This window comes from Cyrtonyx montezumae, unplaced genomic scaffold (genome assembly GCF_038088225.1).
Source record: "Cyrtonyx montezumae isolate F1298 unplaced genomic scaffold, pur_monq_1.0 scaffold_18, whole genome shotgun sequence".
In the NCBI taxonomy this organism is placed as follows: domain Eukaryota; kingdom Metazoa; phylum Chordata; class Aves; order Galliformes; family Odontophoridae; genus Cyrtonyx; species Cyrtonyx montezumae.
This window is the reverse complement of record NW_027071914.1, coordinates 11,559,428-11,628,988: the sequence shown is the minus strand read 5'-3', so window position 1 is coordinate 11,628,988 and position 69,561 is coordinate 11,559,428. Positions and strand designations below refer to the sequence as shown.

General features: G+C 50.2%; 2 protein-coding genes across 2 annotated transcripts; one reads left to right on the top strand and one right to left on the bottom strand.

Moving 5' to 3' along the window:
* The first annotated feature begins 16,599 nt into the window (after positions 1-16,599).
* LARP1 (La ribonucleoprotein 1, translational regulator) lies at positions 16,600-55,415 on the top strand. The gene is made up of 20 exons (XM_065734672.1): positions 16,600-17,019; positions 31,319-31,345; positions 42,888-42,949; positions 44,426-44,491; positions 45,362-45,533; positions 46,141-46,272; positions 46,468-46,611; positions 47,318-47,480; positions 47,736-47,880; positions 48,101-48,275; positions 48,778-48,947; positions 49,249-49,608; positions 50,352-50,475; positions 51,036-51,241; positions 51,339-51,445; positions 51,829-51,980; positions 52,119-52,263; positions 52,441-52,550; positions 53,026-53,153; positions 54,234-55,415. The coding sequence occupies exons 1-20, from the start codon at positions 16,668-16,670 to the stop codon at positions 54,444-54,446; spliced, it is 3,153 nt and encodes a 1,050-aa protein (XP_065590744.1). The 5' UTR covers positions 16,600-16,667; the 3' UTR covers positions 54,447-55,415.
* A 4,669-nt stretch (positions 55,416-60,084) lies between these two features.
* On the bottom strand, positions 60,085-67,162 carry FAXDC2 (fatty acid hydroxylase domain containing 2). The gene is made up of 8 exons (XM_065734694.1): positions 67,115-67,162; positions 64,413-64,504; positions 64,205-64,308; positions 63,362-63,483; positions 62,840-63,045; positions 62,323-62,428; positions 61,334-61,500; positions 60,085-60,422 (listed from the first exon to the last, which is right to left on the bottom strand). The coding sequence occupies exons 1-8, from the start codon at positions 67,160-67,162 to the stop codon at positions 60,266-60,268; spliced, it is 1,002 nt and encodes a 333-aa protein (XP_065590766.1). The 3' UTR covers positions 60,085-60,265.
* Positions 67,163-69,561: the final 2,399 nt, after the last annotated feature.

The following is a 69,561-nucleotide window of genomic DNA, read 5'->3' as shown; positions in this document are numbered from 1 at the left end:
TGCCGGTGTCATTATTACACCTGCAGAGCTGGACACATAAACTGTGGCACCGTGTTCTGCCTGTGTCCCTCCCAGGGCTGCTCCAACCTCCTGAGCTCAGCGGCCACATAAATCTCAGCACGATGCTTTGAAGCAGTTGTTGTTGTTTGTGTTGTGGCTTATCGCTCTGCTCTTGTACCACGTGGCTCTGCTGCCAGGGACTGGCAGGGCTGATAAGGATGATGGATGGGGATGGTGCTGGCTCCACTGTGGCCCCACCACTTCCTGGGAGCCTGGGGTAGCCCAGTGCTCCTTGAGGAATGTGGGGCTGAGGAATAGAGAGCTCCCTGATGCTGGGAAGAGTGCAAGTGGCTCTGTGCCCAGCTGAGCCCCTTGATTATGGATTTTGGCACTGCTCAAGTGTTGGCCCATTTTATATCCCCGTGTCTATGGTGTAGGAGGGGTGGTGCAGACCCAAACCTGCAGCCTGGTTGGTGGGATGGGGCAAGCCCCCAGCCTGCTTCTGTCAAGCTCTGCAGCACACTCCGGTCCCCACTGTGAGATAGGCAGGTTGCCTTGGGAGTTAGTGGATGCCTCATCCTTAGAGACCCAAGGTCAGAATGGATGAGCACCTGACTGAGCTGTAGGTATCCCTGTTCATTGTGGGGGAGTTGGACCAGATGGCCTTTAAGAATCCCTTCTAACAAATGATTCTATGATCCTATGAGGATGGGGGTAATGAGGAGGATGCCACAATAAGCAGGTGGCATGGAGCAAACATTTGGTTCTCTCTGGGCACACCAGGGCACTGCTTTGCTTTAAGTGATATTTCCTGGGGCTGCAGTAGGGCTCTGCACACCCAGCTCCATCCTGTGTGCCATGGTGGCTCCAGCACTGAGTTGTCCCTGGGTTTAGGGCATCCCAGCAGAGAAATGAGACTGCATCCCATCACTTCATCCTGGGGTGTCTCTGATCTTTAGAGAAGCTCTTTGAAGCAACTTTCAGAGTTCAGCAGCTCTGAACTCCCTCCACAGGTCAGCTTGTGTTCCTGGCTCAATGCAAGCCAAGAGAAACATTTTTATGCAGCTACCGCAAGGACCACAGTGCAGTTTCTCAGTGATGGCATTCTGGCTTCTCTTTCCCACTCAGAATTTTTCTTTCCCTTCTTTTGACCCAACCCTCCTATCATCTTGTATTTCTTTCCCATCTCCTCTATCTCAAACTGTGCCATGGAGGGCTTGGTGCCTCTGCTCCAACCACATCTCCAACCCCTTCCCATCTAATGAGCAGGTTTGTGTGCTGCTGTGAGCCCACTTCACAGCACACTGCTCTCCAATTCATGCAAAAAATGAATGTGGGACAAAGGACAGTGTTTGCAGCACCTCAGTCAGCCAGTGGGAACATGGGCTGCCCCTCTGCCCCAGACTCGTTATGAGGGCTTCTTAAATGGAGGCTGTGCTTGTAATTAAATAGCCATACTTTGGCTCTCAAAGACAGGAGGAAAAGGCAGTTTGGAAATGTATTAAAACGGGTTTTGGCAGGTCTCCTGGATTTAGAATAATGTGCAGATTTGGGTTGTTCCATTTCAAATAAGTCAGGTTACTTTCAATGGAATTAAATAAAGATGTGCGTGATGGAGGATGGCAGCCCTTTCCTGGATGCCTTTCCCTCTCTGGCTACCTCTAGGTAACTCTGGGCTCCCAGCGTGTGTTTGGTAGCACTGTGTTTGCTGTGCTGCTCTCTGTGGCTGACTCTGCTGATAAGTCCCATTAATGTCAAATTTCCCAGAGTTTTCCAGCCCAGCTCCTGGTTTTACACGCACCTCCTTCACTCCCCATTGTGCACACATTCCAGCTGTGGCTGTTGGGAATGGGCGTGCAGCTCCTCTCCAGCTGCCTTTTCTGCACTGATGCCATGTTGTAAGTGGTCTAAACGTTTTTCTTCTTTAAAAGCAAAAAAAAAAAAAGTTTCCTAGGTGCTCTGCTGTCACTCCCACCCTCCTGCCTGGTATGCAATGTGGAGAGCAATGTGACAGCTACGTTGCTTGTGTCCATAGAGAGAAGCACGTGTTTGAGGAGGATGGGAAAATCCAACACCACTTTTACTCTGGGAAAACAAACAAACAACGAAACTTAATTGCTTTGCAGTCAGCAGCTCTCGTGCTGGGGAGGTTTATCTCAGCAATAGCAATCAAGGCCCGTGCTTGGACATGGGCAGCTGCTGTGGGGGCAGCAAGCAGTGCTCCAGGAAGTCTCCTGGTGTCAGTGGGCAGCTGAGAGCGGGCAGGAGATTTGCAGGCAGAAGGATTACAGAGGAACAGGGGGAAAGTAGCAGTCTGAATGCAGCCCAACTCCTGGTCTGCAAGGGCTTGACATAAGTATTTAAGCCTTTGTTTGGGATCTGGTGATAGCAGAGGGCTGGAAAGCGCACTGCTTTTGTGGTTAAAGGTCCTTTTGTCGGTCCATAAATCCCGAGCGAGCTCTGTTTATTCTGTTTACTGCAGTTACCTAACCTGTGAGCCACTGTGTAAATCATGGCATGCTGTGATTTAGAGTGGAGCTGCTCTGCCTGTGGCGTGTGCAGTGCGTCCCTGCCAGACCCCCACGCAGATGTCCCACTCCTGCAGAAGCCAGCAGATAAGGACAATAAAAGCTACAGCTCTCTCCCAGCACAACTACTGCTTAATTATATTTGGCAGGATCAAGCATTGCTACTAAGGGATGGAAAGAGGAACCTGAGCCCTGTATTTATTTTCCTTTTTCAAGGAAGCAGCAGTCATATCCCCAGGCTCCTCATTGCAATGTCCCATTTCCGCCCCATCTCCCCTTGGGGATGTCAGGGTGCTGCTATGTGGTGGGGCTCTGCCACGCTCTCTGTTGGGTAGTGGTCTCACCTGAGAGCTGTGCCCATATCGGAGCAGGGGGATGGATAAGGAGGAGAGGTGCAGATAACAGCACTGGCTGCTCCCTGCTGGTCCCTGGGGATAGCAGCGGGAAATGAGGAAGAGAAGGGTTTGGGCAATTGATTGCATGGGGTAAATCAGCTTTAATAGCACAGTGCTGGCACTCCAGGCTTGGACCTGTAGATTTGGTGATGAAGGAAGGATGACCCAGAGCCCATGGCACAGGGGAGTCCCTGCTTCCTACCCCCAGGTCCCTTCAGCACTCTCTCCTTCCACTGTCCTGAAACAGCCTCAGGATCCCTTTGGCCTTCCCTGTTCTGGCATTACTTCCAGGTTTGATGCAAACCATTGTGCTCCCCCTGAGCCCTCCCTCCAGGAGCTCCAGCCATCTGCCTGCACTCCCCAGGGAGCAGGACAGGGGGCTTGGCTTGGGCCCTTGCTGTTTAGTCTACCCATCAGATTGGTGACAAGGAGTCTAGCAGCTGGCAGATAGTGCTTTTCTAATTGCCACAAGGGCAGCTTCTAGCTGTTTGCCCAGTGGCTCTTTAAATCATAAAGAAGCAGGGAAGGGAAGGGTGATTGGCAAGGGGTTGAGTGAACAAAATTGCATCCCTGGTGCTGAAGTTTCAGCAGCTGGAGACAGCTTTCTGCTGACCTCAGAGGGATTTGGGGCATTGAGCACTGGGGAAAATAAAGTCAAGATGCAGATGGCCAAGGCACAGCATCTTCCTGGCAAGGCGTGATGCCTTGAGAGCTTCAGTGTCCAAAAATCTGGATGCACGGTGATGCCTCTGGGCATGCAGATGTGAATGCAGCTGTGGTCAAACACAAAACCCTGGTGAGGAGCATATGTCCCAAGACCATGCCCCCCACCCAGCCATAGCCAAGGCAAAGCTAAACAGAGATGAGGCTGAAAGATGCTCAGATGGACCCAAATTACCCAAAAATTATAAGCAAACCAAGCAGTGTTCTTCAGGGCACTGAATTTCCTTTCTTTAATGGTGGCACCAACCCGTTGCAGGATCCCACGATGCTCAAGGCTTGGAGGAGCCAGCAGGGCTGATAAAGTGAATAGCTTGAACTCACCAAAGGGATGGGTTTTATCTTCCCTAGAAGCACATTGATGGAGGGGGACATGATAAGAACCTCCCCAAACCTCCAAGGTGACAGTGATCAATCTCTCCCTGTGTCTGCTGAAGTGGAGAAAAGTTGTAATCAACTTAATTTGCAAAGAGAAAGCTCGAAGGTTAGATATTAAGACAGATGTTCTGCGTGCTGTGGGAGGATGGTGAAGCCTGGCCCTGCTTATGTGAAGGTTATTATTGCAAGCAGGCTGGGCAAAGCAGGGCAGGGAGCAGTCAGGTGTGCTTGTGGGGTTTGGAGGGAGTTGGGACACTGAGTGACGTGATTTAGCAGGCATGCTGGTGACGGGTCGGTGGTTGGACTCGATGATCCTGGTGGTCTTTTCCAACTTTGATTATTTTATGATTCTATGGTTCTATCCTTGGCCTGTATCCCTATTCCCATAGCTCAATCCCTCTCTGTACAGGCCATCCAGATTGACCCAAGTTATCTACTTCTGTGGCAGAGTACACCTGTCATGATAAAGCCTGGATCCTACAGTGTCCCCATGACATCTCCTGCCCCATGGTGGGACGGGGACCTACAGGACGCCTCTGGCCCCAGTGCACCCCTCTGGAGGTGGCAGTTCTGAGCTTGGGAGAGGGAAGCTGGGAGGTTTCAGACACTTACAAGCTGCTTTATAGGAATTGTCTAAGTCTTGTTTTGGGCTGGTGCCTTTTGGCATTCGATGGAGAAAAATTACGAGGAGGCTGAGGTTTATTAAAACCCCAAACCTGACCACTCCTGCAAAAACAAGCCTGCTTGTTCCAGGCTGGGTTTTATGGCTGTTGTGAGTATGTGGTAAAAACTTGCTCGGGCAGCATTAGAGCAGCGTGGCTATTACATATCCCAAACTGCATGTTCACGGGTGTGTTAATGATTTGCTGAAGCTCTGAGTTTGGAAAGTTTTTACTCAAACAATGAGGGTGGGAGCAGCTCGTTTGATATTTTCATGGCTCGTTCCAAGTGAATTTGGACCTCCAGTAAATAAGCAGAATGAATCAAGGCAACCGAGAGAAAAACACTTTTTTCTGGAGCTCCCACGAACAAACCAGTGGCTCCGAGGGGCTGGGGGTGGCCCAGGAGAGCCCTGGTGGGGTTTGCACTACGGCAGCCCCGCTAGGAGCAGCACGGGCCGGCTGTCCCAGCGCTCCGGGATCAGGTGCGGGGAGGAGCGGGGATGCTGCGGGTCGGCAGCACCATCTGTTGGCAGCAGGGGAAGCAGCCGGCAGCAGCGGAGGGCTGGGAGAGCTCGGCTGTGCAGCATCGCGTGGCACGCAACGCGGTGAATGACGGTGATGGGCACGGCATTAAACAGCGTTGCACTGAATGGCGATGAATTGCGCTGCGTTGCATTTCACCGCGATCCACCGCCATGGGGTGCAGTTCGGTGCAAATTCAAGGCAGTGCTGTCTCTTCTGGATCCAGAGGGCTTCCGGGGATGTGGCGTTTTTTAGGAGCCAACTGGAGCAGAGGCATGCTGGTGAGGAGCAATGGGGCTGCTGGGCTTGTTGTGTGAGGTGTCAGGGCACTGCAAGGCTCAGGGCAAGTGGTATTTGGGGGAGGTCTGTCACACACTCCTTGGATCCCAGGCGAGGGACAGTGTTATAATCCCTTCCCCTGTGATTGGGGTGGCTTGTGGGGCCACCTCGGGACCTGCCCTTCAGCCTCCTCTGCCTCACTCTGTGACTCAGTACATGGGCTCCCCTCCATATGGTTTCCATCCTGCAGGCTAGCACTTGTCATTGGTGACATTTCTGAAGTTTTTCCCAGCCACCAGATTTTCTCATTTCTCTCAAGCTGTGATTTATGCCCTGGGTGAATCCCTCAGTCCCAGGGCAGTGAGTGGAGCAGAGGCTCTGCATACAGCATAGGTGTTGTTGTTTGTGCTGACACCCCCACCATCACTGTGCTGATGTGGATGGGTCTCTGCTGGGCACAGCCACGTCCTGCTCAGAGTCACAGGATGAGCTGCGGGCTGATGGCAAGTTGCTGCTCTCTGCAGAAAGCTGCTTCCCTGGAGAACCCCCAATCCCCGCAGGTTTCATCGGCCCTCTAGAGAGGGAAAGGCCTTCTGCTGGGCACCGCAGCTCAAAGGAACACCCCTAGCAGAGCAAATCTGTGCTCCGGGTGTCCGGGACGGGCGGCAGATGGCAGCAGAGCCGGGCTCAAGCTGTGTACGCCTTGCTCCAGGCTCCCAATTTCCATTCTCGCTCGGCCAGGAGCCAACAGCAGCATTGCTGTCCCGGCAGAGTGTCCTTGCAGGGAGAGGGACCTTCACAGCTTCTGCCCATCACGACTGCTGTATGTGCAGCTGGGGAGTTAAACGGAGCTGCTCCCCATTCTGCATCTTGAGTGATGGAAAAGCGGCCGCATCTCAGGTTTGAGGGGTTTCTGTTTTCGTGGTGAAGCACAGCCCCAGATCCCCTCTCTCTCCCCTACCCTGGGGGTCTCTTCACTCCGGTGGAAGGATTAAAACATTCCCTCCATGCTTTTGTCACCTTTGTGGTGGTATTTGGTCCCTCTTCATAGAGAGCCCTGGGGACCTATTCCCCCAGACCACTCTCTGGGGAATCAAAAAAGAGTTAAGTACCAGGCTGTGGTGATGTAAATGGGCTTAAAGTGGTTTTTTTTGTTTGCTTGTTTTTCTTGCCCCCAGCCAGAGCCATGAACCCTTCATATGGTACCCAGGTATGGGGCGATGGTACCCAGGTATGGGGCGATGGCACCCAGGGATAGCAGTAGGGATGGGGGAATTGAGGAATTGCCCTTAGAGCTGCCTTTGACAGGAGGGGGATTTTGTTGAGTCATGGTTTGGGACTGGCAAACCTCCAGCACTTCACAACCAGCTGGGAGGAAGCTTGGGGCCATGCCACCCTGAAGGAAGCTGCAGAACAAGCTTCAGCCCCAGCAGCGAGCTGGGAGCATCTTTGCCTGGCTCTTGCAGCCCCATGCCAAGTTAAAACAAAATGGGGAGGGGCCAAAGCCTGCTGTGTGAGCTGCCGGGAGGGTGGGCACAGTGCGGGATCAGGCTGTGCCCAGAGACATGGGGTGTCTGCAGAGCAGGGCCATAGGAGCACACAAAGGCCGCATCAGAGGCATTCTTTGCCTGCACCAGCATCTGCCTCTGTGGGACATTCCCCCTGATTAGATACACTCCCCCTTTCTAGCTAGCTCTGCCTCCTGGGGCACAAATTATCTCTGGTGCTTGTGTCCCGGGTGCCGGCATCACCCCACCCAGCCTGGCTGGCCTCAGATGCTGCTAATAGCCGAGCTGCCCTCTCCTGATTACAGCCCCATGAGGCTGCTTTTATCGTGGGCAAAGCGCTGCTGGCTCATTCATTCCCTCGGGCTGCCCCTCCACTGCTCGGAGCCCTGTGCTCGGATCCCACTGTGCTATCTCCCCTCTTCACATGAGGTACTCTATTTGCAGCCTGCCTATCTGCAAAGCAATACTGAGCAGGACAGGGGCCCTGGCCTCTGCTCAAGGGAAGGTGACATTTGCCACTGTCTAAGGGACTGGTTCTTCCAGGCAAGGATGCATTCTGATTGCTCCCATGCTTCTGGGAACTTTATGCCCCATCCAACCCCAGGGATTTAGATTTAGATGTTAGAAGGGAATTCATAACTCAGAGAGTGGTGAGGCCCTGGTGCTGCTGCCCAGAGCTGTAGGTGTCTGATTCCTAAAGGTGCCCAAGGCCATGGATGGGGTCCTGGGCAGCCTGAGCTGGTGGGTGGCAGCCAGCCCACGGCAGGGGGTTGGAACTTGTTGGGCTGTAAGGTCACTTCTAACCATTATGATTCTCTAAAATGTGAGTATCTGACATTACTTCATTGGAAGTACTTCTGGAGAGCAGTTTCAGTGAGCAAAGCATCTGAAGCAGCAACACAGGGCAAGGTGAACAGAATCCACTGAACTGGTGATGCCTCAAGCAACCCAAAACGGGCTCCTGGAGCCCTTGCATCATTCAGCAAATTCCTGCATAGAAAAGGGAAGGTGCAGAACTGTTTGATACACTGGATCCTCAAGGAGCTTGAGGAGGGGACTGCTGCTGGAAGCTCTGAGAGGGGGTGTTTATCTCCATGTGTCTGTAGATCAATCAGTATCCGTGCCCAGGTGCTCTGGAGTCAGCAGGAGCAGCAGCAGCTCAACGTCTGGCCCCATCAACATTATTGGCACTCATAGCATGTTGTCACCACGCACTGAAGGGCAGGAGGCACCTTAATGAGCCTCTCTAAAGTAAATTATTAAATGAACCGATAAGGCAGTGCAGCTGCAGGAATGGCACAGGAGCTGCAGCACTGCATGAAGCCCAGTGCTCAGCTGGAGCTGTGGAAGGACTGGGAGGACTCTGTGATCTGTTCATCCCCACTGACCCCAGCTGCAGCCCTGGTGCAGTTCTCGATGCAAATGTTGGCTTCGTTTCATGCTGCACCAGCTGCAAGCAGCCCCTGCTGCTCCGTGAGCCCTGGCTGCCATCCCACGCCACGCTCAGATAAACTGCGGGGATGTTTTGGTTTGGCACAGGCACTGGGTTTGCATCTTTAGGAGAGGAATTACAAAATAAGGAGATAAGTCTGGTGATTGGGAACAAGCTCCAGAAAACACGTCTCAAGCATAGAGAAGCCTGTGCTGCCCTGCAGACGGCTGGGGTGATCCTGGTTTGGGGCCAGAAATTCCTGCAGAGGCTTTCTGAAATTCTGGAGAGCACCCAGCATTGCCCTGCAGCAGGACTGCTGAGCCCAGGCCGGCTGTGCTGAAGCAGAGAGATGATTCTGCTGAGGAAACGTAGAATCATAGAATCACAAAAGTTGTGAATCACAAATAGAATCACAAAAACGCACAGGAACCAAAGGGTTTAGCTGAGGAGCATGCAAATTGGACAAAGTGACACCCAACAAGAACTCTTGGCTCAGGCTGCATGCTGCTTCACGTTGCATTCATTTTGCTCGTGATTTAACATCAAAGCCTAACAAACACCCTGGCAGGAGGTAGGACTCTTACGAGTCAGCACCTCCATTCATGCCAGATGGTGAAAAGCTTTGGATCACCACAAAACCTGGCAGCCAATGGACAACAAAATCCACCTGCAAATTCTGCTCTTCTGGACCTAAAAAGCACGCAAAAACCTTGTGCTGGTGCAAGGCAGTAAGGTGGCACCCAGAGGTGGCTGTAACCCACAGCCTCCATCACATGGAAGAGGAGAGATCATAGAACCATAGAATCATTAAGGTTGGAAAAGACCCCTGACTAATATGTCCTAATTCACAGCACCTAGTTCAGAGACATTCCTCCATTTCAGTGCTTAAGCAGAGATCAGTTGTATGGACCCATTTTACAGACCATTCACAGGAAAGAGAGGACAGCGCTGTCTCTGGTCTCAGGGATGGAGTCCTGCTGTCAGGAACCAGAGCTGGGATGTACAGGGTTAGCAGAAGTGAGGACAAAAGTGAAGCCATAATGTGCAGCCTCTTAGTCTGGATTTATGGTGCCTATGCTGGCTCTCTGTGGACAGTAGGTCCAGGATCTTCCTGGATGACTTGCAGGAGCACATCCATGAGCATCCCATAGTCTTTTTGCCACATGGAGCTGTGAAAGGAGCCATGCTCTATTCTGAGGTTAATCAGAACTACTCCAGTTCACTCCTTAGAGGCCACTGATCTTGACAAGCCAACAGCTTGGGGCTGACAGCACTGGCATTCCTAAACCACTGACCAACACTCTTTTCCCACCTTCAGGACCTGCTCTTCAGCTCTCCCAGGTCCTCTAAGTGGCTAGAGGTTCCCTACCACCTCCCAGGCTGCAGCCATATCCTACACCCCCAGCCAGGTGCAGGAGGACCCACTAGAGGTTCCCACTACCCAACCCACTGCTGCCTCCCCAGCCCAGCCATCCCAAGGGCTGTCACAATGCTTGTTCCCATCCCTGCTGACCTCTCCGAGGACAGAGCATAAGCCCTGGTAGCCGTCCTGTTTGTATATACAGGTCTGCTACAGACACAGATCCTTTAATCCCCCTCTCTGTCCCATGGACTGTGCTGGTACAATGGGAACCAAGGCTGGGTGCTGGCTCTGCACTTTGCTGAAGCCCTTGTCCCCCTGATTGGCTGATGAGCTGCTGACAAGGTGCTACCAGGGGGCTTAGCATCCTGGCAAAGGGGACTGTCCCCAGCTCAACTCAGCTGCACCAGAAGTCAGAGGAGGATCTTTCAAGTGTCCTTGAAAATCTGGAGCCCAATCTCTGAACTCTCATACACAAAATAGTGGGGGAATTTTAACTTTGTACCTCAGCCTGGCAGCGATGTCATTACGTTGTGATGCAGGGTGAGATCTGAATGGCAAGGCCCAGGGCTTTGCTTTGACTGCAGAGGGGTAAAACAATATTGAAACAACTGCCAGGCTCTGTCAGCAGCAGGGCTCCCATGGGAAAAGAGAGACTTTGCGGACACGCACTGCTGATGGTTTTGTTGTGAACATCCAACCAGTGAAGGGAGAGAACAGAGCTGCTGGGAGCTGCCTCCGATTTAGTATTTCCTAACACTGCTGGTTGACTATGAGCCTTTTGGCTGTTAATCTTTCAGTGCTGAGAGAAAAACATTCCAGAAATCCCACTCAGCAATCTTACTGATCCTCACCTGGAGGCTCCAGGAGTTTTTAGGGCACCCACATGAGCTGCCAACACTTGAATGAATTGAGAACTGTGGAGCAGCTGCTGGCTGGAACCTCCCTGCACAGGGGGCAGTGAGGGGTTTGTCCCCCTCCAGCTGCAGCACACAGAGCTGATGGCAGAGAAATACAGAGCCCTGGGGCTCTCAGCCCATCTCCACCATGCTTCATTTCTCAATGGGAATGGCAAATCCTGGGGGAGAGCAGGATGTCTCATCTGAAGCACAAAACCTGAAGGCATTCTGAAAAGTGATGCATTTATTCCTCATCTCCGGTTGCAAAAGTATCTGAAATATTTTGGCTAACATTTCTGAATGCACAGTTGGCACAGGGGAGGAGGAAGCTGTGTCTATGGGAGGTAAATATCCATTGCAGGGAATAGCCTCAGTGGTTGGCTTCCAAAAATGCTTGGAAATAAAAATTAGGGGATGAGTTAGGCAGCCTTGGGCTGATACATATACAGCAAAATATACAAGGTGAGAAACTCCTCTCCAAAGGAGGTGTTAATTTCTACAGCCAATGTCATCCATAACCAGGAAATGAGAGGGTTTTCGCAATTTGTCTCAAGTAGATGAGGTAACTGAGAGTCTTGGGAGAGCTCTGCAAAAGCTCCAACTTTTGGAAGAAACAGCTGTGACGATAAAAGTGGTTACAAGCCATTATATTTATTTTATCCCCTCAGTTCTTAAGACTTCATATCAAGCTTCAAACTTTTAATTCTGTTGACTCTTTTGCACCTCACTTTTTGACACTGAGAAGATACACACAAAGTCATCTTGACTCAAGCATGTTTGCTGCACACTTTCCAGTGCAGAGATGTGCACAAGCAGTGAAGGAAGATGAGCTTGGCCGAGCCCATACAGCCCAGCAGTGGGGTGCATGGCTGGGAAGCACCATGCCATGAGGTCAGGCTGCTGAGGCTCTGAGCTGTGTGGTCCTGCTAACTGAAAGCACTTTCTAATGGGAATGTAATGGAACTCGTTAGTGTCTGCCATTTTATTATGTGGGTTGAAAATTACTTCTTAGTGGGGATGTGCTCAGTCTTCATGCTGATTGTTCTTATGTTTTGCTGGAAGGATATGAGCACATTTATCTCGGAGCCAGGGAGTACCTTCTACCTCTCTGAAGGCGCGGACTCGGTGTGCTCTGATTCCCTTGCCCTGGCAGCAGGATGGAGAGATTGCTGTCTCGCTTCTGTGCATTCTGTGTCTGCATGAGAGAGCTGAACTCCAGCTAACCTGCCCAGCGGGACTGCGGAGTGCAGCAGGAGGCTGCAGCCCCGTCCCTTTGCCACACACTGACTGCTGCCCTCCTTGTGCCACCAGCTCTGCTCCATCCAACAATTGCTGAGAATCCTTAGAGTAAGTTTGTTGGTTTTTAATGGGGAGCCGACGGGTTTGCTAAAACAGAAAATTCCTAGCTGGATCTCATCACTGTCACTGGTGACACAGACTATTGTGCCACAATGTCAGGTTTCTCTTTCACCGATAAGACCTAGGTGTCCTTTGGAAAGATTTTCCTCCGTGGATGTAAGAGGTAGTCCTGCAATTCAATCAATTGTGCTGAATTTGCAAGTCACTGGGGAGCAGAGCAGATATGGCAAATATCTGGGACAACTGAATTAGCCCAAAAGCAGCAGTGGGAAGGAGTGCTGCTGAATTTGCATAACCTTGAGCGTGTCGTCCTGCACAGCGTCCCCGCCCAGCAGAATTCACAGAGCAGTAACAACGAGGTAAATAATTCAAAGCATATGACTCAGGATGGGAAGTTTGGGTTTTTTCTTGGCAAAATCCCCTTTCTCCTTTCAAAAGCATTACAGGTGGCTGATCCCTGATGTTCTGCTGCTCATGCTTAAAGCACAGGTTTGCATCTGACCTCCTCAGCAAGCAGAGCAATCACCACTCAACTGGTAGCCAACAAGTGGCATGAAGGCACTCAGGAATGACCACCTGGACCAAAGGAGATCCAAACCACCTGCAAGACTGGCAAACCTTTGGGATGTGAGGCAAGATGATGTGATCCAGAGCATGCCCAGCACACTGCAGCTGCTTATGGGCAACGGAGATCAAGTTACAGCTTAAGGAAAACTCCACAAAATGCAAGCAGTGTTGATCTTCTGTCTCCAGCACCTGTCAGGCTCTGTTACTTGCTGATGTAGCTGCAGTCATTTCACGCCCTGTGTTGTCCAGCTCGGCTCAGAGCTGGCTTTTTTGCTGTTGAGGGAAAAGATGTTTCCTTTATTTCATTTTAATGTTAGTTCTTCACACACACATATTCCTGGTTTGGCCACAAGTAGCTCAGGGATATTGATATCTACTTAGATCCCAGTCGGTTCAGAATCGGTCCCCATAAGGGTGTTTGTTTAAAGTGCATTACCTAAAAGGTTCAATGCATCAGTAACTCAGTTTAAAACACCAGGCATCTTTTTGGCTTGTTAGCATCCTTCTCTGGGTTTTATGAGGGTTGGGGGAGAAATGCATGGGGCTGGGGGGAGCAGCACTGAATTAAAGCTGTTCCCAAAGTGAAGGTGACTCTCCGAGGGGAGGCTGTCGGCCTGGAAAGCATCTTTAAACCCACAGGCCAGAGTCAAAGCAGCCAGCCGGCTGCGATAAATATGCAAGCCATGCTTCATTCAGGGAGAAAGAAGAGAGCTGTTGTGTGCAGGGCCAGGGGAGGTTGGGAGCTCCTGGCCAAAGCCGGCTTCGCAGCTGCTGATGCCAGCAGAGGAATTTCCCCGGAGACTGCACGCTCAGAGGCTGCACTGCAGCTGGTGAAAAGCACAGGGATGGGAGAAAGCTGGGAGGCATGGGGACACGGCTGAGGTGAAGGGCGAGCCCCAGAGGTAGGCCCGGGGAGATGGTGAGGTGCTTTCATTGCGTTTGGGGAAAGCAGAGCTGGATTTGTTCCCAGTAAATTGTGCTGCAGAAACACAGCGACTTCTTGGCTGCCTCTCAGCATGTCCCCAGTGCTTGGGAACAGAATATTCCAGCTACCAACACAGCGTGTGCTGCCTGTAGGGCAGAGCGGGGGAGATGGGCTGGCAAGAGGTGAGGACACTGGGAACGCTGTGGTGCGTGGAAGCTGCTAGGCACTGCCCACATGCTTACACTAACTCAAGCCTGCATGCACCAAGCACAGCTCACCTGGGGAGCTTCCCTTCACAGAGAGCATCCATGAGAGGTAGCCAGGCAAGGGCAACGAGGCAATTTGTCCTGTTGGCTGGTGCATAAAGGCCATGCATAAGCTTGACTGCTTGCATGAACAATTCTCTTTCTTCCTCCTTGCCCATTAATTTATTATTTTAGCATTTAAAACTATGACACGGTTTGGTCCAGCTGCCCACAGAGTGAGTGTGGAGTGAGAGCCTCACCCAGCTCACTCCGCCCTGCAGCCACTTTGGCTCTCACCCACTGTGGGCTCTTCCTGCTCACATGTCAGAGCTGGGCAGCCCAGGCTGGCATCTGCTGCCCAACTGAGGCTGGCACCATGCGTCCCTGAGCCTCACAGAGGGTAAATATGTGAGCCCTGCTGGAGGGGAATCAACATGTGTTGCGTAGACCCCAGGGTTCGCTTATGAAAGCATAGAGACTGCCTTGGAAATATGGGACTGGGCTGACAGGAGTACAGGGCACTGTTTTGTTATTGCAGCTCAGATATGAGAACATCTGCTCTGGGTATTCAGCCAGGCATCAAGGCCAGTGCTATCTCTTCTAGAGTCATAATCAAATAAATTTCCTTTTGGTACTGGGCAGATTCTTAAATGTTTCTGCGACACGTGGCACACTCTGGTGATCCCTGGGCTGTGGCACATGGTGACACTGCATCACATGAGTGTGCTCCCTGATTTGGGGGGAGCCAAGAGGATCCTGAGGGAGAAAAATATTTTTTAAAGCCTGGATAGAAATGGAAGTTCCCTCAGGCTTCATTCTGCTTTCAAGGCTGGAAACACGAACTGCACTGGCAGCAGTAAGAACTAGGCAAAAAGTGCACATATCTTGGGCTGGGTATCAAGGGATACATGGGGCCAAAATAGCCTCAGTGGAACATCCCTGATAGCCTAAGCCTCCCTCCGGGGACCAGTCAGACCTCTGACTCCGCTGCCCTTCTGAACAAGATGCTAAACTATGTTTGCCTCTCCTTCCCTTCTAACTGTTAAGCTGTGCAATCAGCTTTCCCTTCTCCTCCATGCATTAGCTGGGAGCTAATGCTACATTTTCAGTGCCTTGTCATGTTAGTGTTTCTTCAGGGTCTGCACAGGTCTCTCACTAAGCCATGTTAAACACTAGGTTTTTCAGGTGAACATTTCTGGGTACAAGTGGGACAGCATCCTCATTGAAGAGGACAGGCAGAGTGAGGCTTGTTATCAACGCTGGTTTTACTCGTAAAGATCCACTTAAAATGAGAAAAGTCTTGTTAAATGATAGCAATAGTGTAGGTTTAACATAAAGCATTGCTTTTCATGTATGTATAATTTGTATGTAACTATACACAGGATTTGGACTCTGACTGGCCTGCTGCATTAGGGGACAAGGACTGAGGGCATTAGAGACAGTCATGACCGAGCGACATTCCATTAGCTGGGGGTTAATCGAGTATTTTAACCTCCTCAAATGAAAGTGTGCAGGTTTTGCTGGGCTACAAAAGCTATTCCTTTAATCTCTTTCCATGAAACACATTGCATTCTCCAATCATCTTTGTAGTCCTTACTCCATTTCATCATCCTTGAATGTGGATAACCACAATTACACACACTGCTCTGGAGGAAGGCTCATCAGTGCCTTCAGTAATGGGATAAAGAGCTTCTGATGCATCTGAGCTTTGCACTTGCCTTTTTCATGTTTTTTGACGTCATGGTGTAGTCACCCTATGACAGTGACCAAGCCACCTCTCCTGGTTGCCATCACTCATCAGTCTTCTGATGGCTCCTTATTTTACCTTCTGGGCCCTGAGCCATCCTCCCAGCCCTTCTGCCTTTAACCTCTACCAAAGTCACTGAACATCCCGAGTTGGAAGGGGTCACCGACTCCAACTCCCAGCTCCACACAGCACAATCCAGATCAAATCCCTACATCTGAGAGCCAGCTCTCCTTGAGCTCCAGCAGCTCAGGGCCGTCCAGGGCAGTCTGTTCCATGCTCACTGCCTTCTGGTGCAGAGCCTTTTCCTCACCCCCACCTGACCCTCCCCAACACAGCTCCATGCTGTGCAATAGACACAATTGCCCTCATCTGACTCATGATCTCACATCAACTCTGATGGGGAACAGAATCTGCTACGAGTGTCACTTCTCTCTGCACAATTACAATCACGAAACATCCTGAGCTGGACGGGCCTCCTAAAGATCACTGAGTCCAACTCCTGGCTCAGCACAGAACCACCCAAAAATCAGACTGTACATCCGAGAGCACTGTCCAGACACTTCTGAACTACGGCAAGCTCGGTGCCCTGCCCGCTGTCCTAGGGACACCGTTTTAACGCCCGACCACCCGCTGCTGAAGACCTGGGATAGTCCCTTCCCATCACAGCGCCCGCGAGCCGTTCAGCAGCGGCACTCGCACCCACGCGGGCAACGCCAGCGCCCGTCCAACACACCGCCCAAGCGTCCACTGGAGCGCCTTCCTGTACCACGCAGCCGGGGGCTGCGAGGGAGACCGCACCAGATGGCAGCGTGCCCTTCCCACCGCCAGCCCCCCCCCGCCCCCGCGGCCCCTTTAAGCGCCCCCACGCGCGGCCGGGCGTTGCATCAGGCACGTGCGCGCCGCCGGCCGGCCGGGGGCGCGCCCCGCCCCTCCTTTCCCCCTTCCCCACCCCTTAGGCCGGGTGCGCGCGCGCGGCCGGGGCGGCGCTGCACGGCGCGCGCCCCCGCGGCTAGTCGCGTGGTCCCCGCGCGTCTCCATATTGCTGCTGCGGCGGCGGCCGCTGTGGGGGGGGCGGGGGGGAAACGCCGCGTGTGAGTGCGCTGAGCGGGCGCTTCCCCCCGTGCGGGGCGGGGGCGCGCAGATGGCGACGCAGGTGGAGGCGCTGCTGCCCGGCGCCCCGCTGCTGCCCGCCGAGGAGCGCGCCCTGCTGCTGAAACCGCCGCAGGACGGCGGCCGGGAGAAGGGCGAACCGCCCATGGGCCCCGACGGCGGCCCCGCGGCTCCGCGGCCGCCCAGCGCCAAGCAGCAGAAAGAGGAGAGCAACAACCAGGAGAAGGAGAGCCTGCTGCGGGCGGGCGGCGAAGCGGAGGAGGGCGGCGAGGCGGGCGGCGGAGGAGGGGGGCGAAGGGAGTTCATCGAGGCTCCGCCGCCCAAGGTGAACCCCTGGACGAAGAACGCGGCCGCGCTGGCGGTCAACGGGCAGTCGCCTCCAGGTGGGTACGGGGGGGGGGGGGGGGCGAGGAGGGACGCGGGGGGTGCGGCGGCGGCGGCGGCGACCGCGCCCCGGCCGGCAGCGCCATGCGGCACAGCGTGCGGCCCGAGGGAGGGCGGCGGGGAGGGGGGAACCGGCCGAGCTGAGAGCGGGGAGATGGGGGAGGGGAGCGGCCCGGCCGGGGCCATGCGGCTGAGGGAGGCCCGAGGCGGGCGGGCCGCGCTCGTTGGGCCGGGGCCGGGCGGGCAGGAGGAGGAGGAGGCCTCCCCTTCCCAGCATTCCGCCGCCGCGCAGGCAACGTGGTGGCTTCCCTGGCCCAGCATGTGATTTCCCCGAGAGCTCGGCCTCCTCCACCGGCCCACGTGCGCCGCTCCGAGCTCGGCCCGGTGGGGCCCGGGGGCCGTGTGCTCCGCGTGGAGGCCCGGGCGCCTGTTGTAAGGCTGAGCTGAAATGGCTGAGCGCCGTTTCTTCGCCTGTTCGGGTTTATTTTTTTTTTTTGTTTGTTTGTTTGCTTGTTTGATTTATTTACTCGGCAGGAGATAGTCGTAGAGATAAGTAGGGAAAACTTCTCAGAGAGAGCGGTGGGGTGCTGCGGTTGGCTGCCCGGGGAGGTGGTGGTCGAGAGGCGTGTACGTGGTGCTTGGGGACATGGTGTAGTGGGCAGTACTGCTAGTAAACGTACAGCTGGGCTACGTGATCTCAGATGGACTGCGTGATTTCCAGTCCGAACAATTCCATGATTCTGTGCTTGGGAGCGGATCGCTGCTCAGCAGAAGTTTTAATTCCTAATATTTTTGGCCTATCTGCGAGCTGTGCAGTCACGCTGCCAGGTATGACATCAGGTTCCTTGCTACTGTACTGTGTTTTGCAAGAAGCGTTGCAGGCTAGGTGAGATGATTCACCAGAGCTATTATTGATCTTTGAAAGATGGACACCTCTGCAATTTCCACCTGGAAAGCTGTCATCTTAATGGTAGCGTAGAGGAGAAGGTCAGTGTGCCAGGTAAAAGTCGGCACTCGGATGGTTTGGTGGTTTGTCATTGTGCAGTGCACAACGAAATCCAGGACGGTGCTGCTGTCTGCGTTTTCCTCTTGCAGCGTGACATCCAGCTGCTCACAGTGCTCCTTTGTGTGAGAGCTGGGCTCTGTCACGCTGCCTTCTTAGGCAACACACCCTAGGAATCAACCAAAAGGTGCAAAAATACGAGCTGTTCCTGCAGTGTTCGTGTTGGAGGCCTTGCAGCACATCCAAAGCATGCTAAAGTGGGGGCTTAGGGGCCTGAGGAGGCAATGTGTGGCAGATCCTGCAATGCCTGAGATGATTTTGAGAGGATAGCATAACAGCGGGCAGTAAACGTGCGACACCCAGTGTGTTGCTGGGCCTGGCCCGATTGTCCCAGTATTCCTGGAGGAGTTTAAATAATGGAATTGGTTTTGCAGTGCCCCAGACACTGCCATTTGGCTCCCTTGCTCTTGGGGCATTGTTTCTTTTGCTGCCTGGTTCGTTAGCAGAAGAGAAAACGTGTAAAACAAACACGGCTGGTGAACTCCCATGAGAGGCAGGCTGGTGGCTGGCCTTGCATAGCGGCCCTTTGCCTGAGTGCCTTCTCGTAGACTTCATTGGCTCCTGCCATATCTTTGCTGCTTTGGGTGGAGGATTTCTTCCAGCAGATGTTTCTGAGAAGAGGTTTGGAGTGTGAGAATGTGCAAATGTGCCGTTGTGCAGAAGATGAGCTGTGGTGTTGCAGTGACCTCCAGGATATCATCAAAGAAAAGCGGCGTCTCTGTACGCTGGAAACACATTGAGCACATGTAAACTCTGGAAAGACATTACTGAATGTTTTTAGGTTTTTAGCACAGAAACTGTGGTTGGCAATTGAGCTGTGCTCCCAGCGTAGTGTTTGTGTCCTAATTTACTGAGTGTTTTCAGCCCTGATCCTGCTATAGAGGAGTACTAGGAGCCATTGGACATCAGGACAGCTCTCTAAAGATATGGGGATCTCTCTATGACTTGTTTTACAGGCTTTCAAAGCCCTAATTTTTTATAATAATTGTATTAATTATAGGCCTGAAGAGCAGATTTAATGGACAAGACTTGCTCCTTAAAGTGTTCACCCATTCTGTAATGATCTGTGCTGGAATTAGCGCTCACAGAAATGAAGGAATTGAGCTCAAGCTCAGAGAAAAACAGTACTGTGCTCAAGATCTTTGTGAGTTTTCACTGTCTATGTCTAACTACATATGTGGAAGAGCTTGGCAAATCCACCTCTGCTTGTTCTGAACTCCTTGACCTCCTGCAGCTGAACATCAGCTGGGAAGGGTGAATGTGTGGGGGGGCTGATACAGATGCCAAATCACAGGGTCTGGTTTGGGGGGATTAGGGTTTACTTCCAGAAGCAGATGTTTCTGGGGTATGCTGAAGTTTGGGAGCAGGGTCAGTAATGGGAAGTTTTAAGTGTTACTGCTCTTTCAGGAAGGCAGGCTGGAGCAAAGCCTCTCCTTGTTGCTTAGCCCCTCCTCCCAAAAGCATAGCTGCATGGCCTTAAGGGTAGCAACCATTAGGTTGAGTTAGACAACGATACAGCTGGTGCTGTAAGCAGAGGGTCAGCCACTGGTGGAGAGGTGCAGCAGGCAGTCTGTCCTGGTGCTTGTCACAGTGTGCACTATATTTGTGTGCATTTCAGAGTTGAGGTGCAGGTGAGAAAGAGAGGGTGGTCCTTTAAACTGTAAAATGGCACATGAGCATGTCAAATGTGGCAGGGGTTGTGTTAGTTCTTATTGCTCATGAGGAGCCGTGACAAGGCTTTTAATGACACCTCATCTTTGCTCTCTCATCAGGTAGCAAGGTCTGTTGACAGTCCCCTCGTTACATGCAAGTTGCTGTATGTTCTCTTCTTATCATGTAAATAAGTGGCAGCCAGCAGCCTGACTCCCAGAGGCATAATGGTAGGGAATGTATATGCAGGAGAGAAGGAAACATTTTCTGACACAGACAGCATTGCACTTCTGGCTATAAACCAAATTTGAAATATTTTCTTCTAATTCACCAATAAAGAAGTGTGGCTTCGGTTAAGGTGAGTTGACTTTCTGGAACATGATGTACTGCTCTGTTGTGCCCTGCACCAGTGCTAGCAATGATGCAAGCTTTGGTGCGGACAGGTGTTAACAGCACCCCGTTTTGAAAACCTGCTGGATTTATTTCAAGAATTGTTTCATCAGTACGCTTGTAAATGGCTTTAAAAATTAAAAAGTGCCATCTTGTAAATAAGAATATGCAAATTTTCATGACTGGCAGTGCCATTGCCAAGCACTACCTTCTGTACCGTCTCTCCTCCTGGTTGCAAATTCAGTCTTTCCTAGTGCAGATGCAGGAGGTGCTTTAGTTTCATGAGTGGAGTTTCTTTCCTGCCATTTGGCAGATGCACTGGGAGGATAAGCAGCACTTTCCAGAAGGCACACCTTAGTTCCTAGCAGCAAGAACCGGAGGTTGGCTGCCTATTGTTCAGTGTGCAGGCTGGGCTGGCTGCTGGTGCTGCGGAGAAGACAGGGGGAGAGAGAGATTCGTGAGATTCTCACCCCTCAATGACTAAGTCCCCAAAGGGCTTTCCTTGAAGCTGGCCTCCAGTACAGGAGATAAGCTGTATGGGAAGCTCGTTTTACCTTTGGCATTTCTTTGTATTTAGAATAGATGTGCACATCTGCCTGCTGGGGTATCTAGCTCAGTAGAACTGCACACACCTATTTCCAAAGCGTTGGGCAATTCTTGCTTTGTCATGGCATGTAATTGTGGAGCTCTTCTGGCTGTTGGTTGCAACAGAGCTGCTATCGCAGCCCAGTCCTCCCCCCCCACCACCACCCCAAGTTTCCTCTCTGAAATACGGTTTTGTTCCAGTACCACAACTCACGTTCGAGTAACGCTTCCCATTTTACTGTGGAGCATGAGTTACTGGAACTGCTGCTCCCCAAATGTGCAGGGTGGTGTTATTCCTCCCCCACATACCTTTGCCCTTCAGCTTTGTGCTGGACCTTTGCCCTGCCGTGTGCTGTTTGTTTCGGGAAGGCGGGGGAGCACAGCTCCATGGAGCTGACTCATGGGCCCCAGCTGCTGGGATTTGGTGCCTTCTTCCACCTCAACCTCCAGTTCCAGGCTGCCAGCCATGAGGTATTGCTGGATGATCCTCACCATCGCTCGCTTTCACCTCTGTAACTCTTCTTCAAAGCATTTTATTGCCTGTGGTACCATGGGGAGGATTGCACTGTGATCATTGGACAGAGGGTGGGCTTTGTTCTGCAAGGAAGGCAAAGAGAGTGCCAAAACACCTGGGAATGGAGGTGCTTGGTGCAGCGCTGTATGCTTGCTTCTAAATTATGACACCTGATCCTTTCACTGTGCTCAAATAGTGTGAAATTATCCTCAGGGGAATGCCAAATGCCAACCTGGGTAGCATGAGGTTTCTTCTTGCACACTTGAAGCTACTTCATAAGGAATCTCAGATACCACGTCAGTGGTAGCACTTATTTGGTGGCATAGGGAACATGCATTTTAGTAGAAAGCCGTGCTGCTGGACCAGATTGGGTATTTTAATCATTGCAGTTACTAGCTACAAATAGTAAGAGTTGAAAATATAATCACTTTGATGAAAACTTAAAACTTACGCTTGCATACTGCCAGAGGGTTGTGGAGTCCTTTGTGACCGTGCAGCTCTTGGAGGAGCTCTGCTCCTGTCACAGTAACGGGGCAGACCAAGGTGCAGTGCCTGACTATGGATCTCACAGGTAGCACAGCTGGGAAGGGCTTTTTCTCTCTTACCAGAATTCTGATGGTAGCAGTGAGTTGGTCCTTCCCAACTCTGATGCCCATCTACATTTTGGCCTTCAGAAACATTATCTGCTGGCACTGGACCAGTGTTTTTGCTGTATCTTAGTATCTACTGGGACTGGACCCTTTGCTAGTGTCCTAGCAGGGGCTCAGCACTGTGTGCTTCATGGTTTCTCATGTGGCCAGCTCAGCTTTTGCAGCTGTCTTTGAGACCATGCTTCAGTTCCAAACTCATTCCTGTAGGTCTATGGCCTAGTTAGTGATCTGTGAGTGGAGTGAGGAGTCTTTACTCCTTGCTCTGTAATAACTGTCTAATCTGAAGATGTATCAGCAAATGGCACAGGTGTGTGACTTCAGCAGGTAAGAGGAGAAGAAGAACTTCTAAAAAATAAAAAGAACTTAAGGCAACTGTTAGTGTATTTAGGCAACAATAATTGGTGACCAGAATAAACAGGAACTGAATTTGGCCTCGAATAAATCAATTCTTAGAGTTCTTTGTGGGAGGAGTCCCAGGTCAGGTTCAGGCTGGACTGGCTGGGAGAAGGAGCGGGTGCACATGAGGGTGCTGCTGCAGAGGAGTGAAAACTGGCACAGGGCACTGTAAAAATTAGGTTTGGTGGCAGTTCTAATACTGCACAAGATGTATGTTTCTTGGAGGTGGGGGGGAAGGGTTGTAGAAACTGTGGTCAAATACAGTGTCAACATGTTTCCAAACATAGGCTTATCCTGTAATTGCAGGTTCCCAGAAAATCCTCCTAACTGAACTTTTCTCTATCAGAGCATGTATTTGTGCAACAGCCTGGGGACTCTGGGGCAGCAGGGTATGTTACCTTCTCTGAGCAAATCAGTGTGTGGCATGTGGCAGCTCTGCCAGTTGCAGGACAACACCAGGCTGCTGATGGAGATCAAACTGCAGAAGCCATCCTCAGCAAGTCAGCTGGCCTTGCTTAGGTGTGAGGCTCACAGTGGATTTTGTTAGAGTCGAACATTAATGCCACGTGTGTTTGAGGATATTCTGCTGTGACGTGCAAGGAGAGAGAGGAACGGCTGTGAATTGACTGGGCTAATACCTGCATTATTAGTGGTTTACCTTCATTGTCCTTCTGGAGCAAAGCTGACTTAGGAGCAGCAGCTTGCTTCAACATTTTCTTTTGTTGCAGTGCTGTATGGGAACACGTGGCAGGCACTACTTGGTGATGGATGTCATTTTTGGGGGCTTTGAGTCACCTGATTTTCCATGGCCGCATGTCAGAAAGACTGGTGGAGATCTGTGCTGCAGATAGCCCTGAACTGGAGTGTGTGGGAGATGACCAGGGCAGTCGTGGCTGGAAGTGAGTGCTCTGTGTCTGACAGAAGCCTGTGTTTATTTCAGAAATGGATGAGACCTAACGGAGGTGTCTGTGGTTGAGGGTTATCACTGCAGCTTAGTCTGGTATTGGTGGTACTTGGAGGTGACACAGACACCCTTTGTTCACATAATGGAGAAAATGGCACTCTGGTTCCTCTGAGCGTGCCCTGATAAGTGTTCCTGAGGAAGTGTGCTCGCTTCCTGCCTGACACCTCTGGAGGTGGCTGGATGGATGCAGGCTGCCTTTAGTAGATCTGTCCAGGGACCAGCGGACCCACAGCTGCCTTTTTGTGGTCCTAACTCACTCCCCAAAGTGGCTCTGGCTTCTGACAAGGTGCAGGAGTGGCATCACTGCCCCAGGAGGATGGGCGTGCAGGAAAAGCATCTCTGGTATTCTGCATTGTTAGCTTTTTGATTCTCCCCCCCCCCTCCCCACCCCCCACCCCCCAGTAGCCTGGGAGAGCAGTGAACACATGCTCCATGCTGGCCCCACATCCCCTGCTCCCCTTTGTCCCCTGCTGCAGTATGGAGCTGCAGCCTCGGGGGTCGAGGGGAAGGAAGGAAGCAGCGTTTGTCCCTGACACACCACAGAGCATCTCCAGCTGAGCGGCAGCGTGCTGTGTGCCTGCAGTGACTCTGCAGTCTGCAAGGCATGGCCGTGCGCCGGAGGGGTCGGCCCATCTGCTGAGTGGGAGGGCACTGGGGGTGGCTCGTCCCTTCTCCTCCCTTCCCAACAGTCCTCTGAGTTTTCCGAGTCACATGTTGGATGATACGCGGAGAGGACAGGGCGGTTTCAGGGCTAGACTCGTTAGATACTGAGTCTGAAACGCTGAGAAAAGAGGTGAGTTTTTCCTGACTAAATATGTGGGGAAACCAGAATCTGATTGTAAAAGCCGCAGAAAGAGCAAAGGATAGAGTTTTATTGGTGAGAATGGTGTGTGGGGAGAAGTTTGGGTGGGGGTGTCATACCTGCTCGGTAACTTGAAGGTGCTGCCGGATGGTGGGTGCGTTGTTAAATACCTAGCACTGCCTCTAGCCAGATAATTTGCAACACCTTTTCAGCCTTCACACTGAATTCACCCTGCTTCCTCTCCCCCGTTGTAACAGTGCTTTTGGAAGCATCTGGTCAGAGCTGCGAATGAGTAATTATTAATTTACCAAATGTTAGTTACCAAACTATCCAATTTGAACACATGCAGATGAAAGAAGCTAGAGAACAAATGAAATAGAAATTGTAATGAAGTAAGATTTAAATGTTTGATAGGCCACCATTCACTTCAAGCTACAGGAAATTAGTTTCTTCAGATTCTTCAAGGTTGACTTGCCTTTTTTTTTTTTTTTTTTGCCTGTGTGTGTGTAATGTTGCAGCAGGAGCACTGAATTTATTCCTGTAAGACACTGCGAGATTCTGGATAAAAAGATTTTATACATTTACTGTTGCCCTTCCCAATAGTTACATAGCTTAGGAACGATGTCTATTCATGCCAACCCCCTTGAACCCACAAAACAAGCCTACTGAAATGAAGGACCATGCCATTGAGTTTTCACATGCCTATAGATAGCAATACTCTTCATCTAGCACAAAAGAATCTAATGGAGTGATGGAAGGGCTTTACCCTGCCTGTGTTCAGGCCACACTGGCAAGTCTGCTACAAAGCTGCACGGGGTAGAGATAAAGGGTAAGCAGAGCAAAGTGTAAAGAATGATACCAGTACACGTTAATGAGGATAAATGCTGTCACTGTAGCAGCAAATACAGAAGTGTGGAGAAATACGTCTCAAAAATGTCATTAGGAGGTTTAAATATGACTGAAAAAGAAGCAGTATGATATTTGTGCTTGAGATCCACCCAATGAGACAGGAAGCAAATCAGAGATGTCTGTGCCACGTGCTCAGATGACAAAGCATGAGATGTTCCTGACTGTAACCATATTAAATTTCTGTTTCCAATTCCCAACTGAACCTTGAAAGCTCGGGGGAATACCTAACACCATCTAACACGTCTTCTGAACATGCAGAAATCCACGGCAGAGAGGGTGTTGCATTAAACTGAGCAAAAAGGGGACTGATTTCTTTTGGCTTCTCAATCTCAGGTGAACTACTTTATCTCCCTGCTTCTTGTTTGTTTGTTTTTTTAATGATTATTTTTTTGGTCTTAAAACAGAGAATGCTCTGCATGACATTTGCACTCTGTACGGGGAGGAATCTGATACAAGTGACCCTCATCTTTAAAACATAAAACGAAACCTGTAAGTGTGGCCTTGAAGACGATTTGGAGGAGACATGTGAGATTACAGGCAGGAAACTCTCTTACTTGACTTAGGGTTGACATCTGAGTTGATCAGATTAACAGCAGAGAAGTGGAACCAAGCAAGGACAGAATGTGGAGAGTGACCAGAAAGGCTGTGTGTTTGATTACAGCCAACCAAGTAGCCTGGCCCAGAGTGAGAAATATCTCAAATAGGCTGAGTATCTGAGGATTTGTAATTCAGTTAAGAGATTTAATTGTTATATTCACTGTGTTTCCTCCTGTATCCTATAGACTCCCTGCTTGGCCCTCTGTCCACAGCACTGAGATGGAGAGCCTTGAATTTCAGATCTGGGGTTTTCACAGGGATCTGTGACATCACTGCCTGGTGTTGCAGGCATGCCTCTGTTACAGGGCTGCTGGGGAATGAGTCTCTGGCTATGGTTTGCCCTCTGGGGAGAAAAAGAGATTATTCTCCTCTGTGGGAAGGAGGATCTGCCTTGCTCACCATTTTTGAGGCTTTCATATGGGAAAACTTCACTTCTGTGTGTTAGACTGCCTGCCCTACATGTGTACGTGCATGTAACGGTGCAGGATGCAATAAGTGTGTCATAGGGAGACTCTGTCCTGCTTCAGTTTCTGTAGGATGGCATCCAATTAGCTTCCAGGCTGCACCAGAATGGTTCCTGCATTTCAACAGAGCCTCTTCAAGCACATCAGTTTTGCCTAATGATGCCTGAAACTTCATTGCCTGTTCAATATCCAGTAGTTTCAAGAACTGTTTGGGGATGGTGGCTGAGGTTATGCTGGGCTCAGGCTGGCGCAGGGTCTGTGTCTGCTGACCTCCTGAAGGCTCTAGGCTTTCAGCAATGTCACTATAGGCTTATTTGTGATTAAGGAGCACGAACAGAGCCAGGTCACCTGCCGCTTTGTTTTTTCTGTTGCTCCTTCATTTAAGGTGCAGTACACTATCTCTATGGCTTCTTGATGTTACAGGTTGTGGTTTTGAGCAACAGCATTTTGGGGTGAGGGGAGAAGGGGTTAATGTGAGAGAACATCCAGTGTTTGTTCTCCTCAATACAAGCACTGATAAGTGGATGGGAGAAAAAACAGCCATGACCTTATAGTTATTTTTCTGTGTCTGTGCATATGTGAGTGTAGGTTTCGTGGTATTGTTTGTTTGGAACGCTCTCATTTTCTCTGGTCAGCCTGACCAGCTGCATTCCTCAGATCCTCTCTGACATCTCATGCCTGGAGAAGAGCCTTCTTCCAAGCAGATCCCTGGAAGATGCTTCTGCAAAATACTGTGCTGATCCCGCTGGTGGCTGTGTACTCAGTTATGTGGCAGTCACAGCCTCGCTCAGGCAGCTCCTCTCCTTTGCATGATGGAAGAAACTTGGTATCAACGTTAAGGCACTAATTCGGTGTAGTGCACAGTGTGAATTTAAGGCCAGGGAGCTCTTCTGGATAATAATGTTCTTCTTCCGCATTTGATAATTTTTTTTAGGATGTGTATTCCTTGCAGCTTGGTGAGACCAGAGATCTTCATCCCTTTTCAGGTGCATTAAGGTAGCTGGGGCATAGATTTTCTGCAACGAAAACTCACATCGATAACTGTTTCCACATGGTTTGAGGGAAGCCTTATGTCAGAGCTCATGCTGGCTGCAGCTCTTCAGCCTCTTAGTGCAGATGAATGGGATGTCCCAGGATAATGGCCCATTTGTGTGAGAAGGAGCCTCTCCTCTTTGGGTGGAGATGAGAAAAGCACTTACGAAGGGCTAATGGTCTGGTCCAGTACTGGAGAGAGGGATCTGGGAGCTGATCAGTACTTCTGCAGTTGTTTTTCTTTTAACTTTTTTCTTGAACAGATTCTGTGGTGTCTTAATGCCTAACCAACACTGGTGACCAGGGTCTCTTATCTGGACTGGATCTTTCACCCATCTCAAGCCTCAGCTTCCCTTTGTGGGGTGAGGAGACTTCTTAGTACCAGCAGCCAGGGCACTGGGGTTGTCTGCCTGGAGTTGGTGGCTGACAATGGCTGGGAAGATCTGGGTGTTTGAGGGCTGGACCCTCCCTGAGCCTGCTTGGCAGGAAAGGAAGGAGGGGAACAGGAAACAAGCAAGATCCTCAGAAGGGACCTAATTGGTCATGCTAATCTTTGGGGTTTGGGTTTCTTGCTTTGCTACTTCTTCCTAGCAGTCCTCGCCCCCTTCTCTGTTGAGCACTGCTTTGAAGAGGCCGCTAACTGTCTGAGGAACCTGTGCAGGTGCTATCTGGGCCTCTCAGGGGAAGGCAGGTGGTACAGATTTGTGCTGAGAAGTTGCCTGGGGATGGAGAATTGATTCAAGTAACACTGGTCGCTTTGAAGCTGAAGCTGGACTCTGTAAATTGGGACCTTTTCCTTACCTGTGCTGTTTGTATTGTGAGGATTGTTCCCATAGCTGGGAAGCAATGAATGTGGTGTGCTCAGCTGCTCGTGTTGAGGCAGCAGGAGTGTGGGTGGGCTCAGGCTTCCTGTGAACATGTTTGGATTTGTCACTGGGGGGATGTGGGCTTTTAAACTGAGGAGTCTGCTTGGTGCTGTCCCAGATAATCAGAGTAGCAGCGGTGGGCAAATAGCTCCTGGAGAGGGGATTTTGTGTGTGGACGCAGCAGCTTTTCTCTGTAAATGCCCCAGTTAAACATACGGTCTCCTCCCCTGTTCAAAAATACCATCAAGCAAAAATTGTGATTCTGTATCCAACTCCCCCATCCCCCTTCCACCCACACCTAAAATAGGAAGGACTGCCCCCAATTAGCTGTTTCCTGGGCTCTTAGCTCTACAGCTCTGGGCATTGGTGTTCACAGCCAGCACCCCTGTAATTCATCCGCGCTCTCATGTGGCGGTCTTGAAAGGGATGCTTGGTGCCTCCCAGACATCCTGCTGCTGTGGTGTGCATCCTTGACCTCTTCCTGCTCTCTCCTTTCCTCCACCCCTTGTGCTGATAATGAGGAGACACACATGGAACTTGGTTCCCACTGAACTCTGGGCTGCATGAATAACACACAGAGCTGAATAGGTTGTTAACGTGCTTGGGAAATGCCTGGCTCTGCAGAGATTGTAATGACAACACACAGTTGCAATCCTTCTGTTCAGATATTGGCTCTAAATCTTCCCGGCTTTTGGACCCAAGGTGAGAAGCAGAAGACCCTGCACATGAGAAGGGGAAGGAAACGTGAGGCCCAAATTTCCTGGGGCTCCCTTACTCGCACTGCAACATTGGCACTATCATGCCCTATCCTTTTAATTGCCTGGGGATGATGTTGTGTTGAGCTGGCACTGTGGGGCTGGGTATAGCAGGGAGGTGTGGAACAGACAGGGGTGAAGCTGCCTGCTCTGCATGGGGAGCGTGGCCAGCTGGTGCGGAGCTGCTCTGGAGCATTGCCCCCTGCAGCATCTAGCCTGTGTTAGTGTTCCTGTCTTTGGGTGCCTGGAAGTGAAGCAGGTGGAAAATTGTGTGTGTGTGGTGGGAGAAATCCTTGGGGCTACTTTAGTTTTAATATTGAGGCTTTGTGTAAGCAAAATTTTAGCGTTGTCTCTATGACTGGGACTTCTGTGTTTGATTTGTAACCTTAATAGTGTTGAGGGGATCTGAAATATATTAAATGGGCTCCTTGGAGCACAGCTGTAATGCTTCGTTGCTGGTCATGCGTGTTTCTGCCTCCTTTGCCCTGTGGCTTTCTTGGGAGAAGAAAGAGCTGACCAATTCAGGCTTCTTTTAGGCACACCAGGTGCTGTCCTTAATTGGCAAGCTAATCTCTAATCTAGTCACTCTTGCTTGTAGAGTTGGAAGCATTCCGAAGGGACCTTGTACCTGGCAGTTCCTCGCTAGTCCTGCCTCATACACATCCTCTGTGTTTCAGAAGAGCTGCATCCTGCAGGCTGCTTGCACTGTGCTCCTTCTCTGCAGAGGGAGAAGTTGCCTGCCCACCCAAAGCTCCACGTCTCTGCTTGGATTCTAATATTCTGTGGTTATGGATATGAGGAGTCGAGGGAGGCTGAGCCTGTCCAACAAGAGGTCCGAGGCTTAGAGGATGGATAAATGCCATTCCTCAATGGCAGTCAGTGGCAGCAGGCTTCCTGGGGGTGAATGTGAGTTGTATCTGCCCCTGGCCAGCAAGAGTTTCCACCGTGCTACAGCATGTTTAGCAGCACATCTGCTCTAAAATTATTATGGCTCAGCTCAGGAGAAGCCAGGTGAGCCTTGTGGTGCATCTCCGAGGCCAAGCAGGGCTCTGGGGGATTTGGCTGTGAGCTGAGCATAGAGGCCTTGAGGGAATGCCAGCTTTGCTTTGTGGCGGTGGTGTGACTGGTAGGAGGCATCCCTGAGGGGTCACCTGCAGCTTCTGCCTGACCTGGTGGTGGTTGTGGCTGCTGGAAAGGGCTGCCTTGGGCCCCTGTGGGTGGCTGGCTCTGCACGTAGCTGGCTGCGCTGGGGCATTACGTGGAGAGTAGTTTGGACAGGCTGGAGAGCTGCACCTGGTAGGGCTGCAGCCAGGGGAATGGTTGCCAAGGCCTGTAGGCCTTGACTGACATGGATAAATTCCTCTTCTCAGCCATTGTTTTTGTGGTTTTTTTTTTTTTACTATTATTTTCATCTGTTAATTTTATTTTTGGTGGTACTCAGTACAGCTAGCTGATCCAAACAAGTGGGATATGCATTAACTAGTGCTTCCACCTTGTTCCTCTGGAAATTAGCTGGGAGTTGTCCAAGCAGGGAGATAAAGAAGCTGCCTTTTATTTGGGACCTGTTAGATCAAGTACAGGGTGTTCCTATTCATTATTGTTGGGAGCCTGACCATCACAGAAATGCAAGGTGTTCAGGTGTGTCAGTGATGTGCTGGTGGTGGGCTGCAGTAGAACATGCAGTCTGCAAAGGACTCAGACTGGTGCTTGGAGGCTTTCATAATCATGCTGGCTTTTACCTGAGCTCGTGCCTTCTGTGTATGAGCATGTGTAATGGAAGATGGGAGTTCGGAGTGTTTTCTCAATGTGTCAGCTGCAGAGAAGCATCCCTGCCTGAGGATACCTCACACGCAGTGTGCTGTTAAAGGCAGGGAAATAACAGCTTTTTAGCAAAGGCGTGTTTTTGCTGTTTCTGCATTGGTCGAGCACTGTCTGGAAAGCATCGTCCTGGCCAAGGGGTAGTCCTTGCTGCAACTCCTGTGACTTTCCAACTGAATGTGTGTTTTGGACAGCTGATAAGCTGGAGCCAGGGGCCTGCCCCTGTCCTAGGAGGACCTTGGCTTGCTGGCAGCCTCCCTTCCCCCTATTCTTCCAAGTTCCTTGAAGAAAATGTAGTATATTGCTCTCTAAAATACACTGTTTCCATAGCATCTTAGCAAGCATTTATCAACAAGGTTTCTCCATGCATGGTCTCCTGTGTGCTTCTGCAAAGAATGGAACCAACAAGAAAAGCCCATCTGATTTTTGCCTTGGCTTCCCCTGCTCTTCTCTGGCTGATCACTGTGTTAGATCTTCTGCACAGGTCTTCATTTGACAGCCTGGCTCAGGGGGAGCAATGGGATGTCAGCAGCTAGCTCATGGATTGGGGCTGTGTATGTTTTGCAGTTGTTCTGTTCTTCAGTGCTGTCTGTTAGAAGCCTGTGTGGAAAGCTATTAATGAGAGAATACATCCAAGTAAGCACTAACTCCTTCAAAATCTTTCTCAACAAGTGGTTGAATTGTGGTGGGTTCCCAGCTAGATTGATGTTTAACTTGAGATACTAGGAAAATACTTGTTCTGTTTAGCTAAAGCAAACAAACGAGGAGAGGAGGAACCTTTTAAATAGGATTTGCACTCCAGCTGCAACTAATACTGACTTTTTTTCTTTTTTTCTTTTACAGACATATTTCCAGCTGATGGCCAGTCTGGTATGTATTAATTAAAAATGGAGTTCTTCACACTTCCCTCCCCCATGTCTTTCCTGCACTTCTCTTTTTTACAGAGTCAGCACTATCCAAATTTAGAAGGCTGGTACAGGAATGTGCAACAGGCATTAAAAAAAGAAAAAAGACCCTCTGATATTTTGTTATTGTTCCTGTATAACAGTGGGACATTCATGCTTTCATGTAATGATAATCACAGCTGGTGGAAGGTTGCTTTCCTCCCAAAACGTTGTAGCTTGGAGGATTTGGTTTTCCATAGTGAAAGAATCTGGGAACTTACAGGTTTTAGTTCTATGTAACTGTTGTCTCAAGATGCAAATGTAGCATAGAATGTTGCTGTTATTATGTATATTTTCAACAGCTTGATGTGTCCATAAACCTGAAGGTGTGTATTTGAATTTGCAGTACCTTAAAAAGATCCAGATTTGCTGTTACTGTGTATCTCTGCTAATGGACAGTTTGCACCTGTTTGCTGTCAGTGCAAGACCAGGGTTAACTTCTTGACTCCAGACTGCATAGAGTCTCATAAGGATGGACCCTGCATAAAAGGATTGGGCCCATATTGAAGGGGAGATCTTATGTTTCACCCAGTGATAACAAGAACAACTCAGGAACATCCTGTTATCCTAGGAGCTAGAGTGCCTTTAGGATGACTTGTAGCAGAGGCACTGGCAATATGGGGCTGTACTTGATGTGGCCTTGAGCAGCCTCAGTCACATCGCTGTGTCCACCTCCTGTCTGCATTTTTTGGCTTTGCAATGGGATTACATTTCCCCAGTTCACAGCAATGGTGTGAGGATAAATTGCTGCTGATTGTGAAGCATTGCACGATCAAGATTTGGAAGCATGAAAGTCAGCTCCATTATCTTAAAGCTGGCTTCAGTAAAAAGTAAATCACTATTTTTTAAGAGATATGATGTGACATTGGAGACAGCAATTTGGCTTCATGAATTGAGCAGACAGTTGAAAGTTGTGTGAGTATATTTGTTTCTGGAGCTCTAGCCAGCTAACATGGTATACAGCCAGATTCTCCTGGTGTTGTAGAAGTTGCTTCTCTAGGTTATACGAAAGTAACCCAACCATTTGTTAAGCCTTTCACATTCTTTATTACTTTCATAACGTGCATGAAAGTGAAGTATTAAGGCTGGTTTTGGAGGAGCGGAGATACAGGCTGCCTGAAGCCAGTATGGAGTAATCACTTCACAGAAAAATTTCTGTGTCTTAAAGGGATTTTCTTCCCTCTTTTTTTAAGAAGCCTCTGCACTGCTGAAGGTCTGCCTTCATCGGGTGTTGTGTTTTGTCTGCCTGTGCTGCAGATGCAGAGATGTCCTCTGGTTGGCACTGCTCCATCCTCTGTGCTCCAGCTGGTTGTGGACCTTCACAGCTGGCTCTGGGGTGGGGCACAAGTGTGCATCTGCAGCAGATGATAGCATGTGCCTCAGTAAGGGCATGTTATGAGTCAGTGGTGTTGTAGAAAACATTGCCCACCTGGCTGGGGGATTTTTGCAGTTCACTATTTTTAAGTACTTAAATGAAACCTTAAACAGGGTTCCTATTAATGATAGCGGCCTCTTGACACTGCATGTCATGTCTTCTCATGCCTTCTCCAGAAAAGCCTTCCCACTGTGCTTTTTCTTCCTGGTACACTAAAGTTCACTTAGAAGGTGTGATGCCCCTGCACACAGCACAGTGTGGATGCAGCAGACAAGGGCAGAGGAGCGCTGCCGGCAGGGTGCTCCTAGCATCACAGCAGCTCTGCACTTGTGTGGTTGTTGGTTTTGACTTCCTCACCTCCTTTCTCTTGCTAGCAAGTTAATTTGCTATACTCTGTTGCTACAAATCACCCAGACTCCAATAATCTATGTCAGTGCCTATTCTGTAAGGTTAATCTTAAAAGGCCAGATGGATCTTTATGGCTTGTTTCCCTTCTCAATGAAGTCTGTTGTCCTTTTGCCCATTTAGCACAGTGTCTGAGAATGCTGAGTTGGGGCAACAGAGCTGGGACTTGGATGGGTGAGGAGCCTGAGCCGAAGCACCAGCCATTTTGTAGGCACAGCAGCTGTGGCATGCCCCAGGGCATGCACCTGCTTGTTTGTACGGGTGCTGGAGGCGTTCCGCCCTCAGCAGGGTGTTATGTGCTGATGACACCAAGGTGGAAGGGAAGCAGTGCTTGCATCCTGCTTACCTAACAGCCATTGGAAATAAAGCTGCTCTCTCCAAGAGTCTGCTGACGTACCCATGTCTGGTGCAGTGGGTCTCAGTTCTCTCCTTGCTCACTTTGTGCAACTGGACTTCAGATATAGGCTGCTTTTCAGAAGAAGCCACTTCAAGTCTTGTGATCTGGAGTTTAGGAGAAACCCTGGGAGATCTCGGCATCCTTGGAAAATGCATGCTCAGCTCATTTGTGTGTTGAGAGAGCAGAAGGAAAGATATTTTCCCCTTCCCCACTCCTGCTGTTGGATGAGGACAGTGAGGTAGCCACCAGTGGGACCTCTGTGGATGTGTCAGCTGTGAATCCTCTGCAAGGCTACCCAGGGCTTACTGCCAGAGGGCTTGCTGAGTTTTACTGTCTGCTGCTTGAAGTACTTTGCTTGCTTTAAGTGGATCCCTACCAGCTTCATGCAGCGCTCCTGATTCCAATTTGTCATGCAGCATCCTTCTAATATTGTACATCATGGTCAGCCCGTCTCCCTTGGCAGTGGAGAACCTCAGCCTTTTTGGTCAGGCCTCCAAAAGGGCTGCCTCTGCTCTGTGTGATTTTCTCCATACATCTCTAACTGTGTTGTTCTTGTTGGGGTGCAGAGACCAGACCTGACTGTGTAACTCAGTTGTAAATGCACCAGTGTTTAATACAGCAGCAAATGATGCTCTTTGCCTTGGTCACACTACTCCTGATGGTTGGATGGTTGTTTTCAGTTTGTGTTCTTCATCCTGAGCTGATGGTCAGCAGTGACTGAGATACTTTTTTAAGTTACAAATGCTGCTTTGAGTTTTATGCTTGAAGCTCTTTCATAAAGAAATGTGGGTGATGCTCACACTGTGCACAGAAGCAGTTCCCAGTTTTTAGTCTTATAAAAAAAAAAAGAGAGGAGATGTATTTTTAAATTAGGAGAGATGGTGCTCTGTTGCACTCCCTTCAGTATGTGGCTGCACTCAGCTTCCATTGGGAAGGCTTGCTCTGATTAGGGTCTTATTTATGCTTTTGTAGTGTGTATTGAGAAAGGAGAAGCAGCCACCTGCCTGGATGGGTAAGCATGATGCTGGGTGTAGCAGGATCCATGTATCTGTGTGCACTGGAAGGAAGCTGGCAGGATGTGTTATTTCCAGGTTTTTAAGAAAAAACTTGAATTTCACTGCTGTTGAGATATGGGGCTTCTGAGGACATTTTTTCTTGTGCTATGGGAGCATACCCTGACATCAGGAATCAGCAGGGAAGGACTGGCTGGTGTTGTTTGAGTTTTCTCACAATTCCTTTCTAGAAATCGAGTATCTGGATCTCCTCTTCAAGATGACAGCTTCTCCAGAGGCATGCATGCTTGTGTTCAGCTTGCACCTTTTCCTTGCATGACCCCTCTGTTGCCTGTGCTGGTGCCTGTTGTAGGAATTGTGCATTCCCTCCCCCCCTGGCAATTGGGAGGCACAGAGCTGAAGGGGCACATGGCAGCGCTTGGCTCTAGGTTCCTGTCTGTTCGTTGTTAAATATTTACAGTGAGATGTACCAGATGCTTCTGTAGAAGGATTTTTGTCAGCTTCCAAGTCCCCAGTTGCAGCTGCACAAGGGGCTGACGGCCATTAAAGGGATTGCATCTGTATGGAGCCTGGGCTTGGCTGCGACACAGTGACCTCTCCCTACTGCGCTGCGGGCTCTGCTGGTTGTGCTGTCTCATCAGCTGCAGCGGGATGCATGCAGAGAACACCCCTCTGCCAGTGACAAGAGATTAACGATGTCTGGTCCTCAGGCTGTTTCTTTTGAAGCCCCTCCACTGAGGTGGGAGGGAGGAGCAGATGATGCTTGTGCAGGACTGGGCTTTTGTCACTGCTCACCTTTTTTTCTGGGGCCCTTTCTGCATGGTGACAGCACGTGCGTGACCTCTGCACAGCTGCTTCTGCTCCCTTTCTGTTCTCAGCACATCCATGTCTGCTTCCTTGGCTGAGCTACACCACAGGAGGAGGCACAGGGCTGATTCCAGCCCTGGTCCTGCCGTCGCAGGTCTGCACATCACCTCCCTCCTCTTATCCAGAGCTGAATTCGGCAGCGGAGCCCCACTCGTCACTGCCAGCCCTGGGTGGGAAATGGCAACTGGTGCCTTTCTGCTGAGTGCCACCCCTGTGCTGGTCACACCAGTGAAGTTCCCAGCATACGTCCTACTTCCGTGATAAGGTCCAGGACCTTGAGCTGGGCCTGGTTTGTTGCTTTTGGTGCTTATCAGTTTTTGTAGTTGACAAGGTGACCTGCAACACCAAGAATCAGGAGGGAAGGAAGGTCTCCCCAGCCTGTGCTGTGCTCTGGGACATCCCATGGGACAACCAGTGCGTGTGCACCCCTGCATGTGTACACACACCTTGCATCACTTGTGTGCTGAGTGTCCTGATCTCAACCCTGCAGCTTGGCTTGATGCTGAGCTTCCTGTGCATGTCAGAGACCAGCTCCTCAGAGGGGCTGGGCACAGGAAGGGGCGGTCCCACTAGGTCATCGTTTTTTCAAACTAAATATAGTTGCCTGTGCTTTCATAAGGCTGGGATTTTTGCATCACGTGACTGTCTTATCCCTCCTGGACAACAGTCAGTCAGAGTAGGGGATTGTGTGTCTGAATGGGTAATAATTAACTGTTAACTAGCTTTTCATTAGAGCGAGGCAGAACAGGCAGAGTGCTGCTGCAGAGGTAAGCAGGAGTGGAGGAAACTGCTCCAGGTCTGTCCTGGAGGGTGGAGGCCAGTCCTGGTAGGACACGTAGGACACCTCCTTTAATTTGCAAATCAGTAGCCCCCAAAGGTGAGTTGGTTTTTCTTCTGCGTTTCTACGAGGAGCTGCAAGTCCTGTTGTGTTCTGTGTGTCTGTCCTTGCCGTCCTGTACTTCCTGATTGCATTGCTCCTCCCTTTGCCTTGCTGCTGATATTCAGGTCATGAACTATCAGCTGGTCTTGGAGCCGGCTTGGAGGAGAGCGTGACCCTCAGACTCCATGACTTGGCTCATCTGCTTGCTGGAATTGTCCCTAGGCCCTCGCAGTTTTGCCTTGGAGCTGAGTATAAACTGCCCAGGCTCCAAGCAGAAATATTTTTCCCTGGCATCCTCCTCTCTCTGGCATGGAGGTGTCCTTGCTTTTGCCTCGTTGCCCTGAGCAGCAGCTGAAGCAACTTGTACCTTTTCTCAGGGCTCAGTATTTGCAACCACAGCTCACTCCTGATGGGTGTTCACAGGTTTGGGTCTGCCCTGCTTTCTTGATGCCTGGGAGCTGTGAGCACAGCTGGCTTTTTCAGCCCTCTCCATTAACTCTTTAATCCACTAGGGAAGGTTTGCAGATGTTTTGGAGGCATTGGAGTGATTGGCATTGCTCTTCTGAGTGATGACAGGGGAATTGTTGGCTCAGTGCTATGCTGGCTATAGATTTGTCTGCACCACAAAGCTGGGCTGAGGCTGAATTGGTGATGCAGTGTGGCTCAGCTGTCCTTCCCTGGTGACAATGAGGTGGCTTGGGACTGTTGGGGACAGAGCCAGCCCAGCTCCCTGGTTGTGACAGTGCCTGGGTCTGCTCTACTGTGCACTCATAGCCACATCCCCACTGAGGTGCTCCTGTGGTTTAGGAGCCACCAGTTCTTCCAGCAAAAAGCTTTAGACTCTATGGGAGGAGTCAGTTTTCCTTACAGAACTGGGGGACTTCTTGTTATCCCCTTCTGTGTGAGCCTGGTGTCCCAGGGATCAGTGCAGTGTGTGTATCGCCTCTGTTGAAAGTTTCCTAGAAATTCTCTTCAGGAAAGGATGTTGCTTGAAAAGTAGGTGGAAAGATGTCACTTGCCCCTAAGACAGTTCATTTGCTACCTTTAATTGTGGTCACCTATGCCGGGAAGACTCAGTGGTGCCCTCACTGACGCTGTTAATGCTAGAAATGCCTGTTGGTGTTTCTTTACCTGCTCCTTCCTGATGATAGCTTGGCTACAAGTTGAAGAATTTTGTCTTGAGCTGGAAGGCTGCAGAGCTGGGGACACAACCCAGGTGTTTGCACTGCCAGGGCTGTGGCTCCATCATGTTGCCTTCAGCTGCCTGTACCCTCAGTGTCCCTCCTTTTCCCAGGGCAAACCCCCGTGCTCCCCTCCCAGAGCCTGCTTTAGGACACCCAGGTGGGAGGAGTGTTCCCATGCTCTTTGCAGAGCTGTCAGATGCCCTTTTTGAAGTTATTTTTAGCAAGTGATCTTTGCAGCCGTTGCAGAGCTTGCATTGCAGAGAAGTGTAGGCAGCTCCTTGCTTCCTTTGCTGTTACAGTAGGGCTTGTAAGGTGGAGCTGTCTGCTGAGTTGCAGAAAATTCCTTTGGAAGGCTTGGAGCCATGGATTCTGTGGTCTGTCTTGTCCTGCTGAGTGGACTGCCCACGTGCTGTGCTGGATCCGTTCTGTTTTAGAGCTGGAGATCTTTTGCTTGCTCCTCACCTTGTCCATTCCACAGCAGTTTTTCTTGCACATGCAAGAAGCTTCAGCATTGCAGAGGTGTCAAAAGCCCTCTCTTACCCCTGTGGGCAGGGCCGGGTGCTGTGCTGCCTGCTGGAACTCAGGAGACTGTGTGCTACAGGCAGTGGGCCCAGGCAGCTGGCTGCAGGTGGTTTCTGCAGTCCCAGGAGCAGTAGATGTCAGCTGGTTAGTGCTAAAAGATTGTCTTCCAGAGTGCTGAAGAATCCCTATGTAGGCATGTATTTCCAGCTCACCCAGATCACTGCCCTGCCCCCACTGCTGAGTGGATCAGCCTGCCTTGGAAAAGAGGGCTTGCTTGGGACCTGGATGGAGGCTTGAGTTCATACCTTATGTTTCCATGCTGTCATGACAGGAACACGCTGTAGTAAGCCTGTGTGTAGTTGTTCCCACTTGGTTCATAAGCCAGTTCTTGTGATCACAGCTCTGGTGGAGGCTCTGCAGATTGGCCCTGGTGTGTTGCCCTGCTCTGTTGAAACTGCTCTGCAGGTCAGTGCTGTGCTCATAGGTCTATCCTGTGTATTGTACCCTGGAGGGATTCTCACCATACTCTGAAAACTCAAGGAGGAAACTACCTCTGGATGAAGCTGCTGGTCCACAGGCTGATTTTCTGTGTCTTGACAAATAGTCTTTAAATAAAAACATTGTGATCAAGTAGTAGTCTTCTCAGCTGTTAGTTGTTTGATGTTTTGTCTGCTGGTTTTGGAGGGTGTCACATTTGGTGTCTTTTGGTTTCTCAGGAGGATAAAGCAGTGCCTTCTCCTTGTAGTGTTAGCTTAGTCTAGGCAGTTTCTTCTCTCCCTTGCAAGTTGCTCAGATGCATCTAGTGCTCAGCTCCCCTTGCTCAAGCTGCTGTTACTCACCTGAAGACCTCAGAGCAGTACTGCCAGAGCTGCTCTCCCTTAAGGAAAAGGATTGGCTGCAGTACCTGGCTGGTATGCGCATCAGCATCCTACATAGCATGGGGAGGAGGGAGGGCAGTCTGGATACTCATCCCTGCAAAGTAGTTAAGTGCATCCTGTTAGACCATGAGGTATGTGGGCAGATCATCCTGCGCTCTGGGGAATCTGTGGCTTCCAGCTCATCTCCTGCCCCAGCAAGATCTGCAGCACAGAGTGTATGCCTCTGCCTCTCCAGCACAAAGTCCAAGCTCTTGGCTGAAAAAACACCTTTATCAGCAGTTTTTCCCACATGCCAGGCTGTGGACTATCAGAGTTGGGCAGCAGAACTGCTTCCTTCTGTTGATTTGAATCCTGCAGAAAGGAGGGATGTGTGCTGTTTAAGGGCTGGAGCACGTGCAGAACCCTGAAGGACTCTGAATTCCTGCTGGGAGCTGCAAGCGTTGGCTGTCCTTCCAGAGGCTGTCCTGGCTGTAGTGTCCACGCTGCACCTGAGTGGTGTGCCAGGAGCAGGCACTGCAGCTTATTTGCTAGAGGAGCGGATATTTCTGCTGCATAATCCCTGGTCCCTGCCCAGCCCTGCAGATTTATTCCAGCTTCTCATCTGCGTTCTCTAAAAATCTACTACAAGCTGCAGTGGTTATAAGGAACAGCACGGAGCTGGGTTGGCTGGTTTAGGGTTTGATTTCCCCAGGTAAGGCTGTAAATATGTCTCTGCCTGTGTTCAGCGAGGCCTCGCTGGGGAGCACGTGTGGCTGCAGAGCTGCTGTTGTGCTGCTGTCTGCTCATTGTGCAGAGGCTGTTGTGCTTCCGCATACAAGGTCTTTGCTCAACTGCTTGCCTCTTTCTTGCTTTAATGCCTGTGGAGGGGGCTGCTTTACTGTAGCAGCTGTGGTCAGGAAGGAAAACACAAGTGCTCTCACAGCCCTGCCCATTGTGGTGTTCACCAGGTGCTTCAGACTGTTATAAAGCAGAGAGCTCTTCGGCCTTAGGATGACTTTGACAGCAATACCATCAAGACCCCAGTGCTCCTGTTGAAGTCATACTGCTGGGATGAGAATGAGAGGAGAGAAGGCAGAAGGCTGCAGATAGTGTTTGGGATCAAAACTTTCTGTTCCTGGCTGTGTTAGCATCTGCTCTCTGACCTCAGGCAAACCATTGCTTCCTTCCCTGGTCTCTGTCCTCTTGCCAGGCTTGCACAGCTCACCCACTGGCTGCCCCTGCTGCTCTCCTGGCCATTCCATGACACAGGGGATCCTGGTTTAGGTTTTCAGGCAGTGCTAATGCAACTGTTTTTTACTGCAACCAAATAAGTGCAAAATGAGATTTGCGTGATGGGTCAATCTCTTGCTAATATTTACATCAAAAAGCCAAAGCCTGAAAGCTCTGCATGCCCTGGGAAGTGGTGAGGGAGGATGGTTTGCTTTGTTCCAGGGTTCCTCTCGGTGCTCAGTCAGGTTTTCAGCAGAGCCACTGATTGCACTCAGTCCCCCTGCTCTGTCCAGCTCAGCAAGAGGTCTGGGTTACCTCACCCTGGAGGAGCCCAAGCACGCAGTCTCTGCTCAGCACAGCTCTGGCTCTACAGATGGTATGTCTGTCTGTCTGCTTGCTCACTCCCACCCCCTTGCTCTCCTGCCTTCATCTGAGCAGCCCCTTCTCCATCGGAGCTCTCCATGGGTCTCTGCTCCCTTCGTGCTGGCAGGAGCAGCCTGTGCTGTGCTGCTCTGGCTATATGCCCAGGATCGATCTCCCACCCAGCTGCAGTGCTGTGCTGCTGCAGTGCTGTGCCTGTGCCGGGTATGTTTTGTCTTCCACTGTGCTCTGCAAATGCTAATTAGTCTTCTCAGCACCTTGGCTAGATAAGGGATCCCTATTCCTATCTCGCTGATAAAAAAAAAACTTGCAGAACTTGTTTTAAATCATCTACTCCTTCACTCTTAAAGATGATAGAGGCTGCAGCACCCACTCCTCTCCTGGCACCCTTGCTCTGCCCTCCTCTTTCCTGGGGAGGTACAGAGGAGGTTCCCTTTATTTACCCTCTCCCAAAAATGCACGAAAGCCTCTCTGTCTCTGATGCTCTGGAGAGCAGCTGTAGAAAAGAGCAGGATGCCATCGCTGTCACCTCTGGGCTGCATCAAGGTGGGAGCAGGCAACCAGCCAGGACCTGTGCATTGGGACCATGAGCCCTGCTCTGCTCCAGCCAAGAGATCCGTGTGCAGCCAGGCTGCCAAGTGAGCTCAGTTACTTGACTTTTTTTTCAGCAGTGCCAGGTATGTTGGTGCTGTCAGAGCAGGCTGGTACACCCTACCTGTGAAAACCGGGCTGGCTGCAGGCTTGTGCTCTAGCACTTGGTGCGTTTGGAAGCTATATTTAGTTGGTGACACCTGTGGGTGTCGAGTGGAAGAGTTTTAGGGACTGTTTTGAAAGCACTCTTTCTTCCTACGCTGTTTTAAGGAAGGGAAGTTTAAAAGCCTTCTGGCAAGCTTTGTGCTGTGGAGCCAGGATTCTCAATGAGATGCACGTGGAATGAATGAGACACATGTGGGATTGCCACTGTTTGGTGGTTGAAGCAGTGTAGGCAGGCTGAGAAGCTTCTGGAGGAAAAGGGGAAGGATTTGGGGGCATGGCTGATATTTTGGGCTCTCCATGGGGTGAAATCTCTATGTGGGAGCCTTATGAAAGGGAGCTGGGGAGGGGGAGTGCAGATGGCTCCATTCTGCCATGTCTGGCTCTGCTTTATTGACACTTCAAAGTCTCCAGCTCAGAGCAAGGCTGGGTCAGCAGGATGAATCATACGTTTTGAGGCAGGGAAGGGGACCGGTTTTGATCATCTAGGCAAAGTTGACCTGTCTTCTGCAGCAGATCAAAGCCAACTTTGAATGGAGTTAGCTAGGCTATTTGTGGTGGTTCCTGGGGTGTCCCCAGATAGCCCCTGCAATTCCTTGATACTCTTCACCTTCCTTCCTACCCCAGTCTGGAAGGTTTTGTTCTAATAAAGACAGTGGAGTTGGAGGAGCTGCCTCAGTGGTGAGCCCAGCGTGGCTGCTTGGCTGTGCAGATCCTACAGCAGCCAGCATGCCCTGCAGGGCGTGGGTGTTGAAGCCCTGCACCAAAATCCTGCACGGCTGCAGAGGCTGAACCTCGTTACAGCCTTACTTAGGACTAGTGCTGCAGCCTGACCCTGCGTTGCTGTTCTGGCAGGGTCAGTTTTGACAGCTCTTCTTCCAGGCAGGGCTCAAGGTATTGAACCTTAAATTACCCCAGAAGCACTCCGTTATTTAAATACCCTTGGCTGCAGCGGGGCTTAAGCCTTTCCCACATCTAGCTCCTTCACTATGTGTTCCCTCTTGTGAACTTACTGCCCTGTGCTGGGATGCACCAAAGATCAAAGCAAGGCACGAGATGAGCAGTGTCCACGTGCTGCAGGCTGGGCCACGTGGGTACACGTCGGAGTACTGCGTGGAGCTGGCTGTGCTGGTGTGGAGAGCTGCCTTGCCTCTTCAAGGGCATGTTTGTTTTGCTGTGCGTAGCAGCAGATCAAGTTCTGTGTGATGCTTCATGGAGCAAGCTGAACTCTTTACTGTTTTTCTTCCTTGACTGGCAAGGCCAAGAGAGGAGGGCTGAGCTGGGTGCAGGAGTGCCTTCACGCAGAGGAACGGGGCCCAGGACCCATCTTCTTGGGGCATCAGACTCCTGTATTAATCACGAGTGACTGATTTAAGTATGTGGCTTCACTCCATATCTTCTGCACAGTACTGCAGCAGGGCTCTGTGTTCAGTGCGCTTCCACTTAATCTTGCTGGGCCTCTGTGAAACCCAGGACTGAAGCTGGCCCTTTTTCTGCTCATCTTTCCCTTGCAGCCTTGCTGTGCTGAATGGAGAGGTGGCTTGCTTTTTGCTTCCACAACTGTCAGCTGTATTTAACAATTTTGTTCTCCTCTTTTTTTGCAGAAAACACAACTCCTGCTAAAGTGGTGAGGGCTGCCAACCCGAGACAGCGGAAGGGAAGCAAGGTAAGTCCATGCCTGCTGTGCCCCTCGCTGGCCTCTAGCTTCTGATTCAGATGTCAGTGCTGTGTGAGTTCCTTGAGGATATGGTGAGGAGACGGCTTCCTTTGCAAGCCTGGTGGTGGAGGGGGTTGATATACTGAACTGCATGTCAGCAAAGAGCATGCAGAGGAACGTCCTCATTTCTTTTTAAGTATTTTGGTATTTCTGTGCTCTGGGGAATGGTTCCTGCTCAGCTGGGCTGGGGGAGACCTGGTTCACCTCCCTGTCTGAAGGGGTCATTCATGACATAGTGCTGGATGTGGAAGGCTTAGATCTGCAGGTTTCTTTCTTCCCTCTCCAGCCTGTTCATTACTGGTATATGGAGAGCAAGGGTAGTTGACTTCAAACAGAGCAACTTCTTGGGAAGAACCAGGCCAATCTGTTCCAAAGAATCAACCTGTGATAGAGAGACAGTTGTTTCTGAGGATGTTGGATGCAGCTGGAGCACAGCTAGGAATGTGGTTGTTGGTGTTGGCTCCCAGCGGCCACTGAAGACATGTTGGAAACTTGATATGACTTTATCTGTTCCATCTCAAGGAGGAGGGTTCTGGGTATAGAAGGTGCTTCTGTCTGTGAAACGGGCTTGGCTTTCCCAAGAAACTCCCCTCCTAGGGAGAGAAGCGTGGCACCTGAATGTAGAAATGTGATTTTATGGGCAACTTGGTAACTACAAATTAACTTACAAGGAGGAGTTTCTGTGCCCAGATCATTGTAAATTCAATGCCCAGCTGTGATTCATCGTATGCCCAGGCAGCTGGTTTTGGGTCCTTTCCTTGCATGCCTACTCTGAAAGCTGGAGGAGGTGGAAGTGGTGAGAGTGGACAGATCACTTCTTAAGTGAAAGAGATTGCTGGTACTCCCATGTGTCAGTGGGATTTCTGGAATATCACCACCAGATAACTGCTGTTATTACTACTGTTTTTTTCTCTTCACCAATTCTATCACATGGTCCTATTACTTCGTTGTCTCCAACACTGGCAATTGGGCCCTTAAATGAAACTAAACCTGACTGTAACTTACCAATAGGTGAAGGCAGCTTCTTTGATGGTATGTCATTGCTTTAGGTGAATTAAGGGTGCAGAAAGTTGCGTTCTTTACCTGTCCAAGGGATGAGGACTGTTAGGAGTTACCTCAGGCAGCTTTGTGCCATACACTGCTGAGTGGGAGCTGAGAGCTTACAGGGATGATGGCAGCTTCATAACAATCTCTGACAGATGTATATTTACCTGCAGTCATTGGGAATTAGTTCAGGGGTCCTACTAGAGTGGGGAGAAAGGCTCTACATGTGGTTTGGGTGTCATACCCAAGCCTCCTGGGAGCAGCTTTGTGGAACACCAGTGGATAATGACAATGACAGTGTCACTGGGAGGGATTCTGACTGCTGATCCAGAAAACGGCATCTGTAGTTTGTGCACTAATGGGACTTTTCTCTTTGTGAAGGTTGGTGACTTCGGTGATGCTACAAATTGGCCAACTCCTGGTGAAATAGCCCACAAGAGTGTCCAGGTGAGAAGATAAAATCCTCAGACATTGCAGCTGACTGAGCTGCAGTAATTTGCTTCCATTGTAGCATGCACAAGGAGGCTGTGTGGTTGGCAGACAGTTGCATGCTCTGTTGCTCCCAGGTAACAGCTCAAGTGCTAGTTTGGATGAGCAGGCCCTTGCAGACTTTCATGTCCCTCTGTGTCACTGGGAGCTCTGGCTGAGCGAGGCCATTTGGGGTGCTGAGTGCCAGTGTGAGGGCAGCCAAGAATAGCATGCTGGGTGCAGGGGTTTGCCTTTTAGGGCTTCCCTGCAAGTTGGGCTCCCTCCCTGCATGCTATTCCTGGAGCCTAGTCTAAAGCCCTGGGCTTGGTGGAGCAGGTATGGCAGCTCCCAGACCTGCTGTCTTCGGCGCTGCTCAGTGCAATAAAAGAGAGCAGAGCAACAGCTGAGACTTTTCACTAGGGAAGCTGAAGGCACGTGCAAGAAAGGGCTTAAGGTACAGGAGCACAGCCATTCTTTCCTGCTCCAGACATGGGTGCTGTTTTGGGATACTGCTTCCTGGCTGACTGTCAGGGTTGCTCACGTGACAGTCTGGTCTTTTATAGAACCCCACCTTGCACACCTATCCAAGGAGTGTCAGGTCTCCTGGCAGTTCCTCTCAGTAATGTCTGTGCCTGGGACTTGTGCCTTAGCTTGAGCACTTCCCAGCATCTGTGGAGCTCCGTGCCCTGGGCTGTCCCCAGGAACCAGGAAGCTCTGGGCCCTGTGAAGAAGGGATGCCTCCAGCCTAGGGCAAGGTCCTCTTGTTCCTGCTCCCATCAGGAGCTGGGCTCTGCTTCCAGCTCTTCAATTTCTCATGCCTCTCGTCTTTCTTCACTAATGTGCCTGCAGCAGCCACACAAAGCACCATCCCTCCGGAAACTGCCTATCAAGAAAGACATGAAAGAACAGGAGAAAGGGGATGGGAGTGATGGCAAAGAGAGCCTGAAAACCAAATCAGATGAGTCTGGGGAGGAGAAGAACGGTGACGATGACAACCAGAAGTCAGCCCAGAAGAAGAAAGGTAAGGCAGGACATGGCAGGCTCCTGGCAGGGTCAGTCCCCCAGGCACAGCCTGTCTTCCTTTCTGTGACCCAAAGCTAGGTGGAAGTGTCCACCACTTTGCCTCTGGGACCTGCTGCAGTCTTAGCACAATGACAGTTGCAGTGAAAAGATGTTTGCGGACATCAACAGAGCAAAGCATCATTTTGGTATCTGGAGAGGCTCAGGCAGATGCTGAGGGCTTGGCCTAATTACATGTGCTCCGTGGTGACACAGAAGAGCCCCTTTCTGTGGGTTGCATCAGCTGTGGCTGCCGTGTGGGCTTGCTGTAGCCTGAGCCTTAGTGGGTGGAAAGGGAGGAAAGGAAGGACAAGTGCATGAAGCCACAGTGGAGTTTCGTATCGTGCTTCTCTGTGCACAAGAATCTCAGTTGGAGCCTTTCAGCATTCGTTATTCCCCTTACAGAGTTTTGGTGACAGGAAGGCTCCAGGGGATGTCGGAGCAAAGGTTTGGTCCAAACATCCTCACTGCTTCCCCCCCCAGGGTGAATTGTGTGAAGGGAAGTGGCTGTGGGATGAAAGCATCTGCTCTCTGAACCCGTGTCACACTCAAATCCTTTCCTTTTGCAGGCAACAAACACAAGTGGGTCCCTTTGCAGATAGACATGAAGTCAGAGGTGCCTCGGGACAAAACAGCCTCTCGGAACAACCGACAAAATGAGCAGCACAGGCACCTCTCCAACAACCGTGGCGAGCTGAAAGGTGTGAGGGCTCTGGATGGGACTCTGCTCTGCTTCCTTGACCACAGGGCCAACAGAGCCCTGCTGCCAGGGCTTCAGGGTTGCGCGGTGGGAATGCTTTGTAGAGTCAGATTGCTCCGGGGCCAGTGGACTTGCTCTGAGGAAGTACCTTCATCCTGTAACGCTCCTTCTGCCTCTCTCTGTCTGACTGCTGCAGGCTGGCACCCGGACAACAAGCACGAGCGCCCCTGGCAGGACCATGATGAGACCTCCAGTGTGAAGAGCGAGGGGGGAGCTGTAAGAGGAGCCTTCCGTGGCCGAGGCAGGGGCCGTGGCAGGGGCCGGGGCCGTGGCAGAGGAGGTGCTTGCTGTTTGTATTGTCTTGTGGCAGAAAGTGAGAACAGGGCACGTGCCAGAGTGCAGGACTATGTGCGTGTGACCTGGGGTTATGAAGCAGATTGGACAGGGTGGAGTGCTGCAGGGAGATGGTGAAATGTGGCAGATTATCCCAGCGTGAGCTGCCAGAGAGGATTCTTGATTTGAGATCCTCTGTGAGGAACTGTGTATTGCTCTGAAGGTGGCATCCAGCTGAGCTGATTTTAATAACAGCAAATTATTCTTGTTAGTATTTTAATGAGGGTGAATGTCTTTGTTATTCAGGCCAAGTTCTTCCACCTGTTTTCTGCCCCTTGCAGCACTTCTGCGTGCAGCAGTTGCAGCATGCTGATATCCTGCTTAGGTTTTATGTCACACTGAGAGCCAATCAGGAATCTTTCTTGGGAAGAGCATCTACTGGCATTCGGCGCAGCTGTGTCTATGTGAACCCTGACACATCTTCATTGCAGAACCTTGATGGGTTGCCTAGGTTATCTAATTACCCCTGGGTGATAGTTAGTGATCCCTCTTTGCCTTGGTGTGTCAAGGCTTCACTGGGATCCCTCCTGCAGCAAGGGCAGTGCTGAGAGAGCTGTTAGTGCTATTGCCCAGCCCCACATTGCAGCACAGGATGTCTGGCAGATCTTGAGGCTCTGTGTTAACCAGGACGTTCCCTTGTTGGTGTCTTGCAGGGCATTTTGACTACCAGTATGGATACCGGAAATTTGAGGGCTCAGATGGCTCCCGCACTCAGAAATACGCTAGCAACATCACTTACTACTTTGACAACATTAGCAGCACCGAGCTCTATAGTGTGGACCAGGAACTGCTCAAGGACTACATCAAGAGGCAGATGTAAGCACTACCCCTCCTTGGTGGGACATTCACCAATGGCTTTCCCTAGAGATTGCATAGCTAATCTCTGGGGTAGGGTTAGAGCTGAGATGTGTTTATCGTGTGCTGTGCATTCTGCAGCGCCAGTTTGCTGCTTTCCTGGGCTGGTGCTATTCAGCCTCACAAGAGCCAGAAGCAGGGAGGGGATTGTTTCCATGGGGGCTGTCCTGAGGAAGCTGGCTGTACCAGTCTCTCACTGATGTGTTATTCATGCAGAGAATATTACTTCAGTGTGGACAACCTGGAGCGAGACTTCTTCCTGCGTCGCAAGATGGACTCAGATGGCTTCCTTCCCATCACCCTGATTGCCAGTTTCCACCGGGTGCAGGCGCTGACTACTGACATCAGTCTCATCATCAAGGTGAGGGCTGGGAAGGCTGAACTTCCTCTCATGTCTGGCTTCTCATTTTCTTTGTCTGAGGCCTGTTTTCTAGCTAGCTCGTGGGTGAGATGCAAGTGATGCCATATTTTGTCCTTGACTTGATCCTTCTTCCTCTTGAATCACACGAGGAGGAAGGGCTGAGGCTGAGCCCCCTCAGTGTGCAGGGGCCTTGAGCTAACCTGATTTTACTTGGTTCCAGGCTCTAAAGGACAGCAAAGTGGTAGAGATTGTGGACCAGAAGATCAGAAGAAAAGAGCAGCCAGAAAAATGGGCTCTGCCTGGCCCTCCTATGGCAGACTACACGCAGACTGACTTCTCACAGTTCATCAACTGCCCTGAGTTTGTGCCCCGGCAAAGCTTCCAGAAGGAGACAGGTTAGCATATGGGGATTGTGGGGGGAGGTGTGGGATCCAGCTCTGGTACCACAGCAGGTCTGAGTCCATGAGAGTCAAGAGCGTTCCCCATGGCAGGTTTCTGCCTTTTGGTTTGTAGAGGTGAGTTTGAGTAGCCGAGTGGGGGATCTGTTTGGTGCTGTTGTTAAGAGTTCAGGCAGAACATCTCACTGGCTCTAGGCTGTCATGGGAAAGTTTCTCCCAGAGCAACAAAATCACCACCTGCTTTAGGGCTCTCTACGTATCTGGGAAACCCACACCTGCAAAGTCCTGTGGTCACCACCAGCATCACAGCCTTAACCAGAGACTTTTTTTCAGCACTCTGGGGCATTATGCTGGTAAGCAGGAATATTCCTGCCTTAGTCACTGCCTGCTCATGTGTCCCACAAGCTGTGCTGCCAAAATAACTTCCTGTAGATGGAGTGCGTTACGTACGCTACCACTCAAGCCTCCCACTAAAGCACTTGTGGCTTGTTGACTCTAGAGTCTGCTCCTGGCTCCCCGCGTCCAACCAGCCCAGTCCCCACCAAAACAGAGGAAGTCAGTAACCTGAAGACAATGCCCAAGGGCCTGTCCACAAGCCTGCCCGACCTGGATTCAGAGACGTGGATTGAAGTGAAGAAGAGGCCTCGGCCCTCTCCAGCCAGGCCCAAGGTACGTAGCAGTGTAAGGACTGTTGGGGTGGAGGCCTACTGGTTGTTCGAGGGACTCTAACCCCAAGTGAGCTGCAGATTTCAGACCACATAAGGGGTCTGTTGGTCGTGAGTGATGCCTCCATCCACTTTGGGGTTGTTCCTCAGTGGCTGTGAGGTATAAATGAGGTGTTCTCCCCAGATGGGCAGCGTCTGGCTGCCATAAAGAAACAAAGAGCCAGAGCTGGGTCTCCCAGCCATAGATAGGCTTGTGCTGCTCTATGCTTTTTGTGCTGCATCACCATTGCTCCCCCTACCTGTAGAAACCAGAGGAGTCAAAGACCCCACAGCAGCAGAAGCAAAAGGACCAAGATGAACCTGAGGAGTTGGACTTCCTCTTCGATGAGGAGATGGAACAGATGGATGGCCGCAAGAACACGTTCACCGACTGGTCAGATGAGGATTCAGATTACGAAATTGATGATCGGGATGTGAACAAGATCCTCATCGTGACTCAGACGCCTCCTTACCTACGCCGGCATCCTGGCGGAGACCGGACTGGCAACCACACATCCAGGGCTAAAATGAGTTCAGAGCTGGCCAAGGTGATCAATGATGGGCTGTACTACTACGAGCAAGACCTGTGGACAGAGCAGTTTGAGCCAGAGTACTCGCAGATCAAGGTGAGAGAGGCTGATTTGGGGAGGAGAATTAATTGACATGGGGTACATGGATCCTCCCAGGGAGCCTCGTATATGATGGGTTGGCTGTGGTGATGGTTTGGGTTTGGTACAGCAGATCCTGTCACATGACTAGGGTAGAGCTCAGCTGGGATTAGTCTTCCTGCGGAGCTCAGGATTCCTGACTCCCAGTGTTATGCTGTGCCATGTTTGGGATAAATACAGCTCTGTAACATGCTGTTGGGCTGCAGCCAGTTAACTGAGGTTCTGTTAACTGGGTGGCCTGGAAAATGTGGTCCAGTGCACTGCTGTCTGCCAGGGTCTTGGATGGTCAAGACTGTAGTAGTGCATAGGCAGTGCCAGATTACAGGAGAGAACCTGTAATCTCTCTGTGCTGCTTGTAGTGCCTGGTGCTTAATGGCACGGTCCCATGAGTCCTCAGTTAACTGGGGATGCATCGTTCATTGATGACTGGGACACATTTGACCTGTGCTATTCTCCAATTTTCTGTGACTTTTCATAGACTAGGGCTTTTTTATAGAAAGCTCACCTGCTTCTCTGAGTTTGAGTACCAGGTTGGTGACTTTTGCAGTCGGGAACTTGCCCCCAGGCTCTTGCAGTGACTGAAGCTGTACCTTGTGCTTAGCATTGTGACTGTTGCACAAGCAGAGTGGTCACAGTGAGCTGTTGAGATGATGGGGCAAGAGGGTGTTTGGTTTCTGCATCATCTTCCTCTTCCAATGCAGCAAGAGGTGGAGAACTTCAAGAAGGTGAATATGATCAGCAGGGAGCAGTTTGATACTCTGACCCCAGAACCCCCCGTGGATCCAAACCAGGAGGTCCCTCCTGGCCCCCCCAGATTCCAGCAAGGTAAGAGACAATGGGGACAGGAATGGGTAGAACTGAATTTGTCCCCTTTCTTGTTGGTGAGTGGTCCTCAGAGGTTCAGAAACAGCTAGAGGGATGCTAGTTATCTCTCCCAGTGTTGTGTTGTTCTCCCAGCTAAACAGTTTGGAGTTCCGGAAGAGGAAGCCCAAAAGCAGGGGGTGTCTCCACAGAGTGAGGAAACTTGAGCAGACTTCCATGAACATGACTTTCCTCTTGGACTCTCCCATTGCTGTGTGCCTTGCTGAGTTCTTTAAAGGCAGTTACCTACTGGGCCTTACTTGCCTGTTGGTGGCGTCTGATGCCCAGGCATAGCACTAATCTGATCTCCTAGAAAGCAGATACTTCGCAGGGTCCCTGAAAGTATTTGCTTCCCTGCTGCTAGGCTTTAGTTTCTCTGGTCACAGACTGGATTTGCAGTTGCTTGTCTCAGGAGTAAGGGATGTGCCCAAGATTTCCTCACCCAGTGGATGCTCTTTGGCTGTATTGATGCTCTTGTACTCAGAGCTCAGTTTGACCTAGCTTTGGGGGCTTTATCTATGCAGTACCTACAGATGCTTTGGCTAACAAGTTGTTTGGAGTCCCTGAACCTTCAACCATCGCCCGATCTTTGCCTACAACTGTACCAGAATCACCCAACTACCGCAATGCCAGGACCCCCCGGACCCCTCGCACACCTCAGCTGAAGGACCCAACACAGACACCCCGATTCTACCCAGTGGTGAAGGAGGGCAGGACGATAGATGCCAAGGTGAGACCAGGGCTGGGCCATGAGTGGGGGAGGTCAGGACTTCCCTGCTGGGATGTGGAGAGGAGGCAACACGTCTCTGATGCACTGTGTCTTACAGACCCCACGGAAGAGGAAGACGAGGCACAGTTCGAACCCCCCAATGGAGTGCCACGTGGGCTGGGTGATGGACTCCCGGGAGCACAGGCCCCGAACTGCCTCCATCAGGTACTGGAGATGGGAGAATGAGGTTGTGGAAGGGCCAGAAACAGGGAAGGGAGTGAGGTGAGGGAAAAGGGAAGGGGCAGTGTTTGATCTCATAGGGCAGGTCACATCTTAGGTGGGTGCAGAAAGAGCTGGGACCTATCTCATCCTAGAGGGGGCTGTGGAAAGTCTGAAGCTTTGAAATAATGGGATACGATTTGTTGGAGAATGTTGGTTTTCTTTCTAGTAGGATGCTCTGTAGCTCAGGTCCCAAACTTGGGGTGGATGCAGTCACAGGGAGCTGGTGGGACAAACAGATGAGTGCTGCAGGGTGGAGCGTGACTCCACTGTGTTGTTTGTTGGCTGCTTACAAAGGAGAGGGGTTAACAAGGATCTCTTGTGTACAGCTCCAGCCCCTCTGAGGGAACCCCGGCCGTCGGAAGCTACGGCTGTACCCCACAGTCCCTGCCCAAGTTTCAGCATCCTTCACATGAGCTGCTCAAGGAGAACGGCTTCACGCAACACGTCTACCACAAGTACCGTCGGCGCTGCCTTAATGGTAGGCATGTGGGGAGGGATGCCCACTACTGGGTGTGGAGCAGGATGCTTGTCATCTGTTGTGTCCTTTCTCTGTGAGGAGGGGCTGGTTCCCTGGGAGAAAGGATCTTTTTGTAACCAGCCATTCTTCCTCCAACAGAGCGAAAGCGGCTGGGCATTGGTCAGTCCCAGGAGATGAACACGCTCTTCCGGTTCTGGTCCTTCTTCCTACGAGATCACTTCAACAAGAAAATGTATGAGGAGTTCAAGCAGCTGGCTGTGGAGGATGGGAAGGAGGGATACAGGTAAGAGAAGGAGAGTAGAGTGGCCTTTTCTGAGAGGGGAGCAAAAGAAAGGGGTTTGGTCTTTGAGGGCTTGAAGGTAGGATGAGGACCCACCTCCTTCTTCGGATGTGCGTCAGGGTTCTTGCCTAGGTGTTGCACACGCCAGTGTTTGAGCACCACTTGCTCTTGTGTTCCCAGGTACGGTCTGGAGTGCCTTTTCCGATACTACAGCTATGGGCTGGAGAAGAAGTTCCGGCCAGACATATTTAAAGACTTCCAAGAAGAGACCATCAAGGATTATGAAGCTGGTAAGTGTCTCCTTTGCTTTCACCTGAGCTTAGCAGTGATGTAGTCTGGGTGAGTAGCTGCCCCTGTGCCCCCTTCTGTGACCTGTGGGAAGCCACGTAATTGTGTGTGATAGTGACAGACTATGACATCCTTGAACACTACTGTACTGCAGGTGAGGAATGCTCCTGCATAGAGTGTTGCTTTGCAGGAGAGGTTGGAGTGAGTATTCACTGGCTTTGAAGGCTGTGGGAGGTATGGAGCCAGATTGTGGAAAGTCACAGCTTTCCCACCACTCATCATGATCACCAACCCTGTCACAGCCTGGAGCCATTTCCCATCAAGGGAGCTGCCCTGTGCTGATGTAGGTTGCTTTCCTCCAGGTTTCTTGTATTTTCTCAGTGCCAACCAGTAGGACAGGTAGGCCTGTGGGACAGGCAGTGAGGAAGGCATGAGGAGAGACTTCTGACTCCTGGTTTGACTTTCTTCCCCCTCTAGGCCAACTCTACGGGCTGGAAAAGTTCTGGGCCTTCTTAAAATATTCCAAAGCCAAAAACCTGGACATCAACAGCAAACTGCAAGAATACCTCAGCAAGTTCAAGCGCCTCGAGGACTTCCGAGTGGATGTGAGTACAAACAGTGCCCCACACACCACGGTGAAGGGACCCCCACGACTGCTCCAAGGCCTCTCTGCCCTTTGCAGAGGGTTTCAGGACAGGGTTGCTGAGCAGTGTGGTGGGGGGAGTCCAGTGACACCTAGTGTCATGGTCCATCATTGCAGCTGGGCCAGGAACAAGCAGCCTCAGCGCTTCAAAGTCGTTCTTCAGCAGCTGCATCGCTGAGACAGCAAAAGCTCAGAAGCCAGTCAGGGCTGAAATTAATATTAAGAAGCCCTATGTGGTTCCCTATCCCCGGGAAATGAAGGTGTTTCTCTGTACCTTAGCTGGCTAGTGAGTGAGGCTGGATGTGGCAGGATTGTGCTGATGTTGCTGCCAGCCCATCAGGAGCTGAGGAGCTGAGGCTCACGCACCATCCTTGGAGCGCAAGGAGCAGAGATGCGTGAAGGTTAGGAGATGTGACTCAGATGGGTATGATGAAGGCGGATAGACCTTTGAGTGGGGAAAGGAGGATATCTGATGGTTTGGATGGAGCAGCAGAAATGCATGCATTGCCCGTGCAGACATGTGCTAGGTCTTTTGTTACTTCTTGTGTCTTTCATATACTGTCTGAGCTATCAGTCAGATTTCCTGTCATTGCTGTCTTGGTGTCTCTTAAGCAGAGCAGTTGCTGCAGGGTTTGAATATTGAACATCACTTCAGGACAGCTCTCTGGGGAAATGGATGAGTGCCTCTTCCCTGATGATCTGGAGGGGGAGGAGAAAAGTAGGAAGAAATTGAGCCTTAATGGCTTGATGGAGCTAGCCTTGTGCAGCTTTGGCTCCTAGACTTCTGGACACTGCCCCTCTCTGGAAGAAGGAGTTCCCTTAAGCACATGGTAACAACTTGGTCTTTCTTAGAAGACTGTCAGCACTTCTGACAGTGGTGGATTTGGAGAGGAGAGCAGCTGTCCTAATACTGTGACTTAGGCAGGTATGTGTGTTCCCCGTGGGTCAGAGGGTCTGCAGTGAGAAGCAGGGATGTCTAATCCAGGGGAGGGACAGTGTATTTGAAGGAAGCTGTGCTGATACTGGGGTGCTTCTGTTACAGCCACCCATGGGAGAGGAAGGTGGACACAAGAGATACCCGACAACGTCAGGGGGCGATGGCAGGAAGCGCTACCCATCCCAGTCTTCCAGCAAAACGGTCAGCCAGTGCCCACCCAGCCAAGCCCACGCCTCGTCCAGTCAGCCTGCACAAGAGGATGCCAAAAACCTGAGCCAGCAAGTCCCTGCTGCAGAGTCGCAGACAGTGGGGAAGTAGAGAGGATGCAGCTTCTGCTTCCCACCAGGAGACAGGATGGCTTGGTGGGGGACTGGCTCAGAGAAGGGGATGAGGGGTGGGATGGAATGGGAGTTGGAATGTGGGTGCCCAGGAGTATCCCGCTGGGAGGAACTTCAACGCACACGATTTTTTTCTCTTGTGGCTGGAAAGCAAAGACGATCGGCATCTGAAACACCATTTTGCTATTACAAACCTGACCAGAGCCAGACCCACCCCCACCAGACCTATCTTTTGCTTTTCCTTCCCATCCCTCCCCTCCTGTGTACACGCTCATGTCTCAGTGTCTTTTCAAAAAAAAAAAAAAATTCTGGCTGGGTTGGAAAGGGGAGATTTTTTAATTATTATATATATATATATCAAGTTTTAAATTATTGCTAGAAGTTTGTCCAGATTTACCAAAACAAGTCTGCTCTGTGCAGCCCTGGTGACTCCTTTTGTGTCCCCCCCCTTGGATCGCTGGGCAGCCTGGCCAGGAAGCTCGGAGGAGTGAGGATCCCTCGCAGGGGCCGAAGCCACAGCATTGCAGTGCTGCGGAGCCTCCGATCTCCATGACCTGGCTGACATCTCCCATCCCTGGCTGACATCACGTCGGGCAGTGCTTCTTCGACACCGATGGTCGCTCAAGGCACGCAGCCCTGTTGGTCTTCCCGGGCCGTCCTCCCCAGCGCCTTCACCTCCAACCTTCCCCCGCGGGTCTGGCTCTCCCTCCACCCATCTCTTCTCCCTTCCATCACGGACAGTTTGGAAGTCAACCAAAGGACCTTTGCCAAGGATAGGTTTGTTATGACTCCTTCCTGCGAGGATGGCAGCTGGGAGGCTGGCAGCCAGCTGGACTTAATCTGCGTGGATGCCACAGCCGCCTGCCCAGGGCCCACTGCATGCAAAGACAGGACTTTGCTGAAGGAGCCTTTCTCTTCCTTTTCCATTGGAAAAATGAAACAAACAGCAACAACAGGAAAAAAAAAAAAACCCACAATACTCCCTGAAACATCAACAACAAAAACTCTGGAAAGACATCTCCCTTTGCTTTCTTCCTTGGATATATTAATTGAAGAAGAAAAAAAGAAAAACAAAAAAAAACACAAAATACAAAACAAAACAAAAAAAAACCCAACAAAAAAAAACCAACAAAAAAAAAAGTTGCCTTATGGTGGAGCTGGAATGGGGAGGCTTGCTGGCCTCTCGTGCCCCAGGGCGTGCTGGGCGTTTGGCCCACACCCACAGACTCCTCCCGGCACTGCTGCCGTGCCCACCTGCCCCCACAGCTCCTCGGGCTGCTCCTGCAGGGAAGGCACTGAGGGCACTCATAGTCCAGACTTGTGCTCACCAAGTAGTGGAAGCCCTACGTTGTGTACGTACCACTGTAGCATCCTCCCTGCAGCGGTGACTGTGGGCACTTGTGTCATTGCTCAGCCTTCCCTGGGCAGCCCAGGTTGTGCAGGTGAGCAGTGTCACAGCAGCTGCAGGGACTTCGGTGCTGGGAGGGCAGGCAGCGCCCTCATGCCACCTGATGCTGTTGTCTGGCACAGTGCAACTGCTGTTGTCAGCCAGCGAATCTCACTCTGTGTCCGCAGTGGAGCCTTGCCCACAGGAGGAGGGCTGTTGCCTGGGTACCTGCACTGGGAGCTGTGACAGTGTCCTGGGAGCTGCTCTGTGCAGCACCAGCTGAGCTGTGGCCTCTCACAAACACGTGGCTGCGTGTGGGGGTATGGCCCAGGGGTGAGATCTGTGCCCTGGGCCCAGAGCTGCTTGCTCTGCTGTGTGCTCTGGGTCAGGACCTGTGCTTTGCAGCTGGCTTGGTCGAGACGAGTGTGCTGTGTGCGTGGTGAGGAGCGGGTGCTCAGTGGGCTGTGGAAAGACGCAGCTGATTGTGTTGTCCTCTGCAAAATCAGAAGCTGGTAACAAACATTTCCCTGAAAGTATCCTGAAGTCAATACAGCCCTGTGTCTTGTAGCTGCAGGAAGGAGCCATTTCCTTTGGCTGTGTCTGTGTGGCTGCAAAGCTTGCAGGTGGGAGCGACCAGGTGCTGAGATGGGCAAGGGGCTGGAGGGGCTGCAGCTGCTTGCTGGGCCCCTGGCTGATGTTGCCTTCCCAAACTGACACTGCATCAAAGTGCTGCTTTATGGGTGAGGGAGAGGCAAACTGGTCCATAGGGGCAGCTTTGTGAACTTGGGATTGAGAGCATAGCTGGGGGCTGAGTGAGACTGGGCAGCTGTGTTTCCCCGTGGTGTGATCTTGCTCTGGTCCATGTGCTGCTATCAGTGCTCTGCAGCTCAGTACCTCTTGGAGCCCAGGTTTGGGGTGCCGTGTCTGGGTCCTCACCTTGCTCCAAGTGTCCCTGTGGTACCCAGGTTGGGCTGGCAAGTGGCTTTGATACAACTGCTGCCTCAACTGTTATGTCCACGTTTCTCCTGTGAGCTGAGTTGGATCTTTGGCACTGTGGGTGTGGCAGGGCTTGGCACTGCTTTGGGAAGGAAAAGCCTTGGAGCTGTTAGAGAAGTTTTGATGGTTGTATGCAAATGGCAGCGGGTTTGAACATGCTTCACGTGGTCTTTGCTGCATTCCCTGTGTTCTTCTCATTGGTTCGTGTTCTTTGAATGCTGATGATCTGCTTCTGGGTGGTGGACAAGATAAGGAGCTAGGAGCAATGAACTCCTGCTGTGGAGATGCTCCTTGTGGAGCAGGCCGTGGAATTGCTCAGGTGGTAGAAGAGGCTAAGAAATGTCCCAGAGAATTTTCCAAAACCTGAACTGATCTTAAATTATCCCTCCAATTTTTGAGGCTAAGGCTCTGTCTGGTCTTGGCACGGAAGAGTTTTCCCCTCTGGGTCAGTGCTTTGTCACACTGGTGTGGCTGAGGGCAGCTCTGCAGGAGGTCAGAGGGGAGATCCCAGCCACTGGTGGCCCCGGTTAGGGGGCAGCAGACTGCGTGCTGATGTGTGCCTTGTGGCATCTCCATCGGACAGCAGCATCTCCAGAGAGTGAGGGGAGGATGGAAACAGTCATCCTGCTCAGCTGGTGCTCACTGCTGGGGCGGGAGGCAGCTGCTTGTGCTGCAGGGTGAGTGATGACACCTGCAGGCACCTGTGGGGCTGCTCGGGGCTGAGCTGTGCAGGGCTGCCTCGTATCCTGCAGCGGGTGTGGGGACGGGGTTGGGGTGCTCCCCCTGTTGTGTGCACACCCTGTGCAGCCATGTGCATCAGGCATTGCGTGTGGCTCACCACCCCAGGGAAAGAGGACAGCTGTCCAGGGAGGGGTATTGCTTGGATCTCTCTTGTCCTCCTGCTGAGGAAGGAGTTTGGCCTTGCTTTTAGTTTGTATGCTTCATCAAGATGACACGTTAATGAGCCATCTGAGCAGTCAGGTGCTCTCGTTCCGTGGCTGCAGTGCTGACCCCTGCACGGCTGCAGGCACTCAGTGCAGCCCCGAACCTCTGGCAGGGGTCAGCAGTGGAGGTGGACGGTGTGTTTCAGAGGAGACTTCGTTGCTTAACCATGTTCATTTGGGGGGGGGTGAGAGGGGAAAAAGAAAGAGAAGATAATAATAATAGTAGTGCTGCTCCATTTGCCTGTCTGTCCCTCCCCCTGCTGCACCCGTCGGCAGCTTTTTGCTGTAGCCCATGGGTCCCCTCGTGTTGCTTCAGACTGGTGACTGCTGTAAGGACCGTCCGTGAGCTCAGCGCTGCCACGCGTCTGCACGCTCAGCGTGGTGGGGCACAGGGGGCCTTCAGCTGTCAATGCCTTTCCAGTTATTTTATCAAAAGGAAAAAAAAAAAAAAAGAAAAAAGAAAAAAAAGGAAAAAAAGGAAAAAAAAAAGGAAAACTGTAAATGTAGCAAGCTGTGTTTGCAATGCTTATGTTCTCCTGTTTCCTCTGAGACTGGTTATGTCACTGTCACTGTTTAGAAATGGATGCTAGGCTCTTTCACGAGAGGGTTGCTACACTTGATGTTAAATGCCTCACTGACTCTTTCAGTTCCCAGCACAGGTGGAATACCTTTTTGTTTGTTCCTTTTTAAAAGAAAAATAAAACCAACAAGCAACTTTTCATCTCAGTGGCACAGAGTGGGTGCCTGGAGGGCAGCGTTTCAGTGAGCAGTTTACAGCTTCACTTTCTGCAGACACTTGAACCTAGGACCGACGTATCTGTGACAAGCACATCCCCTCGGAGGGAAGCTCCAGAAGAGCATGGACCAGCCCAGGTACCACCGCTCCCCCGCAGCGCTCGGGGTCACCCGGGGCCCTCGCTGCCCTCCTGTGCCCATCTCCCAGTGGCACTCCTGTGGGTGGGTGGGGGGGTGGTGGCAGCACTTGGTCCCTGAGCCTCCCTGGTGCAGGTGTGTGCCCACAGGGAAGGCAGCCCGCCCCGCTTCCCCCTTCCTCTCCCAGCCTGTCCCGCTCCCGCTGGGGTTGGAAATCCCTGGATCTCAGCAGCTGGCGCTGAGCTGTGCCCTGGGGAGGCTCTGCCTGCCTGCTCCCACCCGCTCCGGTCACGTGGATAAGACCTCTGCCTCGGTGGCTGGAACGACGGGGTGATGGTTCGATGTGCTGGCCCTTCTCAGCCTGGCTATGCCCCGACCTCAGCCTTCTGTTCCCCAGACTAGAAAGTGTGTGCAACCTTCTTCAGCCGCATTTATCGTAGAGACAAACTTAAAATGACTCATCGCACACCATCTATCAGTTGGGAGGAAAACCTTGTTAATATGGCCCGCTGTACATGATCCATCTTCTGTCGATAGTACATAATCTTTGACCCACGTGCTAGGATCACCATCGCGTATAAAAGGAAAAGAGAAAAATGTAAAATACTTGAATGAGAGCTTGTATTATAACATTAATATTATTCAGAGTATCTGCTTTCTAGGCTGATGTGATTCATTATTCTAGTAATGCTTTAGTCCTTTGTAATTTGTGGTAATTATGCTTTTTCCTTTTTAATACAAAAAAAAATGTATAAAAATAAAAACTTCAAAAGACAGACGCGGTCTGGGCTTTGTGTTCTCCCCAGAGGACTGTGGGCTGTGCTGGTGCAGAGTGGTTGGAGGACAGTGCAGGAAGAGAGCTGCTGCTTTGGGCTGACACTGCTGGGGCCTGGCAGGAGGAGCTGGGCTGGTGTCAGTTGGATTCCAGGCTGAGTAGTTCCCTTCCTGTGGGGACAGTGACTGGGAGGCCTGTTGTATAAAGCGAACAGTAAAAGCACATCAGCTCTCATCTGTCCTTCTCTATCCTGTGGGATAAACTCTAGATTTTACAGCAGAGTGGAAGAACTGCTGAGGGGAAAGCAGGCCTGTGCTGTGCGTGAAGGGGACGGCCACGGTCACACCGACGTCCTGGGGTGGCAGGACAAAGCATCGCACGTCCACGGCCTTCTGACATCAGGTGAAGCTGAGTCTGGGGAAAATAGTGGGTGTCATTCCTGTGGTGTGTAGTTACAGCATCTTACTGGCATTGCTACAGAGTGCTGCTGGAAGAGGCCACGGCACGGCCAATGAAAAGCTGTTACAGCCTTTACAATGAGAATTCAGCAGCTCCTGAACCTGTATAGCCTAGAATGCATCTTGCTCACACACAGGCAGCAAGAAGCAGTGCAGTGGCTTAGAAATAACTGAAGTAGTTTTTCATGCTTCGGGTGGAAAATAACACACGGTAGGTGCAGTCATCTCAAATACCACGTTTAAGTTCAGTTCAGAGATTCATTACTTGTGAATAATCACTTGTTTCCCCAGTAGAATACCAGTGTAAATCATGGTCTCTTCCTCTTCTTGTCCCCGGGCTCTGCAGGAGCTGCAGGCTGGTGGGGCTCACCCTGCCCTCTTGGGTGTATCAGGGATGCTTTTGGAGAGCGGTGTGAGGCTGAGGAGGACCCTGTGTCTCTCGTAGGCTTTGCTTTGTCTGAACACTTCATCTGTTCCGTGCAGGTAATCCAGCACTCCCAGGACTCCGTAGCACTGATTGAACCTGGAAATCAAATGGAGAATAAACGTCACTGGAAGCTACTGAAGTTACCTCACCCTTCCTATTTCCATCTCCTTTCGGAGCTCTGATAAGCTGTTCACCTGATGGCTGCTGCTGTCTTTGTGCTCCTCGCAGCTCTGATGAAGCCCTCGATACATCGTTATCCAGAATCAGTGGCCCTGAACAATAACCCTGAACAACTGCCCGGCAGCTTGGAGCTGTGGGAGCAGCTGGGCACCCATCCTGCCCGGAGACGTGGAGCTGCTGTGCTCCCAGCACAGATGCTGGCACAGCCATTCTGCACAATCAGCATCCGGGCTGAGCTGCAGGTGAAATGGTAACAAGAACTGGGCCCACGTTCTGAGTGCTGCCCTGCACATAGGTTGCATTGGAACTACCACATCTTCTGTTTCTGCAGGTAGAAGCAAGCTGCTTGAGGAAGTGTTTGTGTGAGTTTTAACGCACAGCAGGGAGATGGAGGCTGTTCTTCCACTATCTTGGTAAGTATCCCTGAACCCTGTTCTGGGCTGGGAACCTCTGCCAAGAAGGGTTTGTCTTTGTGTTTGTGCTGGGGAATGTCCAGGTGATAGCTGCTACCTTAGATGCTACATGCTTTCCTCCCACATCACCTTAGGACACCTGAAACACTTGGACTCAGCTGCTGCGTTGGTGCTTTAGATAAGCTGTCCAAGTCAGCTGATGGAGGGTGGATGGTAGTTGTGTGTGAAGGCAGCTGGAATTGTCTGAAAACCAAAGCTAGGAACTGCCAGCATTCTGGTCTGCCGTCAGGTGAACCAGGTAGGATTCTCCGCTTGTATGTGAGTGATGCAAAACCACCTGGCCCTCAGAAAGGAGCTGTGTCTGCAGGCAGGGACAGGGCACGGGGAGGAGGGGAAAGGGAAGCCAGGACGTACTTGAGGTGATGGAAGTCGTGGAATTCCGGCGATGGCAGGAAGGGCAGGTGGTAGCCACAGTGGGAAATGCTTGTTGTTACAAGAGCAAGGGAGAACCACACTGTGATTGAAACCATGTGAGACCCCATGATCATCGGGCCAGTCATGACAGGCAGCGTGTTGGAGAGCTAGAAAAGAGAAGCAAACTGCCTCGTTAATGGAGTCAGACCGAGCAGGCTCTCCTCTAGGAGCTGCATTGCTTCACCTGGGTCTATTAGTTTTGTGCCAACAGCATGAAGGGCAGATCCCTCTGAAAATACCTTACTAAAACTACATATCAAAGACATAACTTTACTCTGAGCCAACCCTGGAATATAGTCAGTGTCTAGGATCCCTACATTTGAGAACAAACCAGGGCTATGAGGGAGCAGGATTCTAGCAACTCACCCTGGAGTCAGAGGGGAGAATTTCAGCTTTGCCCTGGAATACTGCTGAAGCTGTTCTTGGGAAATCGAGCTGTAAAAAGGTACTAAGTCCACGTGATGTGTGGACATGTGCAGCGATGTGATGATCCCATCTGCATTGCTTCATTGCATCCTACCATGGCACAAATAGCTCAGTGCCCAGATCATAAGCTTACTGCACCAAAAAGTCATTCTTCTACTCAGAGACTGTCAGAGGGAGACTCATAGCAGCTCTGAGCAGCTCTTATTAACAGGAGATGGTACTTAGAAGTGGACGCTTCTGAAGCTCCGTGCTCAAGGAAACACCATTCAGATATTTCCTTATCTACTGGAGGTCGTTGGATTTGTGCTCTTAAAGCAAGTGAAGTGCAGTACAAACAGGCAGAGCAGCACTTCTACAGCCAGGCTTCCTGGAAATGCAGCTCAGCTTCCTCTTCTAAGATTCCAAGGAAGCATTTGCTTTGCTTCTCTTATCACTGCTCCTCATCCCATGGAAACAACTCTCCATGCGGGAAGTGGAAGGTGACCATGGGAGAATGTACTTACTATGTGTTCTAATGGGTGAGCATAAATGGAGACCACGCCAATGGGGGCTGTCCATTCGTGGTGCTTCTTGTGAATGTGCTTGTAGAGGAGTGGGAGATGCACGAGCCTAAGTAGAGAAAACAAAGAAATGTAGTTTTCCTTGTGAGAAAGGAATGCAGAGTAACAGAACTTCCCGTGGAGGCTTGCTTGTGCCTATTTAAAATAGACCTTAGAGCAGCCAGGAATTACAGTGTAGGATCCCTGTTTTCCTCTCGTTAGCACTGAGCCCTCATCCAATGGTGTCAGTGTCTGCTGGTTGATGTTAAAGTTAAGTTCCGATACATCCCATATTCAAGTCTGTGAAAGACTGATCTGCTCAGACTTGGCAGTGTGTTTTAGTGGAAGACTCGCTAAATAAGACTCGTTAAATATAAGACTGATGGAAGAGAGTGGACTAGGACCATTGCTGTTTCAAGAGATGGGTATCAGCTTAACAGCATGGGGGCAAATCACAGTCCTGTTCCTGTGCTCAGCTCACCTGTGTGAATAATAGAAGAGGATTTCCTCTATTAAGGTAAAGATGCTCAGCTCCACAAGAAACCACTGGAAAGTGGGTAATTCCTTGCTGAAGGTGTTGCCCCACCATTTCATTACATAGAACATGGGCACGAGCATGGGAAAGGAGACAAAGAACTGATTAAACAGCGCTGTGTTGATGGCTTGTCGCAATTTCTGTGTGTCCACCTGCAGAAAAGAAGTCAGGATTCAGAGCTATATCAGAAGCACTAGGGATTTGAGTTAGAAGGATAAAGAGCTTTAAGATTTGTTGGCTGTTTCCATATTAGTTATCTGTAGGATCAGCTTTTTAACAAGCAGACCATCAAGATCTAAACAGCAGCTTAATTACAAGAACTGCCTTCCTCTGCAGTAGATACACAAGACTTAGCTTGATTCTCTTTGGATCCTATCTGGTTAGAAGAGAAAAGCATAAGCAGTTGTTCTCCCCTTTCCTGACCTAAAGTATTCAGCCAGCAGAAGAAGCACACTGAGAAATACTTACAGGATCATTCTTGCCCAGCTGAATGCGATACTGAGTAATGAAAGTTGGCTTTCCTGTTACATCAGCCACCATGAGAATGCCATTGAAGCACCAGAAAGCAAGGCTAGGAACCAATGCAGCCCCTGAGATGTGAGGAGGAGACAGAGATACATAAACACCTCGGGAGCTACAGGGAGATTAAAAAATACAATGGAGCAGCATCCACAGGGCTTTACTAGGAGCCACGTGTGCTGGGAACCCTGCACTGTGATGCTTTAAAATAGAATACGGGTAGGTTCTGAAACCCAGCTAACATTTAGGGAGTGGTGAGGAGGTTAAACTGCACAAGAGCCCCATAGGCTAAAATCTGCCAAAACTGTAAGCTTTTTTGGGAGGTTGGGGAACTACCCTCGTGGTTGACTTTTAAACAGACATTGGATAAGGTTGAGTTGATCCTTCGGACCTTGCAACATCCCCGCTGAGCCTGTTCACCAACAGTTAATTACAGATGGAGAAAGGTTGTGTATGTGCCACAGCAAGCGTGAAATTCACTAATTTTACTTCAGTTTTCAGAAGTGTTCTTCTGTGTCATTCCTTCCTCACAGGAGCAAAGAGTATGTCTACATAGGGAAGCTACTTCTGTGCTTTCAGCAGCAGCAAAAAGATGACATTTTTAACCTGTGTAATGAGGAACCACTGCCAAGGCAGCATGGCTTTGCTGTCAGCTGTAGCTGGCCTGGAAGGCTACACATGCTTTTCAGTGCAGGAAGTAGTGAGTTTAGGATGGCACGTCCATATTCTGGTTTAGATGCACTGCATGGATGGTTCCTTGTACAACAACAGTTGTTAACCTGGAGAACTCACCAAAGAGGAAAAGTGACCACTCCCGTCCATCCAACAGGTAGTAGAGCTTCAGCCATGTTGATTGCCAGAAGTAGCCCGAAGTATCCCAGATCTTTTGCACACACCTGTGGGAGTTAAGTGTTCTCAGTCACTCATCCTTTCGCAATCCACTTATCCCCTCCCCACAGTAATGCTTCTCCTCAAGCCCCGTTTGTCTGAACAATCTTACCAAGAAACAGAGTTCATTAAGGCGGTGAATATGAGCAGGCCTGAGCCAAGGACAAGGGCAGACATCTTCACAGCAACCCAGAGCTTTTCTTCCTGTGCATAAGCAACAAGAGTTAAGAGTGTGCTGCTGTACTGTACTAGAGCTTCTGTATTTGAAATGTATGTGGTACAGGCTATGTCAGCCTGTGTTGTTTTATACTCTGAACAACACAGTAAAGCTGTTAAGGACCACTGAATTGTCCCTCCCCATTTTTATTGGGTAGATTTCTCAGAACCTGAACTGTAATGCAAAGGGCTTCTGGACTACTCAGACAGTCGGAATGGAAGACCATGGAGAAAGGAACAGTGATCCATCACAACACCTTCCCCACTCTGCCAGTATTCTCCCTCTCAGTATGCAACAGGATCTCCTCCTGCAGTGATGAAGAATTGCTGTGCTCAGGTGATGGAGCTCCTTGTCTCAACTCCCTTTTTAGCTTTGAAGACTGATTCTGAAGGCAGGCTCATGTGCCCAGAAGCTCATCCTTTTCCCCGTAACAGAGGTGTAATACAGGGCATTACTTTGCCTTGTGCTGTGCCTTTAGCCCATCACAGATACAGCTCAATTCCAGAACTGGGAGTACAACTTGTCTGGAAGGCACCACGTGCCATCTGCACAATAACCAGGATTAAAATGCTCAACTTATTGAAAGTACAGTGTCCTCTAAACCCTTGCTCTCACTCACAGAATTGTTATCTGTTAGAAGAATTTTCCTGTGTGCAGTGGGAGAGCACTGTGATGTTAACATGATTCTTTTAGCACAGTAAGGACTTGAACTTCACAAAACAATCAGAAAATTATCAGAGCCCTTTTGATTCTTGGAATAGAATTCAAAAAGTGGTATTCAATATATCTGAACACATAAATACTTAAAAACATTTATATAAGAAATACATAATTAACTATTTATCTTCTAGCATTGCCCTAGTTGAGATTGACTCGAGTTCAGAAATCTTAGTTTGAGTTTCCTCAGGTGACTATGCATTATATTTATCTGCAGGATGACTAAAAAACAAATGCAACTCTAAAACAATATAGTATAATAACCAGCTAGTGTCTTGTGCATAACTTTGTCCTTCCTGTTTTTTATTTGTGTTGTTGTGCTGCCAAAACAAACCGGAGTAAAAATAGCATGATTAATAGCTGCTGTCCTGTTCCTCTCCCATCAGAGAGGACAAACAAGAGAGGCAGCTCAGCAGTAGCTGTTGGATGCAGGTGTGTTTTGGGTAATGCAATATGGAGGAGCCTTCTCAACATAGCTTTCAGCATTAGGAGCTCTTTCAGGTTCTGGGACAGCTACAGAATATTAAACATTGCCCATAACTTGTCAGCAATATTTATCTGCCCCGGGACAGAACTTTGCTCATTAGCACTGAAACTTTCCTCACCGAAACAAACATCTGTTCCTATCATCTTGTTTTTTGTCAAGTTGGCAGCTGAGGAGAAAGTAATTTCCTGGACTCTTGCCCTACAGCTTCATGGTAGTGAGCCCTATAGGCTTACCTTGAAAGCAATACAATCAGTTGCCAGCATTATCAGTGGGTGTACTCCACTGCAAATGCAAGGCCAGTGGAAATCATCTGTTCCAGCTTCACAGCAGTACGTGCTGGATTTGGTGCTGGGCGTTTGCTGTCCTAAGTCACAAGCTTGCAGTTGTACCATGTTGTCCATGTTACACTAATGCATGCTGATAGTAGGTAAGAATTTCTTAATCTTTAAAGCCTGGAGCACCATTTAGGTATTCTTTAGGAAAAAAAGTATGAAAAGCTATAAAATATGTCAAGTTTTCTAACAGAACAAATTATTTCTTCTGAGATGACAGACAGAGCTATCAAAGAAAAACTCCCAAGTTTCAGAGAGTCAGAATTCTTAGTTGGACCAAATGTATGTGATTCTGTAGCATCCTCCAGCTGAAGATCTCAAAGATTCACAAAATATAATGACTCCTGATCCACCTCGGGGTCCTGCTTTGAGGCAGGACAGAGAGCAGCCTAAGTTCAGCACTTCAGCTATTTTCAAAGCCCTCTGATAGTTGAAACTGCCTTGTTTGCAGGCTGTGCTTTTACTGCACGTGAGGTAGTGATTACGTGAATGAATCCCACGCAGGTTAATTACACGAACTGCAGAAGTTCACATTAAAAAAAAATCTTGTTCATCAAGTCCAAGTGCTAACACCCTGTTTCTCTTCATGCAAGCAACTCCTGCGGAGAAGTTTCCAAACTCTGATCCACTGATCACCCAAGATCTTGCCCTTAAAGGCCTTGTACAATTTAGTAAATACCTGAAGTGCTAATCAGAGTTCCTACCTGCAAGGTAAAGAGACCAGGGCACACCAACTGGGAAACTGATTGTTCAGCAGCACTGCTTTGAGCGTTGGGCCCAGTCAGGTGACATAGCTTCTGGCTATGCAGAGTATTATGGTGTTTTGCCATGCAAGCAATGATAAGAGGCTTTTCACCACTCAGTGCTCCAGCTGCAGTCCACCGGCAGGGAAAAAACGCTAGGAAAATGTTTCAGCAGTGATGAGCGATGACCTCCAAGTTGTGCTGAAGTGGTCAGAGAGCTGACACGTCTGTCACTTCTCTTAGAACCTTATTCAGCTCATCCAGCTTTCCAACAACCTGCTCAGTGTTTTCTTTAAAAGATGAACTTTGAGGCTTTACCTGCTCCTGATGTGCAGCCGTGGTGGAATACCCAGAGTCTCTCTTCATCTGAAATAAGAAGTGATCTGAGTGAGCTTTGTACAGCTGGAGGGTGGAAGAATATACCGCTAACAACAGCAAATCACTTCATGTACTCTTCCATAACGAAGTCATGCTGCTAAACTGACAACAGTGAAAACAAAGAAAAAACACCTGACTGCAATAACGTGAGCTTGTGCCATCTTCAGTCACGTGGCAGAGGAACTGTAAGTTACAGTCTGAGAGCATGGTGAGAAAATCGTCGCTGCTGTAAGTCCAGCTGTGACGACAGAAACCGCTGTCAGTTTGAGGATTAAGACCCAAAGGAGTGGTGGCTGCCTCCTAATAGATCTCCTGACATTTGGCTCTGACCTGACTGCTCATTGCCACTTCTGAATTTAAAAAAGAAAAAAAGGAGAATCAAACGTAAGGTTCAAGCAGCTGCTGGGTCTGAATTGCTCTCCTTGGCCACGGAAGGATCTATTTCAGGAGGTGTGCTGTGCCTGTCACAGGGATTATTGCGTTGCTGTTTTCTTATTGCTGCATTCATCATAAACTGTAATTAGCAAAAGCTAAGAGAACATTCCTTAAAGTTTTATGGTTTCACACAGACATTAAGAAAAAAGCACATGAATTCTAACAATACGAATGACAGATGTACTGAGTGCTGCACAATTTCATCTGCTTTGCATTTCATACTCGGGAGAACAATCAAGCACAGGCAAACTATGTTACCTAAGGTAACACAGGAGGATACAAAGAGGATTCCAAGGCACCTGTCTAAGGAGCAAACAGAAAACAATTCATTAGAGAGATGATATTCTATTACCTTTACGATGATAGCAAGTGTCTTGGGAGTACTCTGCAGTGTTTCAGAAAGGAGGAATACACTGCCAAAAAGAAACCATCACGTTATCCAGGAGATTGGATGATAGCTTTCTTGGTGTAGACTCACAAATGCAAATCTGTTTATTTGCAAGTGTTTCCAGCTCCGTTTCCCTACAGATCAATGGGCAGCAGTGAGAAAAACTGGACTCCTTCCTCCTATTTGTGTTCCTGCTTATTCGAGGACAGAAAAAGATGAGGGCAGTCCACCGAACTACCGAAGTTGAAGAGTTCAGGGAAGAAAAAAGAAATCAGACAAAAAGTGATCCGACACTTGGAATCACAAGCCCCAACTCCCAGCCCCTGTTTCAACACTGAAGTTGTAAATATGCAATGGGAAACGGGAAACTTTTGGTAGCAAAAATCAACAGGTTAATGTAATCTTTCTTGGCTAAAAAAACCCACCCAAACAATGTGTGAGCAGTGCCTTACAGTGCTGTTGCTTAAGGTGTTATGTGTTAAGGAAGTCACAGTGTCCTTGAATTTCACATCTTTCCCCTTTCACTATTAGAATTTGTGAGCTAACAGAACAAGTCCATGAGAACTTCTGTTTTTTCTCCCCCTCTGCATCAAATTTGCCAACCAAACTTTCATTGGCAAAATATATTGAGACTATAGTATACATGACAGAGAACACTATCTCCTAGGAGTTACAATAACAAATAACATGCTAGTCTGAAGAGAACAACATAAATAACTTGCCATGGGACAATCTGATCTTATCTTCATAGCAAAGACCTCCTGATCTTGATGAAGGAGTTTATGTTATGCAATAAATGGTATGTTCCCATCTTGTCACACAGGTCCTCTCAGTGCAGGAGTGCTGACTATCTCTACGAAAACACCACTAAGGCTGAAACGTCAAATTTAGACTACTTCTCCTGTATTTGTGACCCTGTAGTCAGAATTTCCCTTGTTATAACTCACATCCCTTGCCCTTTTGCTGTGTACCTCACTAACTTCTCTACAACCACCCAGCAGGTACAGAAAACAGCACAATGAAATGATTCTGCTGTGACAGTATAGTAAGTAGTGCTGGCCATAGTTACTGTGGTAAGATTATTGCACTCCTAGACAATCTTGTGATAGACAGTCTTAGATCTGAGAGGGGCAGCTGCCTCAGTTACCACCAGCAGCTCCATACAGCAGCACTGGATCTTTGTGTGCTACAGAGCAGGTCACACTGGAGAATCCAACTCTGCTTGGAATTGCTAGCTACGAGTTTGCAAAGGAGTTTCTTTTTCCTCTATTTTTCTTTTAAATGACCAGATTATCACAGGAGTTTTTGTTGAGCAAAACCTTCCATTTTGAAACAGTACTGCCACAACTGCTTACCCACCCTCACACCAGAATCTCACTATTCTACCTTTACTGTCACATATACAGAACAAAACTTTACATTATTTCCATTAAAACAAGATAAATTTTGATGGATTGTTTTTCCCCATTGCTCTTTTTTTGCTGAATAATAGCTTTTCTGATTCAGAACACACCAGGTATGCTAACAAAAGCATTCATGTAACCATGGCTGTTTCAGGAAACAA

Coding starts and splice junctions, on each gene's coding strand:
- LARP1 (XM_065734672.1), top strand. CDS start 16,668: ATGGCGACGCAGGTGGAGGCGCTGCTGCCCGGCGCCCCGCTGCTGCCC. Junction 44,492..45,361: donor TAGCCCACAAGAGTGTCCAG/GTGAGAAGATAA, acceptor ATGTGCCTGCAG/CAGCCACACAAAGCACCATC. Junction 49,609..50,351: donor CAGAGTACTCGCAGATCAAG/GTGAGAGAGGCT, acceptor CTTCCAATGCAG/CAAGAGGTGGAGAACTTCAA.
- FAXDC2 (XM_065734694.1), bottom strand. CDS start 67,162: ATGAAGAGAGACTCTGGGTATTCCACCACGGCTGCACATCAGGAGCAG. Junction 63,484..64,204: donor GTGGTCACTTTTCCTCTTTG/GTGAGTTCTCCA, acceptor CTCACATCTCAG/GGGCTGCATTGGTTCCTAGC. Junction 63,046..63,361: donor AGCTGGGCAAGAATGATCCT/GTAAGTATTTCT, acceptor TCTTTTCTGCAG/GTGGACACACAGAAATTGCG.